Source organism: Ostrea edulis, chromosome 5 (genome assembly GCF_947568905.1).
Source record: "Ostrea edulis chromosome 5, xbOstEdul1.1, whole genome shotgun sequence".
Lineage (NCBI taxonomy): Eukaryota > Metazoa > Mollusca > Bivalvia > Ostreida > Ostreidae > Ostrea > Ostrea edulis.
Window position 1 is genome coordinate 56,705,097 of NC_079168.1, and position 58,426 is coordinate 56,763,522.

The 58,426-nt window shown below is 35.2% G+C and overlaps 1 protein-coding gene and 1 long non-coding RNA gene across 51 annotated transcripts; both read right to left on the reverse strand.

The window, feature by feature from the left end:
• Positions 1–404: 404 nt before the first annotated feature.
• Positions 405–21,436, reverse strand: LOC125649210 (tropomyosin). 50 transcript variants are annotated; one of them, XM_048876534.2, is made up of 9 exons: positions 21,071–21,436; positions 20,275–20,400; positions 13,533–13,666; positions 10,514–10,631; positions 8,351–8,421; positions 6,172–6,247; positions 4,199–4,261; positions 3,807–3,876; positions 632–1,612 (listed from the first exon to the last, which is right to left on the reverse strand). In XM_048876534.2, exons 1-9 carry the CDS (start codon positions 21,182–21,184, stop codon positions 1,530–1,532), a joined length of 855 nt encoding a protein of 284 aa, XP_048732491.1. In that variant the 5' UTR covers positions 21,185–21,436; the 3' UTR covers positions 632–1,529. The 50 variants fall into 50 exon arrangements, with proteins under 50 accessions (XP_056020858.1, XP_056020859.1, XP_056020857.1 ...); XM_048876533.2 differs by lacking the exon at positions 6,172–6,247 and adding an exon at positions 6,553–6,628; XM_048876537.2 differs by lacking the exons at positions 8,351–8,421; positions 10,514–10,631 and adding exons at positions 8,131–8,201; positions 10,976–11,093.
• Positions 21,437–31,347: 9,911 nt separating this feature from the next.
• Positions 31,348–35,412, reverse strand: LOC130054590 (uncharacterized). Its single transcript, XR_008802906.1, has 2 exons — positions 33,593–35,412; positions 31,348–32,324 (listed from the first exon to the last, which is right to left on the reverse strand). It is a non-coding gene; the product is annotated as an uncharacterized LOC130054590 (long non-coding RNA).
• Between the last annotated feature and the right edge of the window lie 23,014 nt (positions 35,413–58,426).

Below are 58,426 nucleotides of genomic sequence, written 5' to 3' on the forward strand. Positions count from 1 at the left end.
TAATTGTGAAATAGACCCCTTTCCCTCCAATCACTGAAAACAACGAAAAATTTAGAGTTAACTTGTTTAAATTATACATTTTGAAAGAAAATTGGCATCAATCTAATACTTGGAGAAAAAAATGGAATTTTCAAAACAATGAGTATGAAAACTTTGTATTGATGTAGTAGTTGCAGGGGGTGCAATTTAAACGATATGTTAATGACCAAAACGTGTCGGTATCTTTGTCACAACGACTTCAAAGATGATTTTAAAAAGGATTCATATTTTCATTTATTTTCCAAAATCCGGAAGACAAGCCCCCTGTGGTTCAGTTTAGGTACCAAAGTACATGACGATTAGCACTCTCTTTCTGCTGTTTAAGAGGTACATTGAATCATTAAGTACAAAACAAAAGTAGCAAGGTAAGCAAGTACAATTTTATTTTTGGTTAAGGCAATATCCAGGGACACAAGAGACTCAAGCAGTAGAGAAAAGCGTAATCACGTGACCACGGAGAGTTAGCTCCCCTGTCTACCGGAGTGTAAACAAAATCCAATATTAGTAATTTCTACATAGTCTTACTGCTCGTATGTCTAATAAAAAAATAAGACAACTGTGTAATATGATAAAAGATAAACAAATTTTGGTATAAATTTATAAAGAAACGAATTTAATGCAAGGAAATTACAAGACTTCCGTCACATACACCTATAAATTGGAAATATGTTTTTCTTGTACATGGTAAACTTTCACGGCATACATAGACGTCTACAGCGTGTACAAGGTTATATACAGTTCTATTTCGTAGACAGGAGTGGAAATTTTAGCATCAAAATGGCCGACAGAAACGAATTATGCTGGATATTGCCATGCCTATAAGGTGGACTAGGATAATTAATCATTTTCCATTTCTCTTATTTTACACATAAATTAGCTCAGTATACATATGGAAGTCACCATAAAATGTTGCCATTCCGATGGCTCAAAAATTTCCACCACTGACCAGACAAAATTCCCCACAGCCTTACGTTAAAACGAAACCAGGTTACTCGTGAGCAGGAGAGATACAGCCCGGACTTGCTCTGGCACCTATACAGTCTGGCAGTTCAATGCAGATTCGAAAAAATGAATCGGTCTACACCATGTACAATATAAATATGTATCACATATAAACATATATAAATATATATATATATATATATTATCTGATGAAGTAACCTGGTTGTTTTAACATGTCTGTTACTGAAACATACAACATACACAAGTGTTGATGATAAAAAAGAAAATTTAAGTCCACCCTCACATATTTTATATATCCTTTTTTTAATTTAGAAAGTTTGTTCACCAGAACACGTCATGAAAATATATTAAATATTTGATCATTCATAAGAAAAAAAAATCTCCGTCCACATTTTGTTTATATCTCTAACACCATTATACAGATGAAACGTAAGATATGTCCATTTACAACAGTGACCGTGCCAGCCATGAATAAAGTCTTTTCGTCTCGTGTTGGCCTGTGACAGAGGTGAGGGATAGAGGAAAAATTAATATCCTGCCAGCTCAGCAAAGGTCTGATCCAACTCATCACTAATGGCCTTGTATCTCTCCTTTTCTGCAAGCAGTTCATCTGCAATATAGAGAATGGCACTTTAACATTTGTCTTTGAAAGACAAAATGATAGGACTATGATAGTCATAGGACTATCACTAATGAAATCCATCAATTTGATTATGGAGGTATGTTGCTAGAGCCCCTCAACTCCTCTGAAAAAAAATCATTAGAGACCTAAAGTTCATGATGTAATAGCCCATTCACATTGGAAATTTCAACGAATGAAAGATATTGGTATGGCAGTATAACAAAGAACTTTTTTTTCTACTTCATAATTGCATGATATTAAATAAATTGGATATCAAGTGTTAATTACATTTTAAGTGATGAAATAGCACTAGGCACTGTGATTGCCAAAACAAAAAAAAAACGAGAAAAAAAACTCCTTAAAGATTTCTCTTCACTTAACATTTCTTTGCAGACTATCTACTTTTGCAAGACTGCATATAATACTGGCAAATGCAGAAACTTATAAATCAAAAATCTCATGCAAATGCAATTAGTAAATATTGACATTTACAGTTAATGATATAAAGGTGGTTCAAACCTGTACAAAAATTGTGTAGATCATCTAAAAATAGCCCTGGTTCTACAAATTACTGAGATCCTGAAGTGTGGCCTCCATTTCTGCCTGGAGTTCCAGCTTGTGTTTTCTTTCATTTTCTAAGTCATCTGGAATTCACACAGATTCATGCCAATGGGTCAAATCAACATGCAAAGGCCAGACCTGGTCTAGCCTTAATGCAACACTCAGTGTAATTATATGCAACAGGAATTGAATACTATTGATGCAAAACAGTATGTCTCTTAATGAAAGACACAATTTATAAAAAGTTAAACTATTATTCTTCATGCTTGTTAATTTAAATTTTCAAAAAACCACACACATTACAATTGTATTGATGAAAACAAATTTTGTTTTGTTTTTCAATTTTACAAGAGTGTAGAAATTTGGATAAGATTATGTGACGGATTGTCAAATTCAAAGTTTCACATCCAAAAGAATTTACAGAAATATTTAGGTTAATATCATGGACAATATTAATATAAATGAAAGTAATTTAGCTATGATTGATTGAATCCCAAAGCTAAACATATGCTACATCAATGAATAAATAAAGTGATTTCCAGTTCGAAATACACCTTGAAATATTTCCATTCATATTAGTTTCAAACAATGTTACTTAGAAATCAAGAAATCATCATGAAATTATTTTAAATGATAATTTCTTTGTCCAGTATGTCTGCATATTTTAAAAGTGACATGGGAGTATGTGTTTGAGATGTAGAGATTGACACATTTCACAACATTCACAATGTCATCATAGCCAATCAGAACAAAGATACTTACTGGTAGAAGCACGATGGAGTGAGAGATCACACGAGGAGAGAGTGAGCGTGCTCAAAGGGGAGACAACTATAGTGATCCTAGCATATGACTTATTATCAAATTTTCTTATTAAAGCACTACTCTTTTCTTGTACAAAATTATGGGAAATGTATCTTTAAATAGAAAATATATATATATATATATATATATATATATATCCAAATTTGATCTATTTTATTATATTAAAAACAAAAAATTATTAAAAAATTAAACCTACATCTGCTACAACTATGTTATTTCCAGACAGCAAATGCTCTAAAGCTCCTTCCATTTAAGAAATTTTAAAAAATTCATTACAAAAACAAGAGGTCAGAAGGCAGTTGAGAAGTATGACAGCATCTGAAGCCACTGACGATGAACAGTGCTGGGGTGCTATTGTTACCTGACAGTCTATCGTTTTCTAGTTGGAGAGTGTATACCTGTCTCTCCGCGACCTCAGCCCGGTTCTGGCTCTGTTGTAAAAGTTAATGCCATGTTTTATATCTAACCAAACAAAACACGAACTCGGCATTCTCATGCTTTTAGTTTTTGTATCTCTCTACAATGCAAACTCCTTGCCAGGCACTTGCTGAAAACAAAACATTAGTTAATTTGGTAGTCAGCTCCAGTTGTGTTGTGTATCCAACTTTCAGTGTGGACTAATATTATCCTAATCAAAAATAGTATGAGTTTGATAATAATGGTTTTTACTGTGACCATAAGATGTTATCAGGGGTACTTTATTCCAACAAACAGTAAAAGTTGGATACAACTGTTACTAAGTGGAGTTGACTGAGGGCACACAGGGGGGGATAACTCCGCTGGGCATGCTGGGCCCTACCTTCAAGTCTGTCTACTTCCTTCTGAAGTTTGGATACGGTTCGTTCGGCTTCAGTGGCTCGGTTTTCAGCCTGTGGAGAGGGACTTTCACATTATACATCAAAACCAGTATTAGTGTTAAGACACCACTTAATTGAGAGTTTAAAGGGAAATGCTAAATTAAGTTTGAAATTTTTTGAAAATAAACCCTTCCTTCTAGCTCATGCTGCAAACACCGACAATAAAAGGCTGCACAGAATACATATATACTGCACTGGAGACATAATGTTAAACTAGTCAAAGAATCAGATGAAATTAAAATATTTTCTTTTATGCAATTTGACATTAAAGAAATTTTCCATCTTTTGTTATAAGCAACTGTACAAAACAAAACATAACAACAAACTGACTTACATCCTTCAACCTCTGTGTAAGATCTCTGATGGTTTCCTCATAACTGTCTTCTCTTTGTGAAGCCTGAAATTTACAGTCAAATATGCCTTGAAGTAAAAATCAAAGAGTCCCCAAATATTTACTGAAGTAAATGAATTCTATTTTCTAGAAATAGAACTTATTGTATCTTGAATAATGTTGCTATTTAAGTTGCACTGAAACAAAAAGGATTATGATTAATCATTATGTACCTAAAGGTTTTGAAAAAAGAGAGACCATATTGATTTCAAAGTGAATTATTTTTTCTTTTCTTAAATAAATGTAACTGAAATATGTGAAGCAAGAATGTCAGTGTTGTTAGACAATAGCTATGCACCCTCCCATTCATCTTGCACAAGCCCCACAGTATTCTTAGTTTCTGAAAGTTTGCCATCCATCAACAGATGAATAGTACGAGCTAATTTTGGAGGGCAACTCTAATACTTTATTCCATGCTCATTTTCACTCCTAAAATGACACCGAAGAAAAAAAAACTACGTATGGATCATGCACAGAAAATATACTGACATCATAGCACTAAAACTCTAGTGTTTCAAAAGGTTAGTCTTCGCAAATATTTTATCTCTAAAATGAACTTTGATTACAAAATCATATAATTACAGAATACAATTTCGTCATGCAAAGTGCAAAATGAACCCCTTTAAGACAAAGACCACTCATATTTTTGCTTTACTTTGCTATAATTTTGCATTAGAAGAATTAATTTGCTCTTGGCATGGAATTTAGCTAAACATAGCACGGACACAAAGCACAGCGAGATGGACACAACACTAGTTAAGGTGAAAATACCCTCCCCCCACCCACCTTCAATTACAGATGAGTTACCCAAGGTGAAAATACCTCATCCCACCCACCCTGAATTACAGATGAGTTACTCAAACACATCTCTGACAGCTATCACATATTTCAGTTCTCAACATCACTGCTGATTCTAGCTATATCATGCACATATTCAGGTCAATTCTGTACTCTTGGAAGTCCATCAGTTGCTTGATATCTACTTAGGAATCCAAAAACCAGTACTATAGATGTGGAAATTTACATCTGGTTTGTAATTCACATCAACCATTTAGTACCAAAATATATCCATAGAACACTAATATACATTTGCGAATTCCTTTGAATTCCATACTGTCAACATGCATAAATTTCCACATCTACTTTTTCTCTGCATTTACAAGCAAGTAATGGACTGATCTGCTATCATACTCTCTCGTCGACTTTTGAATAATCACCAACAGAGGAGGTCAAAACGAGCTGTTGGTCTTTGGAATATTGGTGACTGTAGTGGTCCGAGTGGATATCTTAACATAATCTGTCTGATGTTAAACCATCACATTTTACAAATCCTTTAGATTCATAGGGATATAAATGCAAGACTAGTGAATACAGTAGTACATTAGATTTCAAAAATCAAAATTTTGATACCAAAACCCTTCCACAATGCATGTGAATTGAACAGTTCCTGAAAAATTCAGTAATTCTTTTCTCTCAAAAATTAATTCATAATTCAATTCCTTTCAACATTTCTAACTTGGCATCAAGGTTGATTGACACACCAACAGGATTCAAATGTTTAGGATCTAGACATGCGTGGGAGTATTTAATTGGTCATGTTTGTCTCTCAAGTTTTGTAATCTAGGAATTTGATAGTGCACTATTGATAAGTAGGAATGTGCTAGTGAAAAATTCTGCATCTACAACAACCCAGTCTTTCTAAATTTCCGATAGTCTTGCATAAATATTTCCCCATCTTTGAATGAACAAAACAACATATTTGTTGTTTTCCATATGGACAAATAAGGTAACCAAAAAATAAAAATAAAAAAGGTCAATGTCGATTCTGATGTAACCAAATGTGAGCATGCTTTGAGGCCTGCATACATCATCATGCACATCAGCTGAGGTACACTGGGAGTGTGTTTAATTTATACCTCTTGCTCACTGATCTCCAATGATTTCATATTGTTGCCAACCACCTTAAGTTCTTCTTCCAACTCCAAAACTTTCCTGCAATATCAGAAATTAAGACTAACATCTCCAAACAATATTTCAGGTCTGCAGCTCCACTTCAGAACACCAACAGCACCTTTTCTCCAAGAACCAGCTCCATGTTTTTGTGTTTTTAATAAATTTGTCTAAACATTATCTTAATTTAATCACAAATACATTTTCCATCTTTTTTGAAAACATATTAATCCCAAAAAGAACTAGACCTAGCATTACTTTTACATAGAGCTGGTTTCTGACTTGGCCTTTCGGTTTCCAGTGAAGATGCACCCTGTTAGATCCAGTCTGGATTATTTCCCCCTTACCTGATCATTTTGAACTTGCAGGGTTTTGATATTGTTAGCCACAACTGAGAGTTGTTCCTCTAGTTCATAAACTTTGCTGTAATGGTACAATAGCAGGGGTTACTGGGCATGTCTGTTGGCCTACATCAATTTCACTTCTTTTTGTGGGGGTTCTTTTAATTTTGTTTTTTGTATATATTTTTTTTCAGTAAAAAAGGTAAAGTTTCTTCACTGTCACTAAATCTCTTCATAGTTTTTTAAAAATTGCATAATCATGTTTCATATTATGTTTCCAAGAATGAGTATAATTTCTTCTACAGGTAAATTACTTGTCAGAAACGAAATAGCCGACAGACATTAAAAGGACATTCCAGTATCAATTAATAATGGAGAGAATATTTCTTTAGATTTTTCCTATCAAAAATTATGCCACTATACTTTGTTATTTTGCAATCCTTTACATGTACATGAAATTGAGTTTTGACAGTTGAACTGAATGCACACAACACTGGGATCCAGAGGGGCATGCAGCCAGTCGCCATCACAACATGCCACGCCAACCCAAAGAGAATTCTGGGGAAAAAATTGCCAGGACACATCACCAAATTGGAAAACATCCAGACTGGATCAGTGTATACACACTGGGCTTGGGCAGTCCAAATATATACAGCACACACAAAACACATGGCATGCAACTTACATGCTTTTGGAATCATGGGGGTAAAAACTTACTTATTTGGACCGTTCTGCCCAATGTATAGACACAAATTTAATCTTAAGTCACAGGAGCCTAGCCAGACCTCCATAGAGAGTTGTATCTCCATAGAGGTCAGACTGGCCTAGCAGAGGATACAATAACATACCTTTTCATCAGAAATTTCTAAAGCTTTAAGGCTATTAGTGGCTACATGCAATTCATCTTCTAAGGTCTTGACTTTGCTGTAATAGGAAACAACAAAAACATACAACTATTAGCAACCCATGCAGTCTCACAATCAAATCCCAAATATCTTTCATTTCAACTATCTTTTCCCAATACCCTCCTATTCCCACTTCTTGCACAATGTATGTGAAAAAATTTCATTCACCATCTTCACTTTCAGATTTCTATCAATCCTCTGCATGAACCCCCCCCCCCCCCCCCCCCTTCATTTTTAGAAAGACACCCTCTTTCCATTCCATAATGTTTATATGTAAACCCATCGATTATTGTCAATTTTTCCATTTACAGTATATGATTTCCTCCCATTACAAAGCTTTGTAAATAGTCTTTGTCTGAAATAGCTTTCTCCTTCCCAAAGATGCTCATTCATGCTTTATAAATACATGCAAATTTCACAAATGGGACTTTTGATTAGTAAATAATGTATTGTGCAAAATGCATATATTCTCTGTGATAATTTTTTCTCTTTTACATTTTTTTTAAAAACATACTTTAACATTAATTGTCTTTGTCCTTAATGGTAATGTTCTTCTGAGACATTTTAAATTATCCGAGAAACAAAGTTCAACAATAATTGTCTTTATCCTTTCTAGTAACAATCTTCTAAAAACCCGAGACATCTAAAGTATCTGAAACAATAAATATCTGTAACAAACCTTTCTGCTAATTCATAACGTTCTTCAGCTCTTTCTAATTCTCCTTCAAGTACACATAATTTTCGTGCAGCCTACAAAATGTTAATCTGGTCATAACTGGAGTTAAAACACACAAACACACAGTCAATGTTAATGAGACTAACTAAGGGCACAACTCGGAGGCATTCCCAGGAATCACATACAAGGCGAGTTCATTCTCACGATTCCTTTGAATACTCACGCCTCTGCGGCTTCGAGTCTTGCCTCTGCGCGTTCAAGGTCCACCTCTGTGATAGCAAGCTTACGGGCTGCCTGTGACACAGACAGACATACACACAATAAGTTAAAGAGCCAAAAAGAGGGGAATTCTGGTCAACCAAACCTTTTAAAATCTTTACAAATATTGAAATTTATGACTTTTTTTTTTTTTTTTTTTTTTTTTATATACAAGAAAGCTTTTTTTAACTTGTTACTATACAGTTGGTATTTTTCTGTTTTCATAAATCATCTTTCCCTTTTTTTTTTTTTTTTTTAAATATAATACACAAGATTTTTGGAAAAAAAATTGTTGAATGTTAGTATTAGAGCAAAACTTTTAAATTCCATGCCTTGCTATCACAAACAACATAAAACAAATAATATGTAGCTCAAAACTTTTTTTTCATTATGACTCAATTGACTGAAACCTTCATCATCTTTACAAATTGAGCTACACATTACAAATTCAACACAGAAATTTATGCAGTCACATAAATATATTTCAAAAAGAAAAGTTATATATATATATATATATATATATACTGTGATTCAATACTAACAACCAGCATGAGAAATAAACAAAAAATATTTAAAATTCATAACAGGAACGAAAAAATCTTCAAAACAGTTCAACATCAAACAAAATATCATTCTCTAATAAATTCTGTAGCTTTAGAATTAATGGCAGACTTCTTCAGTTCACATTTTACCAGTGATTTGATAGACCTTATCATGACAATTCAATTCAAATATGAAAAAGAAAAAAAAAACTTCAGAATTTATAGAGTCCCAACATTTTCAGCCTGATTCATTATTTTAAAGTTAAAAATTGTAGTAATTCATATATAAAAAGATTTGTATCCATCTAACCAAATGGATGTTCAGGCTGAAAATGAAATATGATGTGAAAAAAAAGCAGCAAAGAAGTGCTTTAAAGAGGCAAATCAGCAGTATTTATGTGAAACCAAATGATTTATATCTCTAAAGCACCTGTCAGTTCATACCAGCAAGTTCTTCATATCTAATTACTGATTAATAATTAACTACAGTACAGTGGTCCATATCAGCATTCCCAAGATGCACCTGTAAATATATTCACATTCCCTGTGATACATGAAGGTTTCTGTAAGTGAAAAAACAGCAAGTTCTCTTCATGTAGCCAGTCAGTCTGGTGTTATTTATGTAAGAAAGAATAATCACATGATTTAAAACATGCAGATATTTTCTTTTACTCCTTTTTTTAATTCAAATATTTTTTTTTTTTTTTTAGAGATATTAACTTTTCTTCAATGCATGGGATTCCTACCTTGGTTTGTATAGCTGATACAAGTTATTATAACATTTAAATATCAATTCCAAAAGATTGCTTTGCAAAGAAAATGTCTTTAGAAAACAATAATTAGCATGAACTTTCTACAGTCTCTATCCTTCAAGTACCACCAAGTCTTTGTGTTAATTAATATATCAGGGATTCTAAATTAGTAAATGTAGCCATGCATTCCAATAGTTTATCTCCATGATGCAAAACACACCTAGTCAGATAAAATTATATAAAGAAATTGTAGAAGAGATTGAAGTTTTCATTAGAAGTGATTATAAATAAAACTGTTTAAAAATCATAGAAAAAAGTAAAAGTTTAAACTATGGGAATGATGGCTGACTTGTTCTCTGTTTCATAGATCTGTGATTATGGGACATCTCAAAAGCTAAAATCATAAATCTGTTGTCTTCTCAGTTTTGACATCACAATATGGAAAAGAGAACATTATGATCTATTTTATTCTAGACATTTCAACACAAGTAAAACTCCTACTATCAGTACACACTGCATTATTTTCATTGTCTCGGGTGTTATCGACTTTCAGTGGGAGAAAACAAAACACGGTTTGATGCATGTCCAAACAATTCACATTCACTGAGGGATGCACGACTCTCCAGCCCCGCTACACCGTCGAATCACCCATACATATGGTGATACAAACTTATTTCATGTGACAGCAGGTTTACTGAAATTAAATATTTTGTTTCTTTTCCTCAAAATACAATTTACCCCACCAACAATGATTTCTAGATGTATGACATCAATACTACACATGAAACAAATTTGCTGCATAGCATTGGGAGAGTCTCGGACCATGTGCTTCACCTCATCATATTTTTTGTCGGCCTCCTCTGCGATCAACTTGGCCTCGGTAAGTTGTTTCTCTAATACATCGGTCCTCTCCTCTGAAGCGTTATTGAGATTTTCCAAGACCTTTCGGTTTCTACGGGAAGAAGACATTGTTCAAAATTAAAGTGGCATCACACACTAGAATTCTACCTCTAGTAGTACACTACAAGCCACAGTGCTGTCTTTCATGAGACAGTGGTTTTGACTTTACTGGTTTGCCAGGTGGATACCTCTGGGAAGAACCAGGTGGATACCTCTGGGAAGAATCATCAAGATTGGAGTATCCCTAATGATTTGGGTGAAATTCTTCAGAGAATTTTGTATCAAAGAAAAGAAGCTGAGCTGCTACAGGGGTTATAGGGATTAAAGTGACATAACGAATGTTAGACGTGGCATGCGTTACGTGTTCGAGTGATTATGTGGATTTGTGAATAGGACCTCATCATATTTGCGGTCGGTGTCCTCTGCTATATATTTAGCCTCCTTGAGTTGTGCCTCTAAAGCATCGATACGCTCATCATCAGCGAAACTTCGGCTCTCTAAAACTTTCCGCCCTCTGCCAGAAACAAACAAATAAGAAGGAAAGAAAACACATTAGTTTCACAAACCCAAACTTAACAGCATGCATGATCATCCACCCTAAAACAAAAATTTTAAAAAATTAGTCATCCACATCTGCAAATAAAAAAGAAATCAAGTGTTTATTAATAAGAACACAAACCTTAGGTACCCCACTTCCTTCCTAGTACAACATCCAATCTTCACCATGGAATTGCCATGGTTACATACCTCTTCGTATTTCCGTTCGGCCTCATTGGCCACAAGTTCCATCTGTTTCATGCCCCCTTCAAGTTGGTCTATTCGTCCATCATCCAATAAACTCTTATTTTCTAAGCATCGTCGGGCTCTGTTTAAAAATTGATAGAACATGCAATAACATTTTGGCTGTGGGCGTTATTACCTCTGTATATCGGTTCTCTGACTGGTCAGCGACGTCGGTCAGTTGTCGCATTTTGCTTTCCATGTCATCCATTCGAGTTTCATCTGTTCGCTGCCGGCTTTCTAGGGTTCTGCGACCTCTAATGCCATTGGGTAAAACACTCAATTAGCATCACTAGTTAGCCAATGAAATTTCAGGCTTTATTGAAAAGATAGGGAAGTCACTACATGGGAGTGTTTTAATTTTGGCAGATGAGTGCAGATATTTAATGATTGCAAGATTTTCTAAATTGTGTAAAGTTACAGAAGATACATAGAAGCTTTTGTTTACAAAGATTACTGAAATCTGTCACAGGCTCAGATAACTTTAATTGTAACAATTGTCCATTTGAAGTTAATTTTACCAAAGATAAGGTTTTCTCTCTCTTCCGTCACCCTTTGGCATTAGAGACATATTAAAACTACCCAAGCTAGAGTATACAGTCATGACTCAGAAAATGTTTGTGTATTGCAACAGTCTCTTAGTAAATGACTGTCAAAATCACTGGCATTTTCTACAGAGAACTTACCCAGTCTCAGTACCGATTTACGTGTTGTAATGGTTACATTCTCAAGGTTATAAAGGAAGGTGAAATCTTTCACAACGTAATGCATTTCAGAAGTGCTTCATATAATTTATCAATTTAATATGGAATTATGACATGAATATTACAAGTACTTTGAATTACTATTATTGTTTCATCGTAAGCAGATTTCACCTTCTTGTACACAATTACAACTTACAATCAACATATTACCGACAGCATTTAGACATCATGATAGATACAACCACATGCAGACACATGCTACATTAGTTCTCTACCCAGGTCTTTATTCAATGTCAAGAGTTTTAAAAGTTCCATTGAGCAGTGATATATATAGCTCCTGCTAGATTGTCAATGTTTCCTACCATTTTGGGAGAATATAAATTATTCCAAACCCTAACAAAGACCCTCTGTGGATTGGTGGGATTTAATACTTGTCGAAAGAGGAAACCCCATCTCAGTCCTATTGTAAGGGGAAATATTATAATACAAATTATATAATTAATCTGTAAATTAATTAACTTATACACTTTTCAAATGGCCAATTCCCTTTAGAATAGAGTGTTACTTCTAAATTCATTAGATATGGATTTAAGATGGAACATGTGACATCCCAAAAAAGTAGTTCCCCATATACATGTTTTTAACAGTGATTCAGAGTAGAATTCCTACAAAACGCCTCAGTACTAAACACAGCAGAGAATTCAATATGTACATGACCACATAACCCATCACCTGAACTGAAATAAACATTCATAGACAGAAAATCAATTCTGTCTACTGGAATGCACACTGGGCTGTTTTTGTAGTTCCACCCCAATGGTTTAACAGCATTATTGAATTCTCCAGTACTGAAGGTTTTCTGTGGTGTCATGCTTAGTACAGGTACCCTGCACACCAAACCAAGTACACAACACCCACAAATATCATATCTGATTAATTTTTACTTTACCTGTGCCAACAACATTGGACAGTGATTAAATGTGTGACTATCTGTCAGACATTATTTTTTGATGATTGCATTGGCAGATGAATGCACTCTTTGAATTGAAATGTACTTTGTTTCCTATGAATTCTAAGAAATTTCTCTCTTTCATTTCTAAAATGACATTGACAAAAACCCCTGTAGAGTGCAGATAGTTGTGTATTTTTGGTTTGGTGCATAGAGTTTACAAGTAAATATTAATAGTAGAACAGTATTTCATACATCACATCTCAAGTTGCATGATAGAAATATACAACAACAGCATTGAGTAAATACATACATGGCACATTATTCTTGTTGAATTTTCAATATTCATTAATGATATCAAAAATGATCTGAAAATCTTTTCATTGTTATTTATATTATAGTGAATTAAAATGCAGCTTTTGATGTATATATAATGTGCTTGGAGTGACTGGCAGTGTATGTACAGAATGGTGATATGGAGGATATATGTGTGTATTGTAGAGAGAATTGTAAGTGGTACCTTTCACTCTCGTCTGCGGCTTTGGAAGCCTCCTCCAACTTCTCTGTGGCGCTCTGAAGCCGCTCCTCTGATCTCTCCATGTCCTCCTCCAGGAGTTGGATTCTGCGGTTGAAACCCTGGATCTCTTGTTCAGCCTACAACAGCAATCGTCAAACGACATCCAACAACAAAATCTACATATCAAATTTATCAGCAAGACAATTTAAGTCTTAGTCAAGTTTCAGTTGGTAAATTTTTATTTTTTTTTGAGTTTATCAACCTAACTATGTAACTTATTACATACAATGTGTATATGGACTTTAGATATGACTTTCTTCTTATGTATGTTGCTCTTTACTTGTATATCCTCAAGGACCCCAAATTGGTTTCAATAAATCTATTCTATAGACATGCTTGCTTGTTCTTAAAATTGGAAAGGGTAATGTCTAGAATTTTCTAGTATATTATGAATACTTCACTGTTCTTTATTACAAAACTCATTATTTGGGGATTTGTTTTTTCATGTCTTTAAACAAGTGGTTATCATCTATGGGCATTTTTAATAATATAAAAACATTTTTTATCAGTCATAATTTCTAAACCAAAGAAATTGATATCTCTATATAAATATTGGGAATGCTATCAGGACATTCTACGGTCTCAGTACAATAGATCTAGAGTATTTCTAAAGTGGGTTATTTTAGTCACATCCTTAAACACTTACAAAGAACAAGTGGGTATCATCTATGGACATTTTTTTTTTTTTATAATACATAAAAATTCTTACCAGTGACAAGTTTTTGAACTAAAGAAAATGACAATCTGTACAAATTTAGGGAGTGCATGCAGAGGCATTCTTAGGTCTCAGTACGATAGTTCTAGAGTATTTCTAGAGAGACCTCCAAACCCAATAAACAATCCTAATGTTGACGCAATTTAATTCAAGCCCAGATTCCTAACATTCATCCCAAAACGATGCATTATATCACTGTCATAGCGGGTCAAGTTTAAATATTCAACAAAAATCACTTAACCATGACTAAAGGCTGTGTAAATCAAACATACACCACTCATTGGCTGGGCAGGTATTAAAACACTAATCTATACTGCCTGACACAAACATGTGTAACAGATTAGAGGGGAAAGTATTTAAACAAAAAATTACTGCCTCTTACCTTTATGACCCTTATCACAACATGTGCTTGTTTTATGTTAACTGTGTTTGCAACAAGTGGCATGTGTGTGAAGACCTGTTTATGTTTTGGAATTACTATTAACTAGGCTGAACTATTAATCAAGCTAATCTCAATAGAAATCCAGATCAAAAGCCAGCACTCTCAATACAGACCATTCTCATGGGATACCAACACACAACCAACAACCTGCTCTGGGGCTGTTTTTGCAGCAAGGTTTTTACTGTGTGTACCAAAAACAACAAAGGACTGCAACACATGAATACCATCCTAGTCTATGTGCTTCATGTAAAATCTGTCAAATATCTCCCAGCCAATGCAAAAACCGACACAAGCTAGGTGGGGAACAAAAACGAAATATGATTCATTTTCCTAAATTTATAAAACATGAGGGGCACACATTTATTAATGCAGCATTTTATCACCATTAACAGCTCCACAGATAAGGCTCTGTGTAACACTGAGGAGACGGGAGTTTGAAATCTATGACTCACAAGGTCACTGCTTCTGTACACGCCTCCCTAATATGAGCATTCCTCCATCGCCCAGACAGGCGAGAGAAAGTTTAAACCGTTAAAATAAATATCCTTGTATTTACATAAATCACAGGTAAACTATAATTCAATGAGTAGAAACCTTATATTGTAATAATATTGTACGAGATGGAACTGATTCACCGTCAAAACACCTGAGTCATGTGTTTCTTGGGCCTGGGGATGGGACCTCAAGCCACCTTGCCTAGTTCAGTTCACAAGTCTCAAAATTATATTCCTAAGTGTCAATACTTCTGAATAAATTTACAGTCACTAACTTGATAGTGATTAAAAACAGTGAAGTCCCCAGGTAACAAAATTACAAGACACCAGGGCTTCAGTTCACTCATTGATTCAAGTTTCTGTTTAAGTTATGACTTTCTAAGCAAATTCCTTAGGTCATTAAACAAGTGTTTACTAGGATTTGATTAAGTCATGTGGTTTGTCAATAAACATGTATCCTTAGGTCCCAGGGCATGTAAAATCACCAAGAATGTGTAAATGAAAAAATGGTAAATATTAGATGAACTTATAATAATTCAGGTATACATTTTTTATCAATGAATGTCTATGGTGGAATCTCTTATTCATTAATAAATGCTTTAGTCCTAATCAACATACAAATATCACATTAGTCACTGTACAAAGGCTACCATTACCTAAGGTAATTTTCCTTTGTATTGGTGGGTCTTGCTTATGTAGTTTATTTTTATTTATGTACAAGAGGTAATAAATATGGATTTTATGGGGTCAGCATGTAGTTTATAAGGTCAACCTCTAATAGTAACTGAGTTTACAGCCTTTGAGATAGCTCTAACCAAAGATACACAGAAAATGATAAACATTTCCACGAACAAAAGTCACTATCTAACACAGCGCATTTGGTCTACACCCTTCCTTGTTATCTTTAACACACTTTCATATTAATGTACAATTGTACAAAAGGCTGGATAATCAAGAATTTAATTCATCCAAATTTTTTACAAAGGGGAAATGAATGGGAATTCACAAGGAGGTTGTGAGTAATTGCTCTCCATGCTGCCATAAAGAGGAAATAAAATCTCAAGCCTTCCTTCCTTGGCACAAACGCAGCAATTTTATCATCACTACCAAACATGTGCATAAATCCCCCCACACAAATTGAAAACAGAAGTACCGTGTTCGTTTATAAGAAAATGTTTGTGAAAATCACTACATCCTATTTCATGCTACACAGAGAACAATGCAATATCCCTCATGATGAAAATATTATAATAAGTTGTTGTTATATAGATTGCCAAAATTAATGTTGCAAGACCAAACTTTGTATGATCCACCATAGAGTCCCTAGATATGGTACACATCTTATAACAATGGACATCAATAACATAATGCTTATCTACTGACCTCCCGAAATAATAAAGTATGATTCAACCCTATTTCCTAGTACATTCTTGTAGGCTATTCACACCCAAACACTCTGGTAAAGAAACCCACTTCCCAAATCTAATATGTTGAAGGTCTCAGTCCATTCATGGTGAAAATTTCATATCTTTCCGAACAGACAGACAACCCACCATTTATAAGATGACATGTACATGCATGTAACCCAGAGTTTTCGAATCTGTTAAATATTGATCACTTTACGAATTTTTACCAGTGCGACAATGAACTGCACTGTCATTCTTTAGTAGTCCAAAAGAATACTTGGTAGTAAAAACCTTGGGACCAGTAGATTTCTGAAACTCCTAACCTTACTCAGTTATTGATTACATCAAGCAATATTTTAACATCTTACTCCTCAGACAATCACCAATGATTATAATCAGATTGTCAAGATGTAAATTTTTGGATGTTACAGCGATCGACTTCTCTATAATTACTATATTTACCAACAGGGGCAAGTCTATAATGGATAATAAGGATACAACTCCAAGCATCCATTAAGTGTCCATGGTTTGTAAATCAATGTCATAACGATGAAAATATGTAAGCAGACACAAGAACTGTTACTGTGTAAACATTACATATCACACATACACATAAATACTGCACTCAGTCAAAATAAAAACACATGCTTAATAACCCGAGGAAATTCGGAATACATTAAGAGCGGAAATGAATACAGCCAACACCTACATTCTCTTTATCCTGTTTTAGACCCTCATTGATGCGCATTTGAACTTCAAGTTTTTCCTTTAGAATGTCATTTTCTTCCCTTAAAGCGCCCATTTTGTCTTTAAGGGCTTTCAGTGTTCCTGCACCTCCCATCGACATTTTGAAAAAGTTATTTGTCCTAGTTTGTAAATCCACAAATATGGTTGAATTTTTCGCCGGTCACGTAACCGCTTCACACCAAATCCTTAATATTCCGCGTTTATATAGTACCGCAAATTAGTATAATCTTATATCTAATTCTTTGTTAACTAATTATAATCCTTCAAATAAATTTAACGTTTCGAAACTGAAACAATACGACACGATTCACTTGAGTTCCTGTGTAGATCTTTTGCGATGAATATCACTACGCGTCCTGTACCATCAATGGCTAATGATAGTATGCAAAATAATGTCACATGACCAAGTGAACCCAAAAATATTTACCTGGCTATGTCATGATTTGTTCTTACACCCTTGTTTGCATGTCTTGGTCCAAATATGGAAAAAAATTTACTATGGTGTTCGTAATACAAATGACTTTCACACTCAAAGTTAAATCGATTTGCTTTCTCATCTGTTCTGAATAAAATTATTCATTCCAATGCAATATTGGCCATAGTTTGAATATGAATCATTTAAACATGCTTTATTTAACAATTAGAGCTACTTTTACATTTTTTAATAAAAAAAAATTACCTCCCATTTGAAATCTCAGTTTAAATGTTTTTATATTTAGAACTGAGTCAACTCAAAGAATAAAATTAAATCAAATTGATCAATGAATTCATAATTTGCAAAGCGTATTTTAAAGGTATTGTCAAGATACAAAAATTTAACTAAAGAAAAGATAATTTAATAATAATAGACTACTTGTAAAAGGCCATAATCATGTCTTAATGTTTACGCTTATCATTTTGTTTTAAGCTTGACCGAATCTGACCCCCTGTCTTACGGCACGCGACCGGACTCGAGATTATGCGCATTCACTTCTGACAAATGACTGTTAAGGATTAATTCTAAGGAGTGATCGTAGGGACCACCGCTGTGAGCAATACAGACACTGTGCCTTCACCATAAATCCCCGACATGTGTTTCTCCTGCAAGGGAATCATGTTACCTCGGTCTATTTTTGGGAACAGGGAGGATTCTGCAAATCTGTTTATCTGGCGCATGTTCAAGAGAACTTCCACACAACAAACAAGAAAATGAGTAACCGAAACTGAGGGAAATTATAGAGAATACGGGAAGCAAAGATGCATTTGTTTTGTGAACTTTTCACTGTGTTAATAAAAATTTGGTAAAGCTCCAAGAATTTGCGCAAAACTCCACTCAAAAAATTCAGAGTAATCATAAATCTACACTAAGCGGGTTACATAGATGCAGTAAATATATATATATATATATATATTAAAATTTTGACATATCATCATAAAATCTTTCTAAAAATCAGGTAAGATCACACATTAATTCCATTTTATTGGGATAGCATACCCGTCTCAAAGACACTTTTAATATATTCTGCACTTCTGTTCCTATAATGGCATATTTAATCATTGTGTTCGATTGGATTCCCAAGGACAAACATGAAAACATCAGACCCCCGGGGCGGGAGGGACGCCTGGGTTTTTGGTTGGGTTCCTCTTCTTCACTGATCTCCATGTCAGAAAACAAAGGATCGTCACTGTAAATCACTCGGTCATATTCGTCCATCGGGAGGATGTTCACAGGATTTCCACCTTCTGGTTCCGGCCGCACAGACGACGAAGACCTTGGTTTTTTCTTTTTAGTTTTGTCTTTTTTACCTTTCTTAACTTTCTCTGCGGTTTCTCCATCACTTAAACCCTTGTCCTTTTTCTTTTTCACTTTTTTAGTTCCCGATTTTTTCTTTTTCTTTGCAGAAATTTCTGGAGTTAATATATCCGACGTGATGTCCGTGGAATGCGTCGAAGCCACTGACTCTTGTGAAAGTTGCGAGGAGGACATACTAACCATCGAGTCCTGTGAAAGTCCAGTCCCTAAATCTGTGTCCACTTGTAAGCTATCACAGATCTCCGTCCAATTGGCGGGGTCTGTCACGTTCGAATCCCCGGTCCTTTCCATGATAAAAAAAATCCACTCAGTTGAACTTCTAGGAAACGTTGCAGATAAAAAATTACTTCGGAAATTCTACTTTCTTACATTTCTATTTCATTTTTTTTTTTTAAATCTTCAAACTCGATGACCACGTGGGGTTTGTTTTGAAATCTTAATCGGGGTCACATTGAATGTTTTTATTTGCTAAAAATAGTGTTCCGATGCGACGGAGTAAGAGCAATTATCGGCAAAGCCGTACTGATCCGCGGTTCCGGCGCAGTGACTGGCAGAGCATTCTTCGCGTTGCATTCCCATATACGGAGCTGTGACGTCACATCCAGGTGTAAGACGGTGCGCCTGATTATATTCCGCGCGGCAGATAAACCTCTGTAGCAGTAAAAGGATCTCAAGTGCAGAAAATTTAACCACGAGCACATCGCTACATTCCACTGATTGTAAATAATTATTCCATCCTTAAAATCCTCAAAAAAAGTATTTAAAACACACACATACACACACTGAAAGAAAAGTGCAGTCGTTGCCCGCATTCCGATAATTAAAAGGCACTATGTACAATATTTCTTAAATCATCTACAATGGAGTTCGTGTTAGAAACGAAACATGTTAAAGAACATGTAATGAAAAACACGTCATTCACACAGAAGCTGATAAGCCTGAAGTTTGGGCGTCCAAACTATTGAATAAGCTAGCCATGCAATATACGGAGAAAGGGAAGGGTTTAATGACTATTTCGAGATGTTTTGAATGTGAAATAAAAAAAAAAAAAGAAGTCGTCATGTGACGTCATAAGTGTCATGTGCTTACCTCAGAAGCTTTCTTTTCCGCCTCCTCGAGTTTGGTTTGACTCTCCTGGTATTTCTCGTTGACTGTGTCGAACTCATTTTCTAAGTTGGAGTGCTTTTTCTGCAGTGATGTGAGATCTTCCTCTATCTGTAAAGAAATAACATCGGGACATGATTGCTGAACATGTAAAATGGAACCGTGGTTTAATCTGAATTTCAACGGAATTGAACAAATTAGGGTACATGGGGGCTCGATCAAGTTTTGCTTTATATTTTACATGATATATGGATAAGTGTCTGAGCGTTGTGCATGCTTTGCGAAGAGTAGCACAAAGAAAAAGAGCGCATGCAACTTTTTGTCTTCGAAAAGATATCAACGTACACGTATCAAATAAATGGCACAACAACCACATAAGTTGTTAGCTTACAACACCTATATATGCGGTTAAAATGAAATGTGTACACATAGCAAATAAAAGTTTGCTTTTAGCTTGATGACAGTCATTCCAAATAGGCATTGGAACAGTAATAGGCAGAAGATCAAATTTCAAGATGGCTGCCCTGTGCCTGTAAATTATTCCATTTTGTTATCAGAGCACATAATAGACATGCAATTTCACAAAAGAACTTATAACAACTTAATGTATTGGATTCAATATCATTCATTATTCCAAATCAAATGGTTACATGGCAAACTATGATATTTCTCTACTTTTCATCTATTTATCTATGCATAGCTACTTTTCGTCTAGGAATATCAGAATAGCTGTTTAGTATAGTTCCTGATATTTCATTTATCGGTAAATCATCTTAAGTACCTTCGCTTTCTGCTCTTCCGTATCCCTTAGCTGCTGCTCAAGCTGTTCGGCGCGGTCCTGAGCATTTTCTTTCTCCATTTTCATGGCGATCATCTTCTTCTTGATGCTGTCCATGGCTGTATTGTATGTGTTATAACGTGGTCCTTACAAATAAACTACAAAATAAAAGGAATATCAAAAGCAGAAAGGAATGAACGGGGAAGACTTCAACTGCAGACGAGAAGTGCTTTCACTGCAAACGCCAGAGCTCCCTCAGTCTCGAAAGGGCTACACAGAAGTAAACACTTACCCTTGCCTGCCAAATAATTGGAGAAGAGAGATAGACGGAATGTAAGGTACAGCCTATCAGAGAGGGTATATCTCCAAGCGATGGGAACCCCTACAGTGCTACGTCATGTGCACGACAGATAACCTTACATCCTTCTTTGGAGTCTGTGAGAGTCACAGAGTGGTACTGGATGATTCCAATGGCCGAATTTAGGGGTGTCAGCCACCGAAACCCACTCATTTTCATCTCAAAGAATCTGTTTCTTGCACCAATTCCCAAGCTATATTGCATTTTCCGCACTTTTATATTTTAACCAAATCTACAAGTGCATTCTATGGATAGTCGTTGTTTCTCTATTTTTGCTTTGTTTCCTATCTTTCTTAGGTATATTACAAACGAACTCTACGTAGAATAATCCCGTGTGTAGAATACACGTGTGTTTCTATGGCAACGAAACAAGGAAGAGAAAAGTTTTCATATCTTAGCATGGCGTACTTGTTACTACCACCTCACGCGCAATGTGATTACTATTTGTTTACCTATTGCGATAAGAAAATTTCAAGCAAAATAACACTTTACTTTGTCAATTTGAGTAATTTTTGTATTTAGTCTTTTTTTATGAAGAAAACTGTTGTGTTTTGATTATGCTGATGGTGCTGTACCAAACTTGGTATGTACTGCGACATGAGTGGGTGACGATACCAATGTCAAATACCAGAGAAACAAGAATTTGCAGCGCCAGAATTTCCCGGAGCACTTAGCAATATTGGTCTTTCAAATTTAATGTCAATAGAAAATATGTTCGTTTCATTAAGATAGCATTTGTTGTTTTATATTATGAAAGAAAAATTATTTTTTGAATTAATCATCATGAATATTCATTAAATAGTGATAAACAGTGTCCCAAAAGTATTTAGAGGAAGAACGGGAACACGCCCAGCTCTCCCCTCTTTCCAACACATGTTTACCTAAATTTTTAGTCATACATAGTAGAGTACATGTATAGCAGGATGCTGTCGAGAAAGTTGCACAATTTTGCGGTTTCATTTCATACATTAAGCATCCTCATCAATGATTACTAAATCCTATACTGACGGTGAAACGAAAATGTGTTAACAATTGATAATTGTAGTCGTGTAACATTGAATGGAGTGTATCACTGCATGAATTTCAGTTCTGATAATCAAATCCTCTTAGACGATTTCTTTTAGGGAGGGGAGGGGGCCATCTTTAACTGAACCCCACCACTATTTTGTCATGAACACATTGGGAACCTAAAGACAGCCACTACCTTGTGCCACCTACCAAAACATTTAAGTGAATGAAATTAAATCTAGGTTTTAGTTATGGTTGCCACCAGACATAACAAATGTAAATTTACAAGCTATGTTGTTTAGACAAATACATTTATTTATTCCAGTCTAGGAGTGGTTGGGGGACAGATAGATCAAGATGACCCCCTCCCAATCGATAAACCATGCATGGTCAGAAAATAAATATAAGTAAGTAGATATATCCTGTTGAAACCCAGATCGCTGAGTCTAGTGTAAACGTCAGAATTGGAAACACCTGGCGCTGATCATACACTATCTGTTTCTGTTATATTCACCATCAGTTGATAAATGTCAAACATTCTGATGAACATGTGTTCGGATGCGTAATTTTATCATTTGCATAATGTATCAGAAACTAAGAATCTTGGATCCAGCAAGTTATTTATTTTGATAAATACTCCAAACTTCTATTGTTCAGCGTCCTTTTTATATTCTTAATTCAATGAAATAGAATGTCGTCTATATCTTATTGCCCACCGTCATCGTGTTTTATTGTACAAGTTTTAAATCTGCAAGTAAAAAATAAATTAAAGATTAAGCTTGATCTTACGTATACTAGTTATATAGTTTCATGATTGAGTGGGGTGGGGTGCTAAGTGTATTCTCTGTGTTGGTGAGCCAACTAGATTACAGAAATTTTTTTCATACTTCGTCCACACTGAATGAAATCGACAATGTTAGTTGTTTTTGGTGAATGTATTTTTGGCAAAGCCTTTCTAATTCGGTGTGCTATCAATATATTTGTCTGACAATGATTCATATCTTTCAAAGGCTGTTAGTGTTGTTTTTCTTTTTCTTTGCCATGGAAACCTTCTTTAAACAAAAAATCCAGTAGGCGGTGATGAAGAGAAACAAATTGCACTCAAATTTTTCCAGACATTGTTAAAATGTTCACCCTTGCTAAATTCCGCCATTATGTAATAATATTGTGCATGTAAGAATTCGCGATACTGAAGAACGCAGGGTAAATTCCTTGTTGCTGAGATATACATCTACATGTACATCAAGTGACTGCTGCATTGACTATCGAGATCAGACGGAAAGTAGCAGTCTGGTATGATTTGTCATGATAGCGGAAAGTACAAGGAACACGAAAACGACACATAATGTAATTATCAGTCAAAAATGATTTGAAAACTTATCACCGAGAAACAATGTTATGCTTTTTCAAATCATATCATTTTGTGTCTGACCAGTGATATGTTCATCTATGAACATATATCTGATTTACAACACGATTTCCTTTTCCCAGAATTAGATTTTACAGCTATCTCAAGAGTGTTTTCCTCCACGTCGTTATTGATGCGTTTGCAGATATCGTCACAATATAAGACGTTGGGTTGCCGAATTAACGAATATATACATGTACGTCCACACACACACACACACACACACACACACACACACACACACACACATATATATATATATATATATATATATATATATATATATAGCTGGAATTAAAACAACAAATGACTTACATATAAGTATCAGTGTTTTTACTCTGTATTAGAGATGGAGTTGCCTATAGAATCGAGGAACTCCTAGATCTAGGGAACGCGGGCGCGTGTAGACGGTAGGCGGATGATTACAAAGTTACAAAAATTAAGTACTCAATATTTCAAATTCTATTTTGAAAAAATAGCCATATAAAAAAAATAGCAACATATAAACCGATTTGGGAATTACATAAAAAAAAATAATACACCATTTTTTTAATACTTTAAAAATTATAATACTTTGAGTCAAAAATACTGAGTGTCTAAGATTTATGATGCGAGGAACTGCTTACCTCAACAGGAAATGCATTGTATCTATCTATCTATCTAAACGATATGCTATGTTTTATTGGATATTTCATGTATACTTGTATCCACGAATAAATTGTAGGCCTATGTGTTTTCAATCCTCGAACTTTGGCAAGGGGATAAAAACTATATAACCTGGACAACAATCATATTCTATCAAGCAGACTGGGAGATTCCATCTATCACAAGTTGTTTTTTAAATCTGATTTTTAACCCTTCCCCCCAACGGTAAACTTTAGTACAAGATACCATCTCAACAATATTATGCTGCAAAACGTTTACCTCAATATAACAATTCTATATGTACTATACGTTTAATGCATTATAGTGAGGGAGATATGAAGATCTATTCGCGAGAAAAATTATTTTGTCTGGGGTGTATCTTAAACCTAGCTGCAATAATGTAGCCCTCTCTGATTTTTTTTGATTTTTTTTTTAGGGAGAGGGCTACAACTCCTTAGGATCTCCATAATGGTGCAAATGCGGGAGTGATTCACTCCCGCAACATTTGCTCTCATTCTAAACATTTCCTGACTTTATTTACGTAAATAAAATGATATTCTATGTTTCTTAGTCAATATATAAATTTACAACCTGCAACTTAAGATTTGTGAGGCTCTATTCTACCGTTTTCAACAATTTCGATAAATTCCAATTTCTCCATTCATATTTGTGCGCCATGTTCGATGTACTGAAGTTTCAACTTCCGATTGTCAAGTCATTTGCATATGCCATATAAGGTAGTATTTACATCAATGGACAAGTATGGAGACGATAGCTATTTCGTCGGTATTGAAAAGGTTTGAATTTAATATCAAGTTAAAAACCGAACAGCAGAGTGTAAATTCTTTCTGCAACAATATGATTTTCCTTTCTTTGTCCAAGTGGCTCGAGTAACTACATTTTCGCGCCGATTGTCAATGTTTAGGTTTTTCATTAGATCCACCTACGAGATCTCGCGATAACAAGCATGACGGAGCAGACGAAGAATTTTGCATGCTGTACATTATATTTAATGAAAAACACCCTTATTAGACATGCCCGAGCACAAAATTGGTACTCCTTTTGGTGTAAACAACATTTGGGACTAATACACAGAGTTTATTATCGGTTATTCATAAAATTATTTTGCACCATTACGGAGATCCTATGGAATTGTAGCCCTATCCCGAAAACGTCAGAATAAAAAAAATTGGATAGGGCTACATTATTGCAGCTACTTAAACCCTCCTCACGTTCACACTGCAATGGTCCGTGCTAAGTTAACCCACACCACACACATTTCCCATCTACTTCCAAAGTGGTATTAGATAACCCGATGTGAGTTCACTTACTATTACCTCAGTTAATCTGGATGAATCGGCTATATAGGATCTTAGTGGATTAAGTTAATCCACTTGAAATTTTCAGTGTGAACGCGATGCGGATTACATATCTTGGGTTGAGCTAATCCGAGTCAAGTAGTCATAGATATACAGCGTAGAAATACAGAGTGTGAATTCTAAGAAAAAATATGACATATCGGAGAAGGTATAAAGGCGTCAAATTTACCTTTCCAATTGCCTTTGATGTAGGTATTTACAAATTGTAATAAAAACTCTTTCCTTCCGTTATTAAAACTGCGCGTATGAATATTGATAGGTACAGAATGGCTGGGAATTCCGACAGAAATGAAATTAGAATGTGCATGTGTATATGCTTCATGAAGAATGCCGGCGTGAAGTGTTGCAGTTCATACCCTCTTATTTACAATGTTGCTAGCAATTCAAACCGAAGGTTATTTTCTCGAACATTATTATACTTTCACATTTGCATGTTGTGAATTTTGAAAGATTCACAATCCGATGACCCGTGACATTCACATCTGATGCCGAGCGTTTGGCAATGGAACTGTCACTACCTGTTTTAACGACTTAGGTGTGTCGCGGCCGGGATTCGAACCCCGGGCCTTCCGTTAGAGCGTTCGCCCCGCATGCGGAAGGCCCGGGGTTCGAATCCCAGCTGCGACACACCTAAGTCGTTAAAACAGGTAGTGACAGTTCCATTGCCAAACGCTCGGCATCAGATGTGAATGTCACGGGTCCTCGGAGATGACCTTAAAAACGGATGACCCGTGTCACAGTAGGTGTGGCACGCTAAAGAACCCTCACTGCTCAATGGCCGTAAGCGCCGAGCATGGGCCTAAATTTGAAGCCTTTCACCGGTCTTGGTGACGTCTCCATATGAATGAAAAATTCTCGAATGAGACGTTTAAAAGCAAGATACAATCAATCAATCAACAATAAAACGCGTTATTTTCAATGTTATTCATTATGACGTCACAGTGGAAAACGTCGAAAAGCGATGTTTGCTGTATAACAAATGCTAAATAAGAAAAGAAAATGTTGTCTATTTTGATTTGTGTTTTTATCGAGCTTCCAAAATACTTCTGTAGCAGCAATCGGATCATGCTCGTCCTTTTCCGTAACCGGAAAGAAGACTCGGACGTGGATCGGCGCAAGAATTGCATCAAATCGATGCATTTCTTCGCCGGAAGCGCGCCCGTGGATGAGTGTTAAAAGGCCAGAACCGAATCCCTGAATAATATGTTATTTATAGAGGGCGAAGCCCTCTCACGGCCCGAAGGGCTCTCCCTATAGGTAACACATATATACATGTTTAAAAGGAAAATATAGGAAAACAATGAAAAATTAAACCATACCTATGGAACTTGAAAATTTTGGTACTAATGGAGTCGATTCGAATACTATCGCGTGGACATGTATTTCTCCATTTTGAATCTCGTCTACCCTAGTTCACGTCGTTCTGAGATGTTACATAAAATTCGTAAAAGCATGTAAATCTTATTTTCTTAATCATATATAATCACTCCACCATTAACGCCATGTTTGTTGTTGTGGTTCAAACGCTATGTTTGTAAATTTGCTAAATAACGACGCTGAATATGACGTCACAATGTACTGTTTACATCAATTGCGTTATACCGAGCGAAGCTCGGACGGGCCGAAGGCCCCGTCCGCGAAGCAAGGCTCTAAAGGTAACACGTATGTAAAAGAAAAAAGTCAAAATCAGCAAAAGAAAAAGAGATAATCTCTATATACGTTCACTGAAATTTTCGTGATCCATATGGGCGCCGCCATTTATTTTTTCATTACCTGCTTCAACAGTTATTCGTGTTTTATTTTGAATGCCAATAACAGAAGACTCTGACGTGCAATTCGTAATTTAAACACTCATTTTGTTCAAAGTGAATAGTATAATTATCATTGTAACAGGTTTTAGCAAATAAATATATATAAAACCGTAATACGACTAAATAGATGAACGAGTTCATGAGTTTCTGTGAATAAGAGTATACAATAAAATTACCATTTTGAATTTATTGGTTAATTTTGTTTAGTTTTAACGGCCTTTTTCATTGCATACAGAATGTATTATTGTTGTTTATAATTGTTTGCTTTGAAAAAGAGAAAAAAGTCGAAGCTAAATGTGACGTCACAATGCACAGTTTACGTCGCCTTGCGTTTTATTTCCCGCGTTCAATGAATAGGCGGATCAAGTAAAACTGTTGTCCCCATATAAACTCCTTTAATACCGAGCGAAGCTCGGACGGGCCGAAGGCCCGTCCGCGAAGCAAGGCTCTAAAGGTAACACGTATGTAAAAGAAAAAAGTCAAAATCAGCAAAAGAAAAAGAGATAATCTCTATATACGTTCACTGAAATTTTCGTGATCCATATGGGCGCCGCCATTTATTTTTTCCATTACCTGCTTCAACAGTTATTCGTGTTTTATTTTGAATGCCAATAATAGAAGACTCTAACGTGCAATTCGTAATTTAAACACTCAGTTTGTTGAAAGTGAATAGTATCATTATCATTGTAACAGGTTTTAGCAAATAAATACATATAAAACCGTAATACGACTAAATAGATGAACGAGTTCATGAGTTTCTTTGAATAAGAATATACGATAAAATTACGGTTACTTTTTTACCATTTTGAATTTATTGGTTAATTTTGTTTAGTTTTAACGGCCTTTTTCATTGCATACGGAATGTATTATTGTTGTTTATAATATGTTTGCTTTGAAAAAGAGAAAAAAGTCTAGGCTAAATGTGACGTCACAATGCACAGTTTACGTCGCCTTGCGTTTTATTTCCCGCGTTCAATGAATAGGCGGATCATGTAAAACTGTTGTCCCCATATAAACTCCTTTAATATTGAGATGTTGCGGGGTGTTTAGCGCAAGGAAATTTCATTCAAAATATATATTTATAAATGAATCATAATCTACCGTACTTAACGGAATTATGATTACCACTCGAGACACGGATTTACGTACATGCTTCGCTCGGTCCAACGGATTTACGTACATGCTTCGCTCGGTCCAACGGCCACACCGTATACATATTATTGAGATGTTACTGGGTGTTTAGGGCAAGGAAATTTCATTCAAAATATATGTTTTTAAATGAATCATAATCTACCGTACTTAACGGAATTATGATTACCATTCGGGACACGGAGTTACGTACATGCTTTGCTCGGTCCAACGGTCACACCGTATACATATTATTTCCCACGTTCAATATATAGGCGGATCAAATATCCAAAATTAGGATGCTTTGATACAGCTCCGTCCTCGTGTTGTTTTGGATATAGATACTAATGCCAAAATTTGTTTGCTTCGCCCTCAAACACGGTCACGCCGTAAAACATATTAGCGAGCTCTAATGACTAGAGCGCGGGAAATAATCCGAGCTAAATCCAAACCTCTAACAAGAAATTTTTTTGAATGTGCTACACGGGCAGATGAAAACAAGCGGTATTCTCGCGAGATTATACTTACTTGGGTGAAACGTCACCAATAGATAATATATTTCCGGAATAATTGTTGGCGTATAATACGCCATATTCAAATTCGAAAAATTAATCTTAATAAAATTATTTTCAAATAGATATAAATACCTTACATATCCAATTACATGACAAATTGGCTAGGTACATTTGGAATGAAATTACACGGTATTTTTGGTAGCTTCATATCAGAGACATATATTATTTTAGGGCTAATATTGACTATAAATCAAAATTATTTTTTTTTCAATACAATATGCAAGAAAGTTGCCAGAAATTTTACTGAACTTCCATTTTTGTTGCACATAAGAATCTTAAGAGCATCAGACAGACAGATGGCGTGGGTTTTTTTTTCTGAAGGGGGGGGGGGGGGGGGGGTAGCAGAGGATAACTCGCGGTCGTCTAAAATTCTTGACTATCAAACGAAAATAAAAAGGGGTCCAAAAAATCCATAACAGATGTTCTCTATTTCCAAACTTCAACACCATACATGTATAGAAGGGGGCGGATTCATCCTACCATGCAATGTAAGGGGGGGGGGGGGGGGGGGGGGGGGGGTGTCAGCCAGTATATCATAATTCGCAAGGGATGATAATTTACTATGCTTGTGAATATAATGGAAAATTCAACTTTATCAAAGTTAAAAGTATCCCGTCTCTGATTTAAAGCGCATGAGAGTAAAGGATATCAAATTGGAATGGGACGGTGGTAAAACGGATTTCTTTTAGATCCAGTGGTACGGTATGTATTAATATCTCACCAGAGCTCATAGAATGTAGAACTGACTTCATAATGACTTATGAAGATGATTGGTGGGGAAATAACATATTCTGGTGATATTACTGGTTATACAGGTATATATTTTGTAGACAGTGGAGGGGTGGTGGTGTGTACACAACATCTGTACACGTACACTACCCACTTCACGTGTCTGTGCATTATGCAAGCACTAGTGTTTGCAAACCTTTATAAGACACATGAAAGACTGCATTGAAGATAATGGCAAGGATGTCACTTAGGATCAACAAGCTCCACTTTTAATTTGGTGTCTGTGCATCAAATAAAGTATTTCTCATCTCCCACAAAATCTTTAAAGAAGAACACTATAACAAGAAATGGGAGATGTCTCTCATTATTCCATGGAAATAATTGTCATTAACACTATATTCTTTTAGCCCCTTAACTGGCCCTGTGAAATGCAGAACCACATGACCTCTACCCTTGCCCTTGGTGACTAGGTATACAGACTGTTGAATAGCAGTTGACCTTTGCTGTTCACTACAACAACCTTTTTCAAGACCACCAATTCTTTTAACACAACTTCCAAGAAATGCAATAAAATGGGAAAGTCTAACAGATTGAAACACACAAGAGTCAATGTACTATAATCATGATTTTATGCTTGTTTATAAGGAACTCCTTGAAAGAAATTAAAAATATTTTTAATATTTATGATCAAGATTCCTTATAGCCAATATTCTTTCAAGCTTAACAAGGTTATTATGATGTGCATTGAAAATAGTTATTCTTAAAGGGGCATTAGCTGCCATTTTGATACCAAAAAATTAATTAAATGGCTCCATATCATACATGTATATTTCAGTGATAACACCAGTATTTAATTATTTCAAACACCTTTTAACCCCAAAACAGGCACATTAATGTGTATGAATATCACATGAATTTTGGTAATTAAATGATTATTGTCTTGCAAGACAATAATTCGTCCTTATGTATTTCTATACACTAAAAGTGACAATCTATTGTCGTTTTATTAGGTTTCTCATGTTTTTGTACAAAATAAATATTATTATTAGGCATTAATATATATTCTTATTGAGAGATTTTGAATAAAAAGGTTGCCATCACTTTCACAGCTAATGCCCCTTTGACAAACTACATAGCATATCATAATTAACTTGCTGTTAATGAATATGTAACTCTTAAATTAGGTTAAGAGAATTTGATACCAAAGTGCAGAATATTATATTGTAAAATGTACAAAGGTGCAGCCTTGAAATTTATTAAACATAACAATATGATTTCACAAAGTGTATTAATCAGTAATGGACAGTATCACTTATACCCTTCATAAATGTATTTTAACATAATGCATTTAGTACTACTGTGTGCTGGATTATTTTTCAACCCCATGTAAATAATGAATTACATTCAAGGGCAACAACTCTTCTAGACACATATTCTGTTCTGAACACAATCTCTTCCATAGTCATAAGATATACATCATCATTTAAACTAATGTGTTAACATGTGCATACCATAGGAAAAGATTTCACACACATACATCATAACCTATTATCCAATGTGGAGATGTACATGGACTCCAAAGTTTAGATATTGTATGTCTAAAAATATGTTCATTTGAAATATTAATAAGTACAAATGTACAATGTCAGCTACAATATGAGTTGAGGATTTTTTTCAAGTTTTTCATAGCAAAATCATGATGGTATGTAAATCTATCCAAATACATAAGGGTCTTAGTACAGTTTCCAGCACATCCATTCATATTCCTGGTCATCCTATCTCCAACAATCTAGACATTACTTAGTTCTCTCCATGCCAAAAACACATAGGACCGAGACTCTCTCCAATCCACTCTGTTCTATTGCTACCATCTTGATCTCATTCAAGTTTCTCCATTCTGCAATCTTTCTTTCTGCTTCTACTGTTCCTCTCCAGGTTGTTTTCGGTCTCTTAAATGCCCTCTTCCCTTCTGGTGTCCAACCCAACGCCATCTCACTGTCATTGTCACCTCCCCTCCATAGCACGTGTCCTATATAGTTCCATCACCGTCTCCTCAGCTCATTGTTTATTGCATTGATGTCAGTCCTGGCTGCCACTTCCTGTTTTCCATAATTTTCTGCTACTTTATCCCCAGTATCCTCTGCAAGCATCTGATATGGTAAGCATCTATTGACTTTTCACCTATTCACCTTCCAAGACATGGACATGCAAAATTTCTGAAAAAATAAATGCAAATATACCCTATGATAAATTTTAAATACATGCGTCTTAAACAGTACAAGAGGCCAAAGAGCCACATCGCTCAACGGAGTCACCTTGGCCCTGTCATTGTACAGCTGTTGTGATTTTAAAAAGATTTCAGTCTTTATTCCTATGAAAAATGTTGATCCCATATTGTGGACCCAGCCTACATGAGCCCCAAAGGATCACAACATTACTGAAAATGAATTCACATTACACAGAAATGCCCCAACACCGCCTCAACACCAATATGATCGACAAGATCTTGCTGTTCTGGATAAGACCAAGGTCACAAGGTTAATCATGGTACATGCATGATACAAAAGATCTTGACATAAGAAATCTATATACAAAATATGAAAGCTCTGTCTTAAATAGTTGAGATATTGAATAGGTAAGATTTTTATCAAAAGTAGGTCAAACTTCCAGGTCAAAGTCACAAGATTGAACACTGTTGCATCACATGAAAGAACTTTTCGTAAAAAATGTATATACAAAATATAAAAGCCCTAGCTTAAATAGTTCAAGAAATATTTTTAAAAAAGATTTTTCCTATATACTTGTATGTAAAACCTTTATCCCCTATTGTGGCCCACCCTACCCTCGGGGCCATGATTTTAACAAAATTGAATCTGCACTATGTCAGAGAGCTGTCATGTAAATTTGAACTTTTCTAGCCCAGTGGTTCTTATGGAGATTTTTAAATGCCACCCCCCCCCCCCACCCCCCGGCCTATTTTTACATTTTTGCAAGTAAGTAAGTAAGTAATTTTTATTTAAAGTCGGAACTATATACAGGTAACAATAAACATGAGCTAAGAGCTCTTTAACCGACTATATAGCATTAAAAAAACACAAAGCACTAATGATATATAATTGCATGCATAGACATAAAAACAGAAATTTGAAATAAAACAGGACGCATACATGTATACAGACATCACAAGTCATGCATATATATACACAGGGACTAGCTATATTAAGATTATCGCCCCTTTGAAGGGGGCATAGTCTTTCATTTCAACAAACTTGAATCCCCTTAACCCATGGATGATCTATGCCAAGTTTGATTGAATTTGGCCCAGTGGTTCTGGAGAAGATGAAAATGTGAAAAGTTTACAGACAGATGGCAGATACAAAGTGATTAAAATAGCTTACTTGAGCTTTCAGCTCAGGTGAGCTAACAATATATCTTTTAAGATGTTTCAGCATATATATATCTTTTATTAATAATAACTTCTTACCCTGTCCCTTTTCTTTTCAGTGGAATGAAATCTGGGTTGTAAGATGGTAGATACATTTTTATCCATTCTTCAGCTTTCTGGAAATGTCATTTTGGAGTTTCAGACAGGCTTTGTTTCCTGAAATAAACTTTAATTTAAAATTTTTTTTTTTAGAATTTCTGACTTAATTTTGAACTACATGTATTTGGAATAAGTAAATACTTGTAATGTTCAAGGGACATTATATGGAACGAGCACGCAGGATTTTAATATCATTTATATGTACTTATTGAATCTAATCTGGGTAAATCTACAGTTCACGCTTGCCTTTTATTAATTATATTGCATCAAAATTATTTGCCTGCATCATTAAAATTGCATGTGATGCACGTTATACTTATAAATTACACCTTCTTTGAAAAGTAACAGTCAAATGTCATAGTAAAAAAAAGATAATATGGTAGATCCATGAAAGTAGGTTCAAAGTAGCTATAATCATCTCCATTATGATAGGATAAACTTCCTGAAGCTGGAATATTACAAAATTTTACTTATTAGATTTAGAGTTTGATACAATCTTTTTAATAGATAAAAAAACACCCTAGACATTTGTTCCTTACATTTATATTTCCTAGTACCTTAATTTGCTAATTAATACATGCAAAGGTAGCAGTATGTTTACTACATTCTTTGGTTGTGTGGCACTAGCATCTATTGTTTTCAAGATAAAAGATCTCCAACACCAGGGACTGAATCTTCAATTTATGCCATAAAGTAGTACATGTAGTTAGGAGAAACAAGTAATGTATAAATTCACTTAATTAAAGAAAAAGTAATTAGTTAGTATGATCTATCTCTGAATACCATAGAGGCATAGCAGGGTTGGACGGTTAAAACCGCCCCCGGTTTTAACCAGTGGTTTTAACTGTCCTGGTCAATACTCCCCAAGTGGTCAATAATGGTCAATTGTGATTTAAACTGTCCATTTTCCTATTTTTGTACATTTCTTGCAAAGATAAAGATAAATTAAGTCTTTTCATTATATGGATCAATTGTTGATTAATATTTTTCATTAGATAATCAAATGTAATTTCATAAGTTTAATATATTTGGTTTGCTAAAGCTGACCGAAATATCTTCAGTACCTACCAGAGGGTCACAGTTCTATAACATAGCTTGATTATTGGAGACAGACCTCTTAATACATGTACCTGGACAGATTAAGAATAAAAGGTAGCTGGACATTACCTGAGCCCAGGAAGCAGAGTGGACAGGTGTTAATAAGCATAGGCTGGGACCAGAGATGACCAGTGTACCTGTTATTGTTATGAAAACATCACTAACCCACTCTCAAATGTTTATTCAACAGTTAAAATGAAGATTGATGAAACAATACTTATACTAAGGTAGTTCTTGTTAAATTAAGGAATTTGAACAGAAACTTTTACATCTCCCCAATATTCAACAGTCATTTGTACATTATTTATGTAATATGACTTATAAGTATATTATATATACCAAACAATTTTCAATCGACCAGTATTAACCAGTTTCAACCAGTATTGACCACCGGCCTCATATCGACCACTTTTTTGCCAACCCTGCCCCGGGCATAGACATATAACAGATATGTTATCCGTTATATGTCTATGTGAATACATACTGCAACTTTGCATTCTGAACAATTAAACATACACATTATATAATTATACAAGTCCATATTGCTCTTTTTCCAGCCAATTGTGCATTTACTAGTTCTGGTATACATGTTATAACTGATGAATTTGATTACATCCCTCGGGCCCCCCATTTTCATCTTAACACTTTAGCTCCCCTCTACCCCCCCCCCCCCCCCCCCCCCAAATCAATGTCTACTTTCCGATTATTTGTTGGGGGTTGGACGAAAATACAATGATCATTTCGATGTAATGGAATTGTGAAACCAGTAGGATAATTTGGTTCAGACAGTGAGTTTTGCATTTCATTCATGCATAGAATAGCCCTACTTACCTGATCTCGCCTCTGATATGTCCAGGGATCTATGTTTGCCCTACTTTCAGTTTTCTATTCTTCATGGGATTTATGCGATTAATCGTTGTACATTATTTTCACTGGTCTACATAACGGTAAGAAATAAATAAAGAAGTTTTTCCTTCAACGTATCCGCTTCGTTTGTTTATTGCCGCCATTGCGCACTAGCATTCCGGATAAATACTAACTACCGGATACGTCTCTTTCATTTCGCTCATATCCGCGCGAGACCATGGGTTGTTTTCATCTGCCCGTGTAGCACATTCAATTTTTTTTGACGCCAATCCCAGAAGTCCCTTGCCAAAAATGGCTGAGATCTCGCAAAGTCACACCTTGGAATATGATTGCGAACTTACGTGGATTTCCATCCTAATCTTGTGGTCTCCTAGCTCCAAAATTCAGTGCGCCATTAGGCGAAATGTTTAACGAAGTGCAATGTTTATGAAAGGCAGGCTAAGATGATGTGTGACGTCATGTCTACGTTTCGACGTACGTCATAATAAGACGGACAGTGGCGGATCTAAATACGTGTTTGTTTAAAAGTCATACTACCGGGACAATATTGAATATACATGTACGTAAACATTAGGCATACGTAATATGGTATCGAATACAAATTGTTTATAATCTATTGCAAACCACAAATCTGATGAAAATACTAAATTCTCAATTTTAGATGTACATATACATGCTCAATAGTTGAATTTATCGATTTATCTAAAATTATCATTATATTGAAATGCTTTTTATGTTCCAAGGCAGTGCTGTTTCCACAGTTTTACAAACTTGAAAGGTTTAATGTTTGGGCATTTTTATCATAAATTAGTAACTTGAAAAGGTTGAGAGTAGAAAAAAGGAAAGTACAGGCAGTCGACTGCGTGAGAGCATAAAGTTCAGAACAAGTCGTGCATCAAAGGTTAAGCAAGTCACAGTGAAGGCAGCAGAAATAAAATGTATATTTTCTGTATAGCATAAAAATATTTCAAATACATTAATGCATACATATTTTAAAGATTTTTAATATAAAACCATGGGAGAAAATTAAAACGGCCTAGCTGTTTCAGCTACCTAATTTCAGTCATGTTATGATAATTAGGCAGATAGATATTGTTTAAATTGAACCTGATCAAATCATGAACATTACAAAATATGTACATACATGTACATGAAGCTGCGCTCGCTCAAACGGTAGCACCGTCAACATATTATTTTCACCACAGATTCAGTTTTGTATGGCATGTCAAACGTTGCAATATTTGATCTTTTCCATTTGTATTGTATAATTTTCCATTTGTATTCTATATTTTCCATTTGTATTGTATAATTTTCCATTTGTATTCTATATTTTCCATTTGCATTGTATAATTTTTCATTTGCATTGTATAATTTCCATTTGTATTGTATAATTTTCCATTTGTATTCTATATTTTCCATTTGTATTGTATAATTTTCCATTTGTATTCCATATTTTCCATTTGTATTATATATTTTTTTCGTTTTGCATTGTATAATTTCCATTTGCATTGCAAAATCTTTCATTTGTATTGCATCCGAGGGATTGTTTATTTTGATTTGTTACGAAGGATTTCATTAGTTTTGGTCCCACTTATATTTAGCCGTGACGTACCACAAATAGACTTACTATGCTACATGTACGCGCACAGTGGCGTAGCAGTGGTTTTTTTTTAACGTGTCAACGCCTGTCGCAACACGGGATGTCTGCTTTTAAGGTCACATTATCCGAAAGATCTGTGATTCTCACTTTTAGATAGCAATGCGTATGGGAAAGTATTAGCTGGTTTGATGCAGCCATGACACGAGTAGAACTCGAACATGCGACCTCACGGTTACGAACCAAGGGATATATCACTGAACTACCGCGATCGGTTCCATATAAGGACTTGTTGAACATACATGTAGCTAGCAATGTGGAATCTTGCGCCGGGAGACCCCCCCCCCCTTTCCTTCACAAATATGATATTTTATATATAGATGTCAAAAAAGCATGCATGTGCGTTTTATTTTGTCAAAACGCACTTGTTCCAGGGGACTTACAGGGGCGGATCCAGGAATTGCAATTACGGGGGCGCCACTTTATGAGGCAGGGGGTCTGGGGGCGCCTTGAGGCGGCCCCCAGTGGGTCCAGGGGCCGAAAGCTGGATTTTACAGATTTTATAGGGCTTGAAATATGTCATTTTTAATAAAGTAAAATTAGTAAAATGACGGGTTTCTGGAAAAATTAAGTTCTCTCAATAAAGTAATTCAAGAAATCAAAAGATTTTGTCATTTATTTCTCCGGGAATGGAAGAAATTATTGCTTCTTTTATCTTTTAATACATTTTTCTAAACAAGATACCAAGATTTACCTTAAATTAAAAAATTGGGGGGGGGGGGGGGGGGGGGCAGTCCCCAGACATCCAGCAGTTTACTGCATCCTTTCGTTCAGAATTATCTAGATCAGCCAGTGGTTAAATAGGAGACTAGTTTGAATATGCTGATCACATTAGACGCATAAAAGCGTTCAATTAATTGGGGAGGGGGGGGGGGTGTACGCCATTACACTTAGCAAATACGGTACATTCCTGCGAAACGTGGCTCCTGAACTTTACCTCTTCAACATCTCGCGCATTACCAAATTCGATAAACGATAACTCCATTGAATCCATTGAATAGTTGTAACAAGCCAAACTCGATGTTAACAATTGGCTGATTGGTGGGGACCCAAGGGCCGAATTAAGTCCCCCGAATCTACTGAATTCTGACTAAATAAAAATGTGCATGCTTTTCTGGAGAGTTCTATTTAAAAAAAAAAAGATCAGGGGGTGGGGGATTCGCCATTACTAGAGCTAGCTACGTATTTTCAAAAATAACTAGTCCTACATGGACCTGATCGCGGTAGCTCAGTAATATATCGCTTGATTTGTGGGCGAGAGGTCGTGAGTTCGAGAACCGTTACTGTCATTGCCGCATCAAACCTAAGACATAAACAAAGACAGTGATTGCTCCTTTGCCAAACACTCGGCATTTAAAAGTGAGAATCACGGGTCTTTCCGTAATGACCTTAAAAACAGATATTCCGTATCGCTGCACATGCGTTGGCACGATAAAGAACCGTCATTGCTACGACCCTGTGTGCTAAGCACGTCTACAGATGTGGTACATCAGTGACGTTAACTAATGAAATCCTTTGTAACAAATCAAAATAAACATTCCCGGGATACAATCCAAATGAAAAATTATACAATGCAAATGGAAAATATCGAATACAAATGGAAAATTATACAATACAAATGGAAAATATAGAATACAAATGGAAAATTATACAATACAAATGGAAATTATACAATGCAAATGAAAAATTATACAATGCAAATGGAAAATATAGAATACAAATGGAAAATTATACAATACAAATGGAAAAGATCAAATATTGCAACGTTTGACATGCCATAGTTTTGGTATCATTAACGTCTTATTCACTCTAATACATAAACATGTAAGTGGAAATTGATAGTGGTGCAATACCTTAGATGTGTATAATATCTTAGATGCATTTGAAAGTTCACGTTTCATAGTGTAACGTACGACTGTGACGTCAAAGTTACGTTTATGTATACGTAGCAACCAACTCTGATGGCGTCGATCCACATACGAGGTAGCTATGACGTCACAGCCTACTGCACTACGTTCAAACTTCCACCAGAGTTCGTTTGCTCACAAACCAAACTCTTCCACTTATCATCGTCGGTTACCCACGGGTGCTTCTATTCGATTATCTCCATCATCATATGAGGGAGCGTGAGTGGACTCAAAACCGTGGTTTGCGACGATGAGGCATTATGGGATAGCGATTTCTTAGGCCGCGTATACTGTGACGTCACTGTAGAATGACGAAAAAACATAACGTCAAACTTTCAAAACAAGAACGTAAACATCAAGTTCATTACTTTACACAATAATTTGTTTACGTTTGACGTTATGTTTTTTCGTCATTCTACAGTGACGTCACAGTATACGCGGCCTAAGAAATCGCTATCCCATAATGCCTAAGTGGAAGAGTTTGGTTTGTGAGCAAACGAACTCTGGTGGAAGTTTGACGATATGCGGTGAAGTATGAAGCGCGAGCTCGAGGACTTACGTACTAAGGCTACATACGAGGTTCATTTGCGGTTACGGAAATAGCCGAGCAGTTACGATTGGGGGACTACCCATAATGCTTCCGGAAAAATGTCGTCGTCACTGCGGAATACTTCATTGACGACCCCGTAGATAAAGCAAATAAATAGTTTGGAAAATACAACAAATGATTCTAAATTCCAAACAAGCTTTCCCATACCTTCGTACGTTTTGTTGTGGATAATTGCTTGATTTGAAAGAAAAACAATCGCAGCTAATGATGACGTCACAATGCACTGTTTACATCAACCGCGTTATATTCCCGCGTTAAATGCATTGCCTAAAGTCGAGTTGTAAGATGTTATGGGTCTTCACTCGTCTCAACGGTCACACCGTAGACATATTATAGCTGCATTGCTCATGTTTCATATCGTAACGTATGTTTGTGACGTCATAATCGTATTTGCGGTTACGGAAATAGCTGAGTAGTTACGATTGTAGTCTCGTGCAACCAGACGCTCTGCTTTTTCTGTAAATATCCGAAGAGCATTTACGGAGACAGCCGAGTGTCTGGTTGAAAGAGACTATTACGATTGTTGTACGCTCAACAGACTCTTGATGGCGGCGATCTACATACGAGCAATCGACAATCCACGGATGATTCCGATACGCTTCACACAACATTCTCTATCCAGAGTTTCGTGCGCTACTCGCACGATACCTAAGTGAAGCCATAAAGTGAAGCTTGCGTAACGCGCCCTCTGGTAAGAGAATGTTCACACAACTGTTACGAATTACGCCGAGGAGCTCCGAGAGACATACGAGGTTTCGGAAATAGCCGAGTCGTTACGATTGCCAAAAAAAGAGAATAGTATTGGGACGTCATTTAGCGGGACTATTCTGCAACCTTGTCTACACAGATAGAGAATATTGATAAAATAAATTGAACTAATCAAATTGCCTGTTACAAGTATATATATATATTCTGCAACCTTGTCTACACATATAGAGAATATCGATAAAGTAAACTGAACCAATCAAATTGCCTATTACAAGTATATATATATATATATATATATATATATATATATATATTAAAAGAAATAGAATAAACAGTACACAAAGTTAAAAATTTAACGCAAGCGCTTTCATTTTATAATCCTCAGGCGTTACATTTTAAAATAGTTTTGAAATGGTTTGACGTCATAAAGGCGTCCTAACATTTCACGTACATAACGACGTCATAAACGAATGAAGGGAAAAGGATTTTACGTTAAGCATATTATGACGTCATAGATAATAACAGTAAACATATTTTACAGTAAGCTATTGAGAGCCGGTTTTAAAGTCTTAATAAAGTGTCTTTCTTTTTCTCGTCGGGAAATAGTATTTTCTGTATACAGTTTATAAAACGGAAATACATTGAATTGTCCGTGGCCACACACATCTATATGTTCACTAACTTTAATTTTTCTGTATTCGGGTGCTGAAATGTGTTGTTTATGAACTCGTATACGAGTTCGCAGAGTAGTTCCAGTTTCACCGATATAATGTTTTCCACAGCCAGCACATGTTATAACATAAATTAAATTTTTGGTGGAGCACGTCATATCTGAATTTACCGTAAATTCCTTGTTGTTAAATTCGAACGAACTTCCTTCCCTTAAGTATGGGCACGTTCCGCATCGCCGATCGTCACATTTGGTAACGGTGAAAATTTTTTTGTTGGACTTTTCCTGAAAATTAGATTTACATAACAGTCTCCTAAGATTTTTCGGTTGTCTCTTGCTGTTGATAAAAGTATATTTCTTCATAATTTTCCCCATTTTTTCATCTGTTTTTAGTAGGTCGTTGAGTTGCCGAACGATAGGTGTAACATTAGAGTTCCTTGGGTTGTATGTTGTAACAAACGGTAAAATGTGTGAATTTGTTGTGGGATTGATTTTGGATTTATTGATAAGATTTTCTCTATTGAGTTCTCTGGCTTTCTTGATTCCGTCGTTTATAAGTTTGATTGGATAATTCTGTTTTTGTAAATAACTATTTAATTCCCCTAAACGTTGTTCTCTGGTAGGTTCTTCGCTAACGATGGTACATATTCTTCTGGCGAGGTTGTAAGGTATGGCACGTTTTGTGTGTCTTGGATGCGAGGACGAAAAGTGTAAATACTGGTGAGTGTCCGTGTGTTTGTAAAAAATATCTGTAATTATTTTATCCTCCTTTTTGATAACAGAAACATCCAGGAATGGTATACAAGATGTACTGTAATCCATTGTGAATTTTAAATTGATATCCAATTCGTTTAGAATGTTCTTAAATTTATTCAAATCCGTAATGTCTTTGTTCCAAATAATGAAGCAATCATCCAAGTATCTTTTCCAGTTTTGTCTTATATATAGACCGAATTGTTCATCAAATGATTTTTTAACTTTTTGGTATAATAATTCCTCTAAATAGCCGAGTGTAAGTGTGGCATATGTTGGAGCCATTTTGGTTCCCATTGCGGTACCTTTATCTTGAAGATAGTGTTTGTTGTTGAATGTGAAAACATTGTTTTGTAGTACAAGTGCTGTTGCCTCTAAAATAAAGTCTTTAGAAAAACGTTCATCTATTTGTTCTGGGTGTTTATCTATCCAATATTCTAGTGCTTGAAGTCCTAGTGGACAAGTAATATTAGTATATAAATTAACAACATCAAACGTTACTAATATTGCATTCTCGTTTACCTTATCAGGTAAGTGTCGTAAGAAATCTAAATCATCACGGACGAAACTGTTGACTTCATTACACAGAGGTTTTAATATAATGTCCAGCAAGTTACTAAGTCTTTGTGTTGGGGCGGATGGCCCCCCTACAATTGGGCGGAATTTCAAATCCTTGGGTCTAAGACAAGTGATGTATTCACAATTTTGAAGCTGTATTGCGTGTTTTATTTCATCCGATTTGTGGACTTTGGGTAAGCCATAGAAACAGCTTTCTTTCAAATCAAAATTTGTGATAAAATCCTCTTCTTTTTCAGTAAGTGATGACGGATGTTTTTGTATAATTTTTCTAATTTTTTGTAGAATCTTTTTATTTTGACTTTCATTTATTTCCGAGTAGAACTCATCGTTGTTTAGCATATCTAATATTTTGGATTTGTAGAAATCTGAGTCCATTATTACAACTGCTCCCCCTTTGTCAGCTTCTTTGATAACAATGTTTTCATCCAATGACAATGATTTTAAAGCATTCATTTCAGTTTTCGATAGATTGTTTTTTCCGGTGTTTGAATTATCATCAATGATTGGAGTTTTTAGTAAAACATCACAAACTGTATCTAACATATTATTTCGGCCTCTCCTTGGATTAAATTTTGATTTATTTCTGAGAAGGCTTTCTTCCAGATTTTTCTCTTCATCATGTTCATCCTCCTCACCAAAGAATTCGGCCAGTCTCAATCTGCGGGTGTATTCTTTAATATCTTTAGTTAATTCTTGGGTATTATTTCTCGGTGTTGGTGTAAATTTTAAACTTTTCGATAATAAATTTATTTCGTCTTTTGTCAAATGTTTGCTAGAAAGGTTGATTACCTTTGGGTCCACGGTTTTGGTCTGATGTTCTCGAATCTCTGGCTTCCGTTCAGTTTGCCTCCGCCTAAAAAATACTGGCTGCTTTTTCTTCCAATATACGTGGTGCCATTATGTTTGAACACGTTTGTTGTTCCCGAATTTTTATAGTTTTTATAAACAGTTTGGTTTTTCGTTTTGAATCCTCTGTTGGTCTTTCTCTGGGTATCTGAGTCTGATGTCGGCCTCGATTGATACGGATTGCGTCCTGATTGTCCTGGTTGTTTTTGTTGTTGGTTGGTTACAGGACCTGTCCTTGTATTTTCTGTACTAGTGTTGTGATTTTTCCTATTACCCTCCGTTTTGAAGGAGACATTTTTCCTGGTTGCTGCAGCATAATTGACCACTTGTTCGTTGTTTCTGTTGGGTTTTCTTTTATTTGTATTCCGTTTGTTTGTTTTCTCCTTGATAACGGTTTTTCCATACTTTCTTATGTAATCTAACTGCCAAATTTCTTTGTATCGCCACCTGTCGATAGATTTCTTTTCTTCTTTTTCGCAGTCGGATTTCCACATTTCCTGCAGAATTTCTAACACTCTACCTGACGTTAAATCCTCGAGTTTTGTTTTGATATTCTCGTCGATGTTCATGACTTTCTGCTGGTTGTTGGAGGATCTCATTCGGAGAAGTTGTATTTCTCCTTTTACTCTCTCGATGGCAACGTTAGCTCTTATATCCGTTTGGTTTTCTGGTTCACCTCGGATTTCTGGAATTCTGAATTTTCTTGGTATGATAGGGGTATCTTCACTCAACCAATTTTCAAACTGATCAGCATCCTTTGCACAGTTTATCTGTTTCCAGAACAGTTGTTTTCTTAAATTTAAAGCTGTATTCCACTGGGTCTTCATTTTCTGTTTAATTTTGTTAGCTTCTTTCAGCAAAGTTATTGCCATCACTTGCTGCTGAATTGATTCAGTCGGTGTATGGTATACAGCGTGATTCCTCGAAATTTCCACACTAGAATTCACTGATTTTATGTAGGTTTCCTCATCGCTGTTGCTTACAGGAATCTCGCACACCATTAAGATATTTTTCATCTCGTCCACTTTTTTCTCAATGGATTCAATGCGATCCAACAAATCGTGAAGTAACTCATTATTATCCTTTTCCCTATGAGTCCCTTTGTGTTCTGCCATCACGGTCACTGGTGTAATATATCCAAATTGTGTTTTTAAAAAAAATCACAGTGTCCGGTATAAAATATTAAAAGAAATAGAATAAACAGTACACAAAGTTAAAAATTTAACGCAAGCGCTTTCATTTTATAATCCTCAGGCGTTACATTTTAAAATAGTTTTAACAGTAATTAGTGAAACTGGAACTACTCTGCGAACTCGTATACGAGTTCATAAACAACACATTTCAGCACCCGAATACAGAAAAATTAAAGTTAGTGAACATATAGATGTGTGTGGCCACGGACAATTCAATGTATTTCCGTTTTATAAACTGTATACAGAAAATACTATTTCCCGACGAGAAAAAGAAAGACACTTTATTAAGACTTTAAAACCGGCTCTCAATAGCTTACTGTAAAATATGTTTACTGTTATTATCTATGACGTCATAATATGCTTAACGTAAAATCCTTTTCCCTTCATTCGTTTATGACGTCGTTATGTACGTGAAATGTTAGGACGCCTTTATGACGTCAAACCATTTCAAAACTATTTTAAAATGTAACGCCTGAGGATTATAAAATGAAAGCGCTTGCGTTAAATTTTTAACTTTGTGTACTGTTTATTCTATTTCTTTTAATATTTTATACCGGACACTGTGATTTTTTTTAAAAACACAATTTGGATATATATATATATATATATATATATATATATATATATATATATATAAATTCGTTTATTAACATTTTGTGTTTTAATTATTTGATTAGTAATTCTTATCCACAAACACTCAATAACCGGGTACGAGTTAACCTTAATACATGTATATATTAACGTAATTAGTAATTGGTTAACTCGATCTTTCTAACGTAATTAGTTAACTCGATCTTTCCACCTGAGATTAATTAAGTTTATCATTACTACTTCGTGCATTGTGGATCAGCCCTTTGTCCTACTTATCTCAACTAAACATTGATTAGCAAGCCCAAAACCATGTAGTTTGCGGTGTAAATACGTCTGTAGATGTAGTTTTAGTGCTAGGTATATTTTTGTTTTGTTATTCTCTGTTAATATTAGGCATAATATGTAAACCCTTTCGTTCCTGAAGAAGGGACAGGTAGTCCTGAAAATTGTTCGTGTCGTGTCGTTGGTCATTTTAGTGCTTTCTATAATTTTGTATTTGACCTTGTATCCATGTTGTGGATCCAACACACACACACACACACACACACACACACACACACACACACACACACACACACACACATATATATATATATAATATAGTACGCTATACAAAAACTCCATTACAAAACGCTCGGATCCTCTAATTCTTTTGAATTCACTTTTTAATAAACAATGGACATTTTTATCTGTTTATAATTGTCTCACAGCAGTATGCATTTTTAAAGTAATCGCTGCTATGCGCTACTTTGAAGTTAACATGAAATAATTTTCTGCCGCGATTTGAGATCTATGTTTTCGGAATTTCTCGATGATAAGGCTGTTAGCATCCGAAGATGTAGAATTGGAGGTTTTCCAATTTACGAAATCAATTCCGCGAATCTGATGTTTGTGTTTAGATTTACGAGACAAGTTGTGTAATGCATTCGATCTGTCGAGATATCCACGATAAAATTGTATGAGAGAGAGAGAGAGAGAGAGAGAGAGAGAGAGAGAGAGAGAACTTCTCATTTGGTAAATAATTACAAACTTTACCCGAGACTGTGCATCATAAAAACACAACTTCATCAGTCTCATTCTTAAACACAGCGCATCTTCAATGATAAAGAATAGTAACGTTATAACACCAAGAAGCGTCATATTTACATGTCCATGATGTATATGTACATTTCCAATGTGTTTGCCTTTGATAGCTTTACCAGTTGAAATGATAGCCATTTCCTCATGAATGCGAACAATGTACGCATGAATCTTGATCATTATAGTACGACTATTTTAACGACTGAAAATGAAAGCAAATCGTAAATATGAAAAAATATAAATTTCATTTTTGAAAATTCATGAGGATATGAACAGTTAACGCGCTTCATGAATTATGCTGGCGTAAAGCGTGGCAGTTCATACCGTCATATCATGCATTTTCAAAAATGAAATTTATTTGTCTAGTTTTTAAAACTGTAAAAGCTCTTGAATAACGAGTAGGGCGGAGTTATTTTAAATGTGAAGGCTGGGTATATAGTGTCTGGTTCTAATTACAAAGTACTTACATCAGAGAGAGAGAGCATTATACATACAATGTACATTATATCATAATGAGAGGAATGTACAGGGTTAGATCATTAAATACATAGTTTATTAACAAGAGGCCCACATGCCTTATCGGTCACCTGAGTACTAGTGAAAAGTATCACTACTCCTAAGGGCTATGAAATCTAGAAAAAAAATTCCTGTTCTGAATATCTAAGCTAAATTATAATGTTCAGCAACAGCATATAACAAGATGCCCCCTCAAAAGTGCATACACTGATGAAAGGCTTTACATAATATAATATGTGTATTAGCATTAAAAGATATGACTAATCTGGACCTAACCTATAGAGTCAAAACACAGACACTTGTTTCTGTAAATAACTTACGACCTCTCTATATATACTAATAATAAGTTATTATTAGTATACAGAGGTCGTAAGTTATTTACAGAAACAAGTGCCAGTGAGTCAAAACCCTGGATTGTGAAAATCACCATTTTCGTACACCCTTTTCTGCTATTCCTAAGTATGCATTTATATTTTATACAGTATCAGCCAACTTAGACATAAATATTATATACTATAAGTTTGGCCCCACCCCAATACCAAAACCCCTACCCCTGGGATGATCAAATTTACAATTTTAGTAAAAGATTACCTGCTTCTAAATTTACAATTTTGGTAGAGGCTACATCACTATGTATTTAGTTTTTCTTACACATGTGCGGTTCTTGAGAAGATTTTAGAAAATTGGTAAATTTCAGGCAGTTTTTGCCCCGCCCTTTGGGCCCCAGGAATCCTGAAATTTATAATTCATGTCCCCCTTGTTCCAAAGACGCGTCATACCGAATTTGAAAAGGATTGGAATGATAGTTATCAGGAAGATTAAAATGTCTATTGTTCACACATTTAATAACTGACCATTTTGGACACACCCTGATACCAAAAGCCCTACCCTTAATTTACAATTTTGATAAAGGACACCCTACTCTTTCTAAATACCCAATTAGTTTCAATTTAGTATCAATAAAACTAAAGAAGATGTTATTTAAGTGTTTTCACATAAACACTAGATACCAAGTTTGGCCCCACCCTGGGATCAAAACCCCTACCCCGGGGGTCATTTTGGTAAAAGCTTCCTTGCTCATCATTACTATATATTCACTTTCTCTAATAGATGCCGAGGAGTAAAGAAGATTTTTAAAGAAATGCATCACTTTTACAGTTTTTACCCCAAAATTAAGGCCCCTTAGGTTGGGGGGGGGGGGGGTGGGGGGTCATGAAATCTACAATTACCAGTCTCCTTCACCTACAGATGCTACATACCAAATTTGGTCAAGATTGGCCCAGTAGTTTCTGAGAAGTTGTTAACGGACGACGCACGTCGATGGAAGCAGACCAATAGCAATAGGCCACCCGAGTGACCTAATAAGTAGTCTCCTGATCTACCCCGACCTCTCTCTCCGAAACACTTTTCAGTATTAGCATCTAGTATTATATTAAAGAAGTTCATGAAATTTCGGAATAGAACAATATCTATACGATGCTGCCATTACTTTAGTAATCATCAGATTCTTACCAACGAAGTCACGTCGTGTTTTATGGTTTCTGAATGAGCACATTCCAGAGCGGTAATTGATGAAAGGAAAAGTTGTGTTTACATGTGTCAAGAGGATACATCCGGGAAAGAGAAATAGCCCAATAACAGTCTTCAGAGTCTATAATTGGAGAGTAGTTTTTCAATTCTACACTTGTGTTCAAAGTTTATTTTTTGAAAATTTTAATTATGTATGATAAGCCACACACACACACATAATTATATATATATATATATATATATATATATGGATACACTCTTCTGTCCCTACGTGGGTTTGAACTCATGACCTGTGAGACTAAATCTTCTAACTGCTTGACCATCTAGACAAGTAAAAATATATTGCTTTCGATGACGATGGACGTCTCGCCACCCTGTCATTTAAGAATGCAAATGGGATACAGCTATTTAACGTGGATTTAAGAGGATGAGTAAATAAATATCATATAAGCACAGCGAAATTCATTCACTATATCTGTGGAAACCTACTGCCGACCCTTACCGAGGTTGAACTCACCACCCGTGGAACAAAATCTCCCAGCACCGTGTGACCAGCACACTAGATCGACCTCTCGAAAACATAGGTGTTTCGACGACGATGGAATTCTCGTCACATGCTTCACGGTCGTTGAAAATGGTAAGAGGATCATACAAGTGTTATATATATTATACATGTATATCATATAATAGGTATACATGTATATGGAGAGAGAGAGAGAGAGAGAGAGAGAGAGAGAGAGAGAGAGAGAGAGAGAGATTGTAAAAGCACCTTTGCCTTCGGGAACTTCTGTGGATTATTTGAAAATAGACTCCACTGAAAAGTCTCGAGATGAAGGTAAAAAAAACCCAAACATTTTGACATCTTCAACTGCGTTTTTCTAAACTTTTACTATACCAAGGACTATAGAGCACATTGGACAGGTTTTTACTCACATTGAGTCTAAATACAATAATATGATATTTCAGTCGAGGATGAGAGGTCCTAGCTGTGATTAAAATCCACCTTCCCTCCGAGTCCCACAAAGCAGATAGGAGTATTACATACATCAAAACATCAACAATCCTACCTGAAGGAATGGGTATTCGCCAGCAAATATCTCGTAATCTCTCCTCAGAGCAACTGAAACGATTTAATTTCTAATGTAATAAGTCTGGTGGAAGACTTTCCTCAGAGATAAAAGTTAAATCACTCCAGTACAGATTGGGTTTAAATGCTGGAAAGTGTTGTATATACCTGATTGTTCTTATCTAGCACCTGGCTGTTGTGTATTACGTATGTTACAAACTTCTTCAGTTACCTATTCATGCGCAGGAATTTTAACCCGTTATTCGCTGATACAAGACCCCCTAACAATGGAGGACCATCGGCTTCTCAGTACCACGGACATCAAGGGATGTTCTTTTTTGTGATGATTTAAAAAATTGGTTTAAAATCGTCTTGATTTAAAAGAGCTGAATGCTAAATATGAGCACACAATACGCTGTGGTCCGGGGTCACACTCTGCAGCATTTTGGGCTTGTACATGTCTGAACCTAATATTGGTGTATGTGATCACGGTGTAGCACTGTACTTTAAACTCTTTATTGTATAGAAATTGTCAAATCTTTTTTGTTGATAAGTGAATGTACACAATACAAACCTGTCCGATATGCACTTTCAAAAATCGATTGCAATTGAGAGAGATCACTTTTAAATCGCTTTGCGACAAATGTTCAATTATGTTGCAAGGCATTAAACGTATGTACTATTTTCAAAAATCTTACCGACGCCAGATTTAAAAAGTTCATTTCTCTGAAAAGGTTCACTTTCATATCATAGCCAGGTCTCAGAGCACGCATTTTCCTCATTTAATCTAATGTACCATTCTGACGCACTCTGAGCTTGCATGTCCAAAAGGAGTACTGTGACCATATACCCCTACACCGAATTGCAAAAAATCTGACAATTAATTTAATTTAAACCTGCCTTAATATGTACAAAATACTAGTAATAGGTATTGGCAACATATATGCCTTCTCCTGATGTACAAAGTCTCTATATATAAGCAGTGTAAATTATGTACTATAAATACACTTAGTTACAATCAAATTATAACAGACATTTTTCATCTTCTCTTGAATAGTTCCGATTTTTACATTTTTAAAAAATTCATTTTACAAAATTTGGATACCTTTGAAAGTTTCCTTACCGTAGAGTATTTATTGATATTTAATTACCAACATTAACTTGCAATTGTAAATGCAAATGATTGAAGTTTTTATTCATTATTTGCAATTCAAGACACCAATAATTATTCAATTATTGCGCGCAATAATTCAATTGATGCGCGCATCAAATCAATTATCGTTCTATTCGTGCGCGCATCAATTGAATTGATAATGAAATTAATCATTGTTCTCATCAATTGATTAATTTTAGATGAAGGGGCGGATCCAGGAATTGCGGTTACGGGGGCGCCACTTTATGAGGCAGAAGATCTGGGGCGAAGCCCTGGTGGGGGCCCTAGGTGCGAAGCCCCCGGAAGCTCCTGTATTTTACAGATTTTATAGGGCTTGAAATATGTCTCCTATCTATAGTCATTTGTACAATTTTCTATCATTTTTAATTAGGTAAAATTAATAAAATGACGCAAATTTTAAGGGTTTTTTGAAAAAATTAAGTTCTCCCAATAAAGTATTCAAGAAATCAAAAGATTTTGCCATTTATTTCTCCGGGAGTGGAAGGAATTATTGCTTCTTTTATCGTTTAGTACATTTTTCTAAACAAGATATCACGATTTACCTTAAATTAAAAAAATTTAGGGGGGGGGGGGTGCAGGCTGCGCCCCCTTTAAATCCGCCACTGAATTAATGCGCACTTTTTGAAAGAGAGCAACAATTAAATCAAAGCCATTATCAAATAAATTGTGAATATGTGCATGGAATTGAAAATATCTCTTATTAAACGATTGCTCTTTCTCTCTAAAAGAATTATTGCGCGCATCAATTGAATTAATGGTATCATTAATTGAATTGAGGAGAACAAGAATTCAATTATTGCGCCCATTAATTGAATTGATGTGTGCGTTAATTGAATTATTGTTCCATTCAATTAAATTGTTGCGCACATCAATTCAATTGTTGATATCATCCATTCATTTGAAGAGAGCTTCAGTTCAATTATAGCTCTCATCAATTCAACAGAATAATTAATGTCATCACCGATTCAATTAACGCGCGCAATGATTCAGAATTGAAGATATCATTAATTATTTGAAGAGATCTTTAATTGAATTGTTGTGCGCATCAAATGAATTAATGATATCTTCAAAAAATTAAAGGTGTCTTCAGTTATTTGAGTTTAATTCGGTGCTTATTGAAACAACGCTCCTCCGTGTTCATCAAGACATCATGGCGGCTCTGGGTGAACATTCACCAGTAGTGTTGGTATTCCTTGATCTCTCAGCAGCATTCGATGTGATTGACCCCTCGATTACTGTTCCAACGTTTAAACATAGCATACGGAATTCATAGAAAAAACCTTAGTATGGATACCATCGTATTGACAGATATCAGTGGGTTGTTACAGGATCGACTATGTCGGACCCATGTCTCCTTCTGTTTGGGTTCCCAAAGTGAAATTTTATTCCCTATTCTCAAGGACAGTCGGAGAAATCTGTCGTCGTCATGGTTTTGAATATCACTGCTATGCGGAGAAAACACAAGTGTACATGACTAAAAGACCACGTGACAACTGGGGGAACTATTTCATTAGACTCGAAAGTTGTCTACAAGAATTGGAAATTGGATGTCGAGCAATCTTTTCAAACTCAACCAGGAAAAGACGGAGTTAATTATTTTCTCATCGAAACTCCAATCCAAAGATGCCCCCAACTTACAACTAGAAGTCGGAGGTAACATCATTAACTGTGTTTTTTCGGTTCGTAATTTTGGAGTGTTCTTTGACCAGCACCTTACTATGGAATGTCAAGTTGCTGCTGTCACCAAAGCATGCAACTATCACCTAAATACATTGGAAGAATCCGTCGCTTTATATCCACGGATGCATGTAAAACACTGGTAAATTCTATAGTTCCTGCAATACTTGACTATGGAAACAGTCGGAGGGTTCAAAACAACGCGGCCCGCCTCATTAGCAGACCCGAGAAGAGAGACCATAACACACCTGCTCTTGCAGAGTTGCATTGGTTATCAGCTGAGTTCCGGTCGCATTACAGAATTCTAGTGTATGCGTACTCATCGCTACACGGAAATTCTCCGGATCATCATCAGGACCCAATAACGGTACTGACTAAAACCCGGTCTCGGTCTCGGTCTTCGGCCTCGGTCCCGTGACTAAACCCGGTCTTCGGTCCCGGTCCCATATTTTTTTAATCGATAAAAACAGAATACATCAGAATATTTTAGCCCCAATTTCCCGTTAATTTAGATATGACATATCATGCCTCCATTCTGATAGTTGATTGATAATATTATTGTCGTCTCTCGTAAAATGATATGTGAAAACTCTGGGACAGGTGGAACCGAGAAGAAAAAACAGTGCTAAAAGCCGGTCCCGGTCTCGATATTTTTTATTCTAAATAGTCGCTTTAATCTACTTTTTTATTTAAAAAAAAGATAAGAGTGTTATATTCAATGACATTCCTTTGTATGCACATGTATGTTTCTGATTTATTGTATGTTTGTGTTTTATTCCAATTTTCCTTTTTATGTCAAAATCGAACTCAACTACGTGATTTTTTTTCTCCCAAATGAACGCGTTACATTACATTTTCATAAAAAGATAAGGATGTAGAAGAGAAATAATATATATGTACTTATCCTGGTGTACTTATTTGTAATTTACTGTTTGATGTAGTTTTTACAAAATTAATTCTTCTTCTTTTTTTTTCATTTAGGTCAAACACCTGACCACACCATTGATAACATTTTCAAATTCAATGTTGGTGTATTCCGAACCGGGTCTCTGTATATGTACATGTATACGCGGGTTACTGTTCTCTCTCTCTCTCTCTCTCTCTCTCTCTCTCTCTCTCTCTCTCTCTTATTGACGAGTGTATCGTGAGAATCGCATTAATTTGTTAAATTATGATGTTATATTAATTGTTTTAATCATTTATATAGTGTTGGTCCATCCGTCTGTTTGTCAGTAAAAACTCGAACCTTCGGCATAACTTTTGAATGCATGTTGATAGGGTTTTCATATTTCACATGTGTACTCCTTGTGACAAGACCTTTCTTTACATGCAATTCTTCACCTTTCAATTTTGACCTACTTTTGAAAATCTTTAACCTTAGCCATAACTTTTGAATGGTTAGTAAAAATACACGAGGGTATAAAATGCTTCACGCAGGCATACTTTTCATGAAGCGCTAACAATAGGTCTATTTGTATTTTCAAAACTGAAATTTATTTCTTAAATGAATTTACATGTATGTCTTGCATATTTATAAATGTACATTTCATTGTTTGTAAATTTGTCAGTTTATGTCAAATTTATGCACTTTGAAATATAAGATATTTTGAAAATAGGAAACAAACAGTTTTTGTGCAGAAAAATTAATACATACATGTATATATGTTTGTACATATACGTATATAACTAATCACAATAAATATAGTTACCACATAATATTACAGTAAAAACATAACATAGATTATTTGAAGATCATCTAAAGTCAGAGGGTATCTTATGTATAAATATACAGAATCTGACATTTTTGGTGAGCATCTATGTATGACACACTTTTATAGACATTAAATACATTAGGTGTTTTTTTTTAAAACATTGTATCTAAAAGAACCACAACTGAAAAAAAAAATAAAACTAAGTATCAAATAAGAAAGGAAGAAATATTTTATAGTTATTATTTATTGGTTATATACAAATATAATTATGTAAAATATATACCCATATAAAGAGAATCTTTGAAAACTGATTTTGACAGGAATAGAAGAAATAAAATAAATGAACAAATAAACTAACTGTAAATTACAAACAAATACACCAGGATAAGTACATATATATTATTTCCCTTCTACATCCTTATTTTCTTATGAAAAGGTAGTGTAACGCGATCATTTGGGACAAAATGTCACGTACACGTAGTTGAATTCGATTCTGACATAAATATAAAGAATATTGGAATAAAAAGCTACACACACAATGAATCAGAAATATATGTATACTAAGCGATGCCATTGAGTATCACGTCCTTATCTTTTTTTTATGAAAAGGTAGATTAAAGCGGCTATTGAGGGAAAATGTCGAGACCGGGACAGGCTTTTAGCATTGTTTTTATTTCTCGGTCCTTCCGGTCCCGGAGTTTCAGATATTATTTTACGAAAGAAGAAAATAATATAATCAATTTACTATCAGAATGCAGGCATGAGATGTCATACCTAAGTTATTGAGAAATGGGGTTCAAATTTCCTGATACATTCTGTTTTTATCCAATAAAAGTGGGACTGGGACCGAAGACCGGGTTTTAGTCACGGGACCGAGGTCGAAGACCGGGTTTTAGTCAGTACCCCTAATAACAGGTACAGGTACAACACCGTTCACTCCACTCTGAAGGAAACTTGAGATTTTTAGTACCACGCGTGTGTACTAAGACCTATGGTGAAAAAAAAATTAAATTTTGCTGCGGCAAGTTTTTTGTACTTTCATTTTGATGGAGATGCTATGAAGTGGTGGCATATATTTTATCAAAATTATTATAACAAAATTGGTTATATATTTTAGCACATTTAAATTTGATTGTGGTGCATCTATATTAACCTTTCTTTAAAGATTTTTATTTGTTAATTTTGTTTTTAAATAGTGCATATTATGTAAATTTCTTTTAGTGTTTCTCCATGCGCCTAAAGTGATATTTTATCATATATGACGCTATATGAATTATTTATTATTATCATTATTAATACTATCAACAATATTCAATCAATGCGCTCAATAATTTAGATCTGAAGATATTTAGTCATTAGAAGAGATCTTTAATTGAATTGTTTTGCGTTTCAGATGAATTCATTTTTCTTCAATTATTTGAATTTAAGTTAATATGGTGCTATATAAAGCTTTAAAAACAAGTACCCAGTCAACACTAATGATTTGATCAACTTAACTAAATTCAGCTTATAATGTTGCTATTTTTATCTTTTGTATATTTATTCACATTTTGTACAGAAAATTAGTAACATACATGTAGAAGTTCGATTTGTTTGTAAGAAGAGATATAATTGCATATTCATATATAAACATATCATTGATATAAATTCAATGATAAAAAGATTATGTATTATTGCATAAGGAACACGTCCTTGTTCTGCCGCTACGTCACCCAATGACTGTTCAAAGAAGCAGACGTTCTATTCCAGACAATAATATAAGGGGCATTTGACGGGCCACTAACCTTTCAGCTGTTAATTATGTAAGTGCGTGCGTGCGTGCGTGCGTGCGCGCGCGCGCGCGCGTGTGTGTGTGTGTGTGTGTGTGTGTGTGTGTGAGAGAGAGAGAGAGAGAGAGAGAGAGAGAGAGAAGAGTGTGTGTGTAAAATTGAGTTGTGTGCTCCCTCTCCTCCACAAAATTAATTTTGGCAATTTGCGACTTTATTGATCTGCGATTGTTGCCACCTTTACAACAATATCCCATTTTCTATGGTCATTTTACTACGTGAGTACAGTGTGAGTAATGACTATAGAGAAGGGGATTTCGAAAACAGGTTTACAAATCTTTCCGTCGGGGGAAAAAGCAAGGTGGTTATATGGAGATCTAGTGTTTGAGTGGTTAGAAGACTTAATAAAACTGGTTTTCGTTTGTACAAATGTACATGCCGTATCCATGTTAAAGTACATTGTACGCCAATATACTCTTACAGTCTGCCGATAAAAACGCACATAGACGCCAAAGTGGTAAACAAAATTCCTTGTGCTCAACAGAGTATAAAATGGCACCCCTCTCTCTCTTTCTCATACTAGATTACACATTCTTCTTACACTAGATAGCACATTCTTCTTATACTAGATAGCACATTCTTCTTATACTAGATAGCACATTCTTCTTATACTAGATAGCACATTCTTCTTACACTAGATAGCACATTCTTCTTATACTAGATAGCACATTCTTCTTACACTAGATAGCACATTCTTCTTATACTAGATAGTACATTCTTCTTACACTAGATAGCACATTCTTCTTATACTAGATAACACATTCTTCTTACACTAGATACATGTAGCACATTCTTCTTACACTAGATAGCACATTCTTCTTACACTAGATAGCATATTCTTCTTACACTAGATAGCATATTCTTCTTACACTAGATAGCACATTTTTCTTATACTAGATAACACATTCTTCTCACACTAGATAGCACATTCTTCTTACACTAGATAGCACATTCGTCTTATACTAGATAGCACATTCTTCTTACACTAGATAGCACATTCTTCTTACACTAGATAGCATATTCTTCTTACACTAGATAGCACATTCGTCTTATACTAGATAACACATTCTTCTTACACTAGATAGCACATTCTTCTTACACTAGATAGCACATTCTTCTTATACTAGATAGCATATTCTTCTTCCACTAGACAACACATTCTTCTTATACTAAATAGCACATTTTTCTAACACTAGATAGCACATTCTTCTTACACTAGATAGCACATTCTTCTAACACTAGATAGCACATACTTCTAACACTAGACAGCACATTCTTCTAATACTAGATAGCACATTCTTCTTACACTAGATAGCACATTAATTTTATACTAGATAGCACATTCTTCTTACACTAGACAGCACATTAATCTTACACTAGACAGCACATTAATTTTACACTAGATAGCACATTCTTCTTATACTAGATAGCACATTCTTCTTACACTAGATAGCACATTCTTCTTATACTAGATAACACATTCTTCTTACACTAGATACATGTAGCACATTCTTCTTACACTAGATAGCACATTCTTCTTACACTAGATAGCATATTCTTCTTACACTAGATAGCATATTCTTCTTACACTAGATAGCACATTCTTCTTATACTAGATAACACATTCTTCTTACACTAGATAGCACATTCTTCTTACACTAGATAGCACATTCTTCTTACACTAGATAGCACATTCTTCTTACACTAGATAGCACATTCTTCTTACACTAGATAGCATATTCTTCTTACACTAGATAGCACATTCGTCTTATACTAGATAACACATTCTTCTTACACTAGATAGCACATTCTTCTTACACTAGATAGCACATTCTTCTTATACTAGATAGCATATTCTTCTTCCACTAGACAACACATTCTTCTTATACTAAATAGCACATTCTTCTAACACTAGATAGCACATTCTTCTTACACTAGATAGCACATTCTTCTTACATTAGATAGCACATTCTTCTAACACTAGATAGCACATACTTCTAACACTAGACAGCACATTCTTCTAATACTAGATAGCACATTCTTCTTACACTAGATAGCACATTAATTTTATACTAGATAGCACATTCTTCTTACACTAGACAGCACATTAATCTTACACTAGACAGCACATTAATTTTACACTAGACAGCACATTCTTCTAATACTAGATAGCACATTCTTCTTATACAAGAACATTTTAGATATTAATACATGTTTATATGTGTATATGAATACAATAGTGTAAGGAATTTCTGTCATGGAGTTAAAAATATTGCTGTCCCAGGAATTCCACTAAGCCTAGGCCTGGACTCCCGACAATTCGGGAAGTAGAATTCGCAGTTACAAAATAAACCTCATCTTTCGTAAGAAAAACTTCCAGACAACAACAACAGGATTTTTATTATCGCATTGAAAATACATATAAACTGATGTGCGGCGATGTTAGATACAGAACCGGTTGGAGCCATTGAGATTTCAGATGGACATTTTTATCATAAAATTTTGATAGCTTGTCTTGAAAATTTCGAAGTGATATATTACCGACAACGATATCTGTTTGTTTATCTTATCAACAATTCATTTTCAAAGATTACTTTCTCTCTCTCTCCAAAATACTCCAATACACGTATTTTAAGACCTAAAATTTCAAGCTCTCTCTCTCTCTCACTTTCTCTCTCTCGCTCGCACGCACACTCTCTTTCGCTCCCACGCGC

Bases quoted from the DNA above. Each gene is read 5' to 3' on its own strand.
- LOC125649210 (XM_056164870.1), bottom strand. From the start codon at position 19,476: ATGGAAAGGACCGGGGATTCGAACGTGACAGACCCCGCCAATTGGACG. The intron at 13,667-18,867 runs GTATGCTATCCC...TTGCTGTTGTAG, and splicing joins TAAAAGTGTCTTTGAGACGG to GCTGAACAAGAGATCCAGGG. The intron at 4,262-6,171 runs GTATAAATTAAA...TGTAAATTTCAG, and splicing joins TGGAGATCAGTGAGCAAGAG to GCTTCACAAAGAGAAGACAG.